This window comes from Azolla caroliniana, unplaced genomic scaffold, assembly GCF_043228905.1.
Source record: "Azolla caroliniana isolate FFs.n. ecotype wild unplaced genomic scaffold, voAzoCaro1.0.p SCAF_13, whole genome shotgun sequence".
Classification (NCBI taxonomy): domain Eukaryota; kingdom Viridiplantae; phylum Streptophyta; class Polypodiopsida; order Salviniales; family Salviniaceae; genus Azolla; species Azolla caroliniana.
Genome location: NW_028230448.1, coordinates 20684470 through 20755193, shown reverse-complemented (window position 1 = coordinate 20755193; position 70724 = coordinate 20684470). Strand labels below are relative to the sequence as shown.

Below are 70724 nucleotides of genomic sequence, written 5' to 3'. Positions count from 1 at the left end.
GTATGTCCCTGTATATTTGCATTAAGGTAGTTCTAAAGGATACCAAAAAAACATTAGATCACTTGTCCTCATGAAGGACCTTGTCTCCGTGAGGGATTATTCTTTTCACATCTCCATTCTCATTCTCCAATTGGTTGAATTTGAAGTTCACTACTCTTGAATTTCCAACAAATGCACACAACTTGTCTTGACCATAATTGATCACAAGGCCACACAAGTTTTGGACAAGGCAAGATGGAGGTCAATCTCCCTACATCTCATGACCCCTATACTTCGCCACTCGTACACCCTTCGTGATGTGTATATAGACTATCCCCCAACAATTATTCCTCTATAATTTGAGATTGATGTTTTGTAGGTCGATTTGCAACTGTACCAATAAACAATGCCTACATAACGACAAATCCATTACCGATGATCCAACCTCTTGTGTCAGAACAAATCACTCTCAACTTTGCCACATGCATGGGATTACTTAGTGCAGTTATTGTCAACTCTCAATGCATGGAGGATAACCTACAAACTGTAAAGGTCACATCATGACAACGATTCATGACCTTTGGTTGTGCCTAGACCCCCTTCGATTTTTTTGCCATTTTGATTTGGCTTCATGAGAAGGAAGAGCTCTTCGTCTTTCGACATTCGTCATTCGAGGATTTGGATCTCGTCATTGGGATTTCATGTAAAGGTGTATCATTTTCTTCACTTCTTCGGTATCTCGTCTTCTACTCAAGAGGTCATTGCGGTCTTCATTGCCATTGAGCTTGTTACACATGGACAACTTCGTGAAGAGATTCACCTAGCTCACTTATTGGGTATTTGAAGGGAGCACACAGTGGCTCGAGGACACTACTCTAACACTGAGGCATTGTCGTCATCGATAGTAGTTGCGATCTCAACGGTCCACTCGACTCACCTTCACTGGAAGCTCTAAATCACCCCAATCATTTTACTATTTCTTATGTTAGTTTATTTTAAGCCTTATAAAGCCATCGTGGCGTTATTTACTTTTGTGTCTAATAGTGTGATTTGGGTGTTAAACTTGGTATATGTTATTAATCACGCGTTCATCCTGTGTATTAAACCATTAACCATGGGATTACCCTCTCCTTTTGATTGTTGTAGTCTACATTCGTGTCATCGACTATGTCATCTACATTCAAACCTTAGCTTCATTCGAGTCCCTTGGTACGTTCCAATCCTTAGAGCATTCGAGTCATCTGAGTGTTTGAGTCCTCTGAGCATTTGAATCCCCTCAATGTTCGAGTCCTTTGATCATTCAAGTCCCACCTTCATTCACATCCTCCCTAGTTCGAGACCCCCATGGTCGCACTCGAGTAGCACACATATGGTCGTTTATGTGATACCTCCTTTATGCCAAGAACTTATCAATCATATCAATGGTCACTAAAATGTCTTTTTGTTGTCCTATGAACACATATGGGATTTGTATCCTAGATTCTACTAAGATAAAATCCATATTATCGCAAAAATAGGCACGCATGTATGAAATGGTAAGTTGGATCAATGAGGACCTCAACCAAAGAAAATGGTTTTGTTGATGTTGTTGATGAAGGGTTGTAGGATTTCGCATATGTAAGATGACATGTCATCATGCTTCTGATGATCTTTTTCTCCTTGCTTTGTGCGTGTGCATTTGTAAACACCCTTCTTGTGTGCAAGAAAACATGGTTGTATTTCGCGATTGTTAGTGTTTGACTGTGGTAACGTCTTCATGTTTAAGTGATGAACCATGTCCACCGTGGTATCCAGGCCATGCATTCCATTGGCTTAATCATGGGGAGCCCATTCGTTACTTAGGTTGTCTTGTTGGTATAGATTTACCATCTAAAGCGATGTTATCTCCATTGTTGTTATCAATCAAGTGTAAGCTAGTATATTGGGACTCTCAGCACCTATCCTTTGCAGGCCGGGTTGTGATCACAAATTTGGTGTTGTTGGCCTCAACGTGGTTTATTTGCATCGGTTTGGTTGTTCTCTAGGTCGGCAACCATGAAAGTTCAAAGCCTCATTCGTAACTTCCTCTTGGGGGGGGAAGGCGAGCTCTCCTCACAATGTTTGTAGTTAGAGGATTGTTGCCAAGGACGGTGGCCTAGAAGGGTATGTTGCTTAATCAGCTAATGCAATTATCTCCCAAGACAGGAGGCAACTAGTCGTCTTCTTTGAAATGGATGTTCTTGACAGATGCACAAACATCGAGACGAAATATGACATCCAATAGATTTCTCCTAGGAATCGTTAGAGCATGGGGATACAATCAAGATTTTCTTACACAAACAAATGCCTGACACGTGGGATGGTTGGATGAATCAACCGCTATTAGCTAATTCTCTCATCAGGATTCTGTTGGAAATGTATTGGGCCTTAGGACTCATCTCGCCTGGGGAAAACTTGAGAATGGTCCAACAACATCAGTGAGATCTTGGATTCAATTTCAACAGATGCCAGAAGTGGGTCGGCTTAAGCAGCTACACTCGGTATATGGGGCAAAAACAATGACAACGGAAATCTCAACGGCTTTCTCACAATCCTTCGCGCGACTTCAACCAATGCAAGAGCATATGTGGTTTGGATGCCTTATGAATGACATGATGCTTTATGTTAAAGGAATTTCTGCAAACGGATGTATCTTTTATTTCCATATTCAACAGGACAATAAATTGTAGCCTTATACACCCTCAAATAATTTATTACAGAACCTGCTCACTGTGCCAATTAGGGTGATTGCCAAATTTGGTAAGAAATGGCTACTCGATCCACAACTGTCATATGCTCTGGTTATATGCATGGCAACCAGTTAGTAGGCTGATGTGGGACCTAGGGGATGGTTCTGGTTCAATCCTATGATGGATCCATTGTAGAAAGTTCCATTCTTTCAGTACAACATGAAATTGGGCACAACCTTACTCATGTCTAAGAATATTCCAACTCCTGCAGCTCAAAAGCACTGTAATAAGTGGGGTGTTTCGAGCACTCATTTGAAGGCATATTGTCTAAGAGTTTTCTTTAGGCGTTAGCCTAGCATAAGCAGTTCCAAGGTGATTGACAGTCGACCTCGCCCATCTTGCCACCAAAAGGGTAGTTGGTGCCACATATCCAAACATCAACCAGGTGGTGATTCTTAGAAGAACATAAGAGTAAAAGTTTAATATGAATAAAAAAATGGTGATTTGGAGGTGCAAAGTGAGAGTGGGAGAAAAGCTTTAAGTTAGTGGAAAGGGCATGGAAGTTCACAAAGAGCTTAAAAATAGAACCAAATCCACATCTAAATGGTTTCACAAGTAGAGAAATTTACGTTAATCATAGACGATGAAGAACTATTATCAAAGAATATCAACATTAATTGGTTAGTTAGTATAATAGCAAGAGGTGTGAATGAACATTGCTAAAGCAATTTATGTTATCGAGGACGTAAAATACTATACCATTCTAATTATAGGTAAGAAAGTATAATCATGGAGGATGAAGACCTATTAACAAAGAATGTCAAAATTAATTGGTTAGTTAGTATAATAGCAAGAGATGTGAATGAACATTGTTAAAGCAATTTCTATTATCGAGGACACAAAATACTATACCATTCTAATTATAGGTAAGAAAGTATCGACCGATTGAATGACCCTTGGTATAAACTTCAACAAAGTGGTACACCAATCGATATGGATATGACTATTTTGGTTTAATTGGTATTGTTTTATCTAGCTGGAAATTAATGCATAGTACCCATCCTAAAAGAGAAAACATATTTCCAAGAAATTACATCACCCTTGCCAAGATAACTCCAAACATCGTCATCCCATTTACTATAATTTAATCCCCTAGATACCAATTAAATTGTCCTCATGAGTTAAAAATTAATGTATAGTGCCTCAAAGTGCAAACTTACACTATGGACGTATAATGTTGTAGCTTGCTTCACTAAGTAGAACCTATTACCCAATAAACTCAATTTGTTGCAATAGTGAACACTATGAATTCACATGATAAAGATGATGTGATGATGACTTTTATTTTGAATGGTAAGGGAGGCTACCCACGTTGCCGAGCTATTATACATTTGATTGCCTTGAACAATAATTGTGGTTGCTAAAGGCTTGCCTAGAAGATTCTTGGTGATACCAATTTCCACCTAAGGATTGGATCTTGGGTCTTGTGTATCCCCATCCATTCAAAAGACATTTCCACATATGACATATGCATCACACAAGTGTGAATCCACACATTGTTTGCACACGGTGTGTTCACATTGTCTCCTTTCAATAATTAATGTCTAAGTGAATAATACTTTTGACTACATTCCTACAATCATCACATGCACATTGACTCGCATCTGACAACTTCCTGATACACACTTATTGGTTCCATAACATGAATTGTGCTTATGCCATGGCCCATGACCATCTAGACATATCTTCATAAAATGATTTAAATTAACCTAACTGTCAACAAAATAAATAAAAGACAAAAGTAACTTCAAGTTTTTTGACGTACTTTAATATCGAGGGGCACTTAAGAAACAACACAACTACCAAAGTAGGTCTAAATGATGACAAAATGATGCGACTTGAGTTTAGGACAAAATTTAGACGATTTCCATAAAACCATATGTGCCACAATTTTTATAAAGTTTTGTCATAATCATGTAAATATACTTATGAAAGTGTACTCTTGTTGAACCTACTCAAATACTAATTGTTATCAATCACCCCCAAAACACTTATCTGTTTAATGTTTTCATTAGGGAAGTGTAGTCTCCATCATGTATGAATGACCCCATCCTTTCTAGGGAACATCTGATCAGGGTTTTGGTGTAGACATTCAATGATACAAACCTTGCAAATACTTATCAAAATGTAACTCGTCTTGTCCTATTAGAAATAGATGCTATGAAACCTCCCAACACCAACTTTCATTAAAGGAATGACATCTAAAAATATGAACATTTATTCTATAACAGCAAATGTTATGGGGCCTTTTCTTGGGGATAACATTCAACTTAAACCCACTAATGTTGTAGATCACACATGAGAACCATTTGCTCTAAGATAAATGCAAATGTTGCAAATGACTTCAAGGTATGAAATTATTTTGTAAGTTAATGGTATTTGGACCATGCAATCACAACTTCCCTCAAAACAATCAAAAGACAACAAAAGACTTTTTTTGAAGTGACTTATTTAGTCAACAAACAACAACCCGAGGGGGTAATAAATAATGTATCCAATATTATCAAAAGCACGACCAAAAGAGATTACCTTTGTGATCATGCTTTATATAAAAGAACACGTAGAAATTTGCAATCCTACACCTCTCAATAAAAAGAACCATGAAAACATGTTACCTTATGAGACTTAATTTAGTACAAGCTTTAGCGATCACGATATAAAAAGACAATGTAAAATCTTGTAAACTCTCTCCTCTTCCAATTAAGAAGATATATGAATACATGTAGACTTCAATGTTGTTTGTTCTTTGGGCACATCCAGAAATCACTCTTGTCCACATTCATTACGAAGGAATTCAAAGAGTAGAGGATATTACAACTTAAACTAGGGGTTCCCTATAGTTTTGTTGGCGTTATGCATATACATAATAAACATCCCATGTTTATATGTGTTGTTGTACTTATTGAATGGCCACACAAATGTGCACGCAAGCACGCATGCATACAAACATAAACCTACATGTACTCTCTTTCTTTGCCTCACATAGACACACAATTATTGTTTCCTCTCATTTTTATCATTGCATTTCAGGCAAGCAAATAGTGTGGGGCAACGAAAAAGGTTTCCTTATAGCGCTAGAAAATATCTATTCTCATCGTTTAAGGTTTGAAGGCGAGGGGAGTTCCAAAATCTAAATGCATCGAGTTTTCAAGTCACTTTAACTTAAGCTGATCATGTATGGTGCCATTTTCCTAGCCTTAACTCAGCTCTTTAAACCCGAGTAACAAATGGTGTGATGTGGACCGTGTTTAAATCTCCTACCTATATGGAGAGTTAGAATCACAACATCTTAAATAGACCTATATAGAACAACATGAGCTTTTATGGAACAGTATACAAAACTAAGAGCTTAGCGAACAAGGTGTTTTCGAGCTGGGATGACAACTTTGCAGTGTGGCACGGACCGTGACCGAGAGGAAGGTTGAATACGGCTCTACGAGGGCACGGGGTGCGGGTTTTTAAGTGAGTTTTATATACCCGAAACCCGAAGGTGATGGGGGGGGGGGCGACACATGACCCGACACGCCGTCTGCCGTCTCGTGTGTGTCATTGGGTGGGCAGCCAATAAGTATGTAGTGTTTAGCATTGAATTGTGAAGCTTTTTGCTAGCATTATTCATTCATGTGCTTAGCTCTTCTTCTTCTTCTTTTTTTGGGCATACATATTGAATTGTGTTTTATTGGTATTAATATGTATATACTCAAGAGAGGAGAGTTCCGTCCCTTCCTTCTCTTTTTCCCCCTTTTTTAATCATCCCCCATTATTTTGTGTCTGGCTTTACTCAGATTTTACCGGTTAGTTTGTTCCATTAAAAGCTGGGAGATCTTTGCATATTTCAATAGGTGTTTCTGCAGATACATATCTCTTTCACCAAACATAACCACAACCACAACCCATTCTGGCTGCTCAGCCTCTATTTCATCGGCCTACCCCTCCCATTGGATTCTCTCTCGCAATTCACTGTCAATAAAGCCTCCTCCCTTCCTTCTCGCAGACATATCCATAGATCCACACACTGGCTCCCCTGCCACAATGGCATCGGCTGCAGCCGCCGAAGAAGAAACAGGGGATGCCGCCGAGTATGGATCCGATGACAATGGCGGGGTCGATGACATGGTAGATCTATCTAGGGATTCCATTGAAGCTGCAGAATTCAGGGGTTCATCTGGTACTGCTGTGCCCAGATCCTTCATAACCAACAAACCTCACAAAGCTCACGATGCAGCGTGGGAAGCCATCCGCTCCGCGGCTACTACCACCGCCACGGGAAGTGATGGAGGCCCTAGTCAGAGTGATTGTGGTTACATTGGGCTCGACCACTTCCGATTCCTACAGAGGCTCGGTGGCGGCGACATCGGCCATGTCTATTTGACCGAGCTTGTCGGACATGAGCGGGCACGGGCACGGGCACGGGCACGAGGGGGCAAGACCTCCAATGGTTGCATAGTAAGCACCAGTAGTGCCTCCAGGAGTAGGAGGAGCAGCAGCAGCTATGACAGACATAATACCATTGCCCCCCCCTGCTACTTTGCAATGAAAATCATGGATAAGCATGCCCTCCGCAAGCGGAACAAGTTGCATCGGGCGAGGACCGAGCGCGAGATCCTCGAGACCCTCGACCATCCCTTCCTGCCCACGCTGTACGCCCATATCGATGACCATCGCTACTCGTGTCTTGTCATGGAGTTCTGCCCCGGCGGCGATCTCCATGTCCTAAGGCAACTCCAACCCGGGAAACGTTTCCGAGAGGACGCCGTGAGGTACTGCTCTTGCTCAGAGATTTCAGCCTCAAAAATGATTCCACCCTCTAAGACCTAAATGCCTGCCCACAGTTGGAATCACTTCTGGCTTCCTATGATTTCTCAAATTTGCACAGCATTTCTGTTCTCTTGTAATGGATGCAGTTAATTGTCTATACCTCATCCTCAACCTCAACCTTTTGTTTGCTGTGTTCTGCCCTTTTTCTAGGTTTTATGCAGCTGAGGTGTTGATGGCGCTGGAATATCTGCACATGATGGGAGTTGTGTACAGAGACCTGAAGCCGGAGAATGTCCTGGTGCGAGAAGACGGCCATATCATGCTCTCCGACTTCGATCTCTCGCTAAAGTGCACCGTAAATCCGACACTAAATATGATGAATAGAGGCAATGGTGGTGGTGGCAGTGGCGATCCGAGCAGGTACCTAGAACAAGAAGGCTGGGGATCGCCAGCGGTGGCAGCCACCACACCTAATGGAGGTCTATGTAGCTCCACGAATCGGTCTACCGCTACCTCATATTGCGTGGAGCCCCTCGGGTGCATCACTATGCCTCCTCTGCCGTATTGTAGCATCCATCCGATCACATCATGTCTACCCATCCGACGGCTACTTCCGTCCTCCCGGCCGCGGAAAGGAGGAGGCAGGAACCATAATGTGAGATGGAATGAGCCATCGGAGCCGCTGCCCGAGCTTCTCGTGGAGCCGACCGGTGCCCGATCGATGTCGTTCGTCGGGACACACGAGTACCTGGCCCCCGAGATCATCTTAGGCCAAGGCCACGGGGCGGCCGTGGATTGGTGGACGCTCGGCATTTTCCTGTACGAGCTCCTCTACAGCCGGACACCGTTCAAGGGCAGTGATAACGAAGCCACACTCACGAATGTCGTGACACAGCTGTTGAAGTTCCCGGCAGCCGCCAAATATAGGTATACCAATGGCTCGGTCCAATCGGTATCGGGATCCCTACACGAGGGTGAGGCGGAGGAGGATTCAACACCCAGCATGGAGGCCCAAGATCTGATAAGAGGACTCTTGGTGAAGGATCCCAGCAAGCGGATGGGGGCGGAGAAGGGGGCAACGGAGGTGAAGCAACATTCCTTCTTTAGGGGGGTGAACTGGGCCCTCATCAGGTGCGCCACGCCCCCCGAGATCCCAAGCCCCTTCATAGTGGCGGAGACGGTGATGGCGAAAGAGAGCGGCCATGGCCATAACCTAACTCTTTCGGCGGCGGTGGCAGCAGGTTCGGATCAAGTCCATCGAGATCAGCTAGAGGATGAGTTAGGGGAGGAGGATCGGCTAGATTCGAAGTGGAAGGAAGATTCGGACAATGACAATGGCAACACCAGTGGTGATGAAGATGTTGATGATATGGATTATGATAATGGACATTTTATGAATGGTGGCAGGGCAGCAACGCCGGAATTCGAGTTCTTTTGACGGTGAGATTGCCCGCGAGAATCTTGAATTTCCGGGTCCAAGGGCGGGGACATTGTCCCATCCCACAATGACTTTGGAAAGTCTTTGTTTTTGTTGTTTCCTTGGGTTGGGCATCTTGGTGTACATTCTTTTTTGTTGAGCTTAGAGAATTATGTATACTCAATTGTGGTAATGAGGCTTAATTCTAGAGCATTTATGTATATTCAATTGTGGTAATGAGGCTTAATCTTAGAGGATTATGTATACTCAATTGTGGTAACAAAGCTTAATTCTAGAGCATTGATGTATATTCCATTATGGTAATGAGGCTTAATCACCGTCAAACTTTTGATGGTTGATGTTCTATAACATGTTGGTTGTGGTTCCGGTTTTGGGTGAACCATAATCATTTCAATCTCTGAATCCAACCACTTCACAAAACCCCTTTTCTCTTTCTTGATCACACTATGCACTTCATGCCCATAAGGTAATTCACATCTTTATTAACATAAAAACTAGTGTTATGTTGGTAGCAATATCACGGAAACTCAAAGCTTTGAAGGCCCCCAATAACGTTTTAATGTGTTTTCCTTCACATAGCCCAATAGAGAGGGATTCACTACATTATTTTTGCTAATAACCACCAAATTGCTAAGGTTATTGTGTGTGACATGTGTGTCACATACATAAGTAGCTTTTTTTCTATCTCAAGAGTTGTAAGGGCTTTACAAGTGGGTGGAAGATATATTTTCATCATCTAGTTCCTCCATGAATGCAAAGGATGGAAATGCCGAAGAACATCCTCATGTTGGATTCTAGCGAATGCAAATAGAAACAATGGTACATCATGAGTTCTTGAATGATCATTGTATCATTGAAGTCTTGATACTACTTGTTGGCCATTGAGTTTCTTTGTCTCATAAGGCCCTAGTTTATATTGTGAAGAAGACCATCATTAGAGGAAACATGTGGTCACACATTTTGATACTACAAGAGTTTTAACGCTCCATATTTGAAGAAACATGGGGAAATATGGAATCATGAAAGTGGGGCACTAACATGAATGGAGTCCCTTTAGAAATAGGGGTTGAACTTTACTAGGTGATAAAGCCTAGCTTACCTATTATGGATTTGATAAACCAATGAAAGAATGTGCAATCTTTAGATGTTAAGATTCGAAATAATATGAATGTAGATCAAAGAACATTAACATTATTTTTCGTGGAATCAAAGAGGAGAGTATGGAAACACCTGCATCCCTTGGAGAGGTCATCAAATAATTCTATAATAGGCATGATGGCTTGTCAAATGGGAATATTTATGGGGTATGCTGAGTTGGAAAACAAGGTGTAGCTTGTTTTGAAGAAATGACTATTATATGCATAATGATCAATGAAGCAAAGAGGAGATCATACTCGAAAATTATTGAGCATGCCTCAAGTATACACAATGCTTTCTGAGTGAACACCATGCCATTTCACAACACAATGCATTTTGGGGGGGAAAAAAATTAAGTTAAGGATGTGCCCAAAGATGGAAAATTAAGCAATTAGGCACAGAGGCCAGTGGGACAATGTTTTGGAATTGCAAAAAATACCCATAAAATGAGGATTTCACATAGAGGAATTGTAACTTAGAGAGTATGATACTCCAGTGGGACAATGTTTTGGAATTGCAAAAAATACCCATAAAATGAGGATTTCACATAGAGGAATTGTAACTTAGAGAGCATGATACTCCAGTGGGACAATGTTTTGGAATTGCAAAAAATACCCATAAAATGAGGATTTCACATAGAGGAATTGTAACTTAGAGAGCATGATACTCCAGTGGGACAATGTTTTGGAATTGCAAAAAATACCCATAAAATGAGGATTTCACATAGAGGAATTGTAACTTAGAGAGCATGATACTCGATGGTTTCAAGGTTTGGGCAACTACAATGTTGAAAGGTCCAAGCAATGAATATGACAAGAAGGGTGACATGATTTACTAAGAGGAAGTTGAAGAAATATATGTTGACCATAAAAAATGATAAGCATAAATGCTTTATATAGCTTAAAATAGATACACCAAATGACATGTCCACTTTTTGTAGTTTGGATGCTACATTCTTCATCAAGATTCTAACTTTATGCTTGTTTAGATAGAGATCAACCTTCCATCTAGAAGACAATAATGCTTGTTTCAAAGGTAAGAGGGAAGTTAATGTCATTCGTGACATGACTGCTCATACAAGAAGTTTGCAACTTGATGCACAACAATCTTCCATGCAACCACATATCTCAAGGATGCAAGAGGATATACACATACATGTAAAATTGAGTCTATTATATGGATAAAAAAGGTCCGGGTTAGTATTTCAAAGTTACTCCTAAAAATGTGCAATGGTACCAATAATGTTTATTGCAATGGTGCGAGTATGGTGAGTTACTATTTCGGGGTGGATGATAACCTATTTATGTGTATATATCTACAGTTAGCTTCTTTATATATAGAATTGCAATTATGTACTTAAATAGGTGTCCATTGTGATAATTATTATATATATATATATATATATATAAGGAGCGCAAGAGTATGAGCCTTGTAGTAGGGTTATGATTATTTAGTAGTTATTTACTCATGGTTCCTACACAACTATATACAAATTACACCCAAAGTGACATTCATTTCTTTTTATTTTGTATACATCTAGAGTTAATTTATAATGATTGCAATTATGCACTTAACTAGTTATCTATTATGATAATTATTATTATTATATGTACATTAGAAGTAGAATTATGATCATTTATTAGTGATTTACTTATGGTTCCTCCACAACATATGTCCGAAGCAACATTCCTTCATCACAAATAAACTCTTAGAGGTACTCCCCTACAAGACTTCCATCCAAATAGCATCACCCCGTGCCATCAACTATTGGACCTCTTGATGGCCCATTCTTTGTAATCTAATTTACCGTTCATGTCATGTGCTTGAATAAGATGGTGGAACACATAGTTTGATGTAACATTAGGTAAGCATTTATGAGACTCCAAATAACCATCTATTTCAATCTTATCCCCAATCAAATTTGGAATTGCGAGTTACCAAATATGTCGTGCTTGTAACCAAGGCCATATATCTCGATCATTGGGAGTGATTTAAACCCTTTTCTTAGTTGTTTGAAATGCCACGATTCTTCGTTGGGATTCTATTATGACATTCCTTATAATAACCAAACCTAGCCAATGGGCCAATTTTTTTGAGCCACCCAACAACGCCCATTTTTTCCTTCATCTTCCACGATGGCTACATTTTCAATAGCCACTTTTGGCTATGGTAAAAATTATGATATTATAGGTGCCAGAATTAACTGAACTACATGTAGTCTGACATCAAACTACCAAGCTTGTGTTTTCTAATACAAAAATGCATTGGGATATCCACTCTAATAATTTCCCATTATTACACATTGTTGCCAATAGGATAAGCTAGACAACGACAAATCATATTGCGTTGAGCTATTTTCCCTAGCGAACCAAGAACTCCAAATGTCTTTCCATACTTGAAATGAGAAACAAATTGTGTATATTTGTAAATTGTGTACATAACAATGGGAATGGGTATCACATATGATTCCCACACTTGAATTGCCTTTGTAATGTTATCTATTGAGGCTCCCAAAAACAAAATATGGCCATCTACTAATGTTTGTGCAATGATAGAATTGCATGATGATAAGGAAAGGTTCACTAACTCTCCATCTCTAGCCTATTGTGTAATGTTACCAATATCGAAACCGTTACTAATATTGAATGTGTGATGGCCTTCTAAAGTGAAATGGGTTGGGTAACTCCACCATTAAGAATGATATGCGATATACATATTAACCTCAACATTCACCAAAGCCCATGTGAGACATCATGTCTCTACCATAATCAATTCTTAGTTTGTCTCCTTGGCATAGTCCCTAGTTGGGCATATAGTAAGAATATTTTGTAGCATCTCCCTTTCAAAAATAAGCACATGTTGGGATTTACTAATTCACACTATCTTACACTTTCCCAAGATCTAAGTATAGCATAACCAATTCTTGGTTAGTCTCATAGGCATGCCCCTGACTAGTCTTGTATGCATGAAGAATATTGTTTACGATCTCTCTTCAAGAAAAAAACAAACCATGTTGGAGTTTTTGAACATCATAAGCATGAACTCTTATAACCTACTAGCATCAACCTTGATAAATATCTAATATACTCTACCCATTACAAACATCAGCCACTAGCGAGCAAATGATGTTGGAGAGGGAACATAGAGTTTATTAGTAGAATCTTCCAGATCAAGGCACTACTCTTGAGTTCCAAACTTTCTGAAACATCATCATGATTGATCCCTATATCTCTTGGATATATGTACACGTTAAAGAAATCATTTGTAAGTTCATCCCAACCTAGAATTTTATCATTTAGCAAATGTATTATCAATTCTTCCACCTCATCCCCTGTAAATCTGGCTTGTGACTTTTGGTTGTCTCTTAGGGTACGCATCCTCACATCAAGGCAAGAAACATATCAAACACATGCCTAACATGGAAAGTTATAGGATGGTTGTTGTGTAAACTATCCATCACACTTTTTCATTATGAATTGAGGATCCTCTTGTGTTCCTCAATTCATTTTTTGCATTAGATCTTGCATAAGATTGATAAGAATTATTGTCATCTATTTCATTCTACATCTTGTAAATTTAAGCTTGCTCATAATTACCCAATTGTTGTTTGTTAAGATGCTCTCTCTCTCTCTGTGAAATTTTTTCACGAAACTATATTAATAAATGCATGTGAAAGACACAACAATAGTGCCACAATTGAGTGTGGTCACACACACACACACACACTCTCTCTCTCTCTCTCTCATAATTACCTTACACTAGTCGTAAGTTGTTAGCACTACAAGCATTGAGTTCTGGGTTCGGAACCCAACTTCCTCACCTCTCTATTATATACTTCTTATATATCTCTTAATTCACTAAATGCCACTGTTAAATGTAGGGGTTGAACCCATGACCACCTGGTCTCCATTGGGCAACCTTACCAAGGGAGCTACATCCACCACTTGGTATATATATATATATATATCTTCAAGTTTATTTTAGCCATTACTTTGTCATACAAGGTCCGATTTTGACAAGCTATGGCTTGAATCGAAGATCACAACAAGATCTATGATATGATTTAAGAATATTAGTTCTATAATCAATTAAAGCTAACAAGTTCCAGACGGCTAGAAAAAGCGGGAGTATGATCGATAATGAGCCAAGATCACCAACGATTCTTGAGGTCAATGCAATACTCAGTCACAATGGACAAAATGATTATGAGTCGCTTGATTTTTCTTCAAGAAACCATAAACAAGCAAGGTGAAGAGATTAGTATACTAATGAAAGAGAACACTAGGCTTCAAACAGTTGTCATTAAGAATGAAGGCCTTAAAAAATGGTTACCAAACTTGAAGAAGAGATTCAAGTATGTAAAAGAGCTTCTTTCGAAACAAATGAGCGCCTCAATAAGATTGAGTTAAAGGAAGCACTAAAAGAAGAAGAAATGGATATGATGTGGCGAGAAATAAGTGAGATGAAAAATGTATGCCCAATGAAGTCATGGGCCGATGTATGTGGTGGAGATGTGGTATCAAACTCATCTATTATGCATGTGATGAATCGAGAGAAGAAAGCATGCTTGAGAATTGAAAGAACGTGAACGAGAATCAAAGAACATTGTCATATGAGGGATTAAAGAGGAGAGTGTGGAAACACCCACATCCCTCAGAAAGGCCAGTGGTGAATTCTTGAGCATGCATTATGGTATGTCGGATGTGAATGTATATGGGGCACTCAGAGTTGGGAAACATGGTGTTGCTCGCTCCGGAGAAAGGCCTATTGTATGCACAATGACGGATAATACAAAGCAGCAGATCATACTTGAAAATAGTTGGGTATACCTCAAAGGTACGCAATGCTTTGTGAGTGAAGATCATACTATCTCACAACAAAATGCCCGTTATAATGCATATAAAGAAAGATTGAAAAATAAGGTTATGGATGTGCCCAAAGATGGAAATGTAGGCAAATCGGGACACGTGATCTATGAGACTAACCCACATCTTTTACGATTATGTTTTTGGAATTGCAATGGATACCCATGGAATGCGGGATTTGGCATAGAGGAGTTCACTGATGACTCGGATATCACACTTCTTGTTGAAACATGGGAGCATGATACTCAAAGGAATCAACATTTAGGAAACTATAATGTACACTCTTTGATACAGGAGAAAAATCCAAGACAAAGAAGAGGACAAGGAGGGGTAGCATGTTTGATTAAGACGGAAATAGAGAAATATGTGTTAATCATAAAAAGTGATGAATATAAATGTTACATATGGCTCAAAATAGACACACCTAATGATTTGCCCACTTTTGTAGTTGGATATTACATTCCTCTTCAAGATTCTAAGTTTTATGCTTGTTTGGATAAACATCAACATTTAGCCAATCTAGAAGAAGATGTTGCTTATTTCAAATCCAAATGGGAAGTTATTGTCTTTGGTGACATGAATGCCCGTACAAGAAGTTTCCAGCTTGATGCACAACAATCTTTTACGCCACATATCTCAAGGATATAAGAGGGTATACAAATGTATAGCCTATCTTCTAGCAATGAAAAAAGATCTGGATCAATTTGGGAAGTTACTCCTACAAATGTGCAATAGTATCGAATTGCTTATTGCAAATGGTGTCCCCTTATGGCCCAACACTAATGGTTTTACATGTAGAAAACACCATGGCATTAGTGTAATTGACTATGTGCTACTTTCTGAAGGTATTTTGGATCGTATACATAAGTTCTGACTTGGTGATGGACACCGGAATCCGATCATAGAGCTTTATGTATTGACCTCAAATTTATGCATAGGTTTGATTGTGAGAAGGCCATTCAAGATCATAAACAACCCCACTTGAGGATGAACCTTAAGTGAGCGCCTACGTACTTAAGTTTTTATATTACAATGCATAGTTTAATGGTAAGGGTTTAACCCATGTAGCACAAGGTTATGGGTTCACATCTTTTTTACCATGCCATATCATGACAACAACATGGTATGCCATTATTATGATTAGACTACAAATTTGATCAAACCTTTACATAAAGGTGGAGATGTAAATAAAGTAAACAACTATCAAACCATCATGGTTGGCTCGTTAATGACAAAACTATTTGGATGTATAATGGAATCAAAGATAAGTGCATGGGCTTGAAAAAATGGTAAGAGAACTTATGGACAAGCTGGCTTTCAAAAACACCATAGCACATTGATCACCTTATCACCCTTCGAGCATTAATGAAGGAAAGTCCCCCGGGAGGTAAAGGTTTATATTGCTCCTTCATAAACTTTAGGAAAGCTTTTGACATGGTAACTTGTGACCATCTTTGGAGGCAAATGGAAGAACTCAAGGTGCCAAGTGAATATATGCTTGCAATCTCTCGAATATATGAGAAGGTTATATCTTGTGTGAGTATGAGCAATAAACTTTCAGATTTTTTCGATTGCACTATTGGTGTGAAGCAAAGATGCCCCACTCTCACCAACTCTATTTGCTCAATGCATTGATGAATTGGACGAAATGGTTGCCAAGTTTGTAAAGGAAGAAGGTGTTGAAGAAGTTACAATTGGGAACGGTGTCATTATGCTTTTGCTATATGTGGATGATGTAGTGCTTTTTGCAAATACTTTAGGAGATGTGCAAAAACTTATGCAAGCATTGGAAAAATGTTGCATGCATACGAAATTAAGTGTTAATAGCTCTAAAACAAAGTTTATGCTTGTGAAGAGAAAAAAAAGAAGATAAGTCATGCATTATGTACAATAATGAGTCACTTGATTGTGTGGAAAGCTTCAAATATCTTGGTTGTAAAGTTCTTTCAAATCATAGATGGAATGAATGTGTCACACACCGCTTAGAGGGGGGAAAGCGAGCATATTAATATGTATTTGAGAACACATGCAATCATGGAGATATTAAGTGTTGGGTCCTCAAGAAATATCTTTTCGACACTTTGGTGACACCAGTTCTTCTCAATGGGTTGGTAGTATCCCTAAATCTACTTGGAAAGAGTTTGAAAATGTCCAAAAACTTGTTTTTACAAAGTTTCTACAAGTTAAGAAACAAATGCCATACATCCTCCTCCTTTAGACGAGATCACTTCCCATTGAGATCTTGGCCATGGAAAGGGTTGTTGAATATATGCGTAAGGTTCAAAAAAGTCCCTCACATCAACTTCCTAAAATTGCATGTGAAGGAAGCAAAAAGATCCAAAAGACGCATAAAAACAAAATTTTGTGTTCCGGTTGGATACAAGATATGAAAAAGTTGTTCAATAAATGGGATGCAACACCTTTGCTTCATGATGCATCACTAGATTCCTCTATAAATGAGGCCTTTTTGCAACACCAATGTATCATGACAGGGGAAAAATGTGGAGGCTCACGCTTCATAAATTATACTACACATGTTGCACCTAACTACAATCTTCGCGGAACGGGGAAATCGTACACATTGATACATGTTAGAGCCCATTTTGTTGGCTTCTATTCGAACCATTGCTTCCATGCAATTTAGCTCACATACATTGCGATGTGAGATGGGGTAGTGGGGCACAAGTGATGAGAGTGGTCGACTATGCACACTTTGCCCTAAACAAGTTTGAGTTTGACTATCACACTTTGATACAATGTTGTGCCTTTGATCATATTCGACCATGCTTTCTACACGTCTTCGACCAAGCCCAATCCTTGCACGAATTTCTCTCACAACCACAATGTGCACTCTCGGTTGCAACATTCATGAATCATTACTAAAGTTCTTGAACATCGAGACTTGAGAGTCGCTACTCACTTTCACACGTATAACGTGAAATGTAATTTTTTTGCTCTTATAGATCATATCTGACCTCCAAAGACGATAATATAATCTATCTATCTATCTATATCTTTCTTTATTGTAATTAGCTTACCATAGTGGTAAGTTGTTACACTATTAGCATTATGTCTTGGGTATCGAAACCCAATTTCTCATCTCTCTATTACTCCATATATATCTCTTAATTTACTAGATGCCATTGTGGAATGTCGGGGTTGAACCCATGACCCCCTCTTTGGGCTCTCCCTCTCTCTCTCTATTACATACACACACACTAGACAAAGATATTTTCAAATTACCTCTAGTGCATCACTTAATAATCCTCGATAAAACTTCTTTCTAGTTCTTTACATGTGAGTTCATTAAATGATAGGGTCTACATTAATCCAAGATGGGATACCTATTATGTCTAAAAACAAAATAAATAAAGATAGATGAAATTGCCTTATGAATAAGGGTGAATTATTTTATATTACCCACGTTATGAAATAAGCCACTTTCTTGTTCTTTACATGCAAGTGTTTTAAATGTGATAGGATCTATATTAATACATGATGGGATATCTATTCTGTTTGAAGGCCATATATTAAACAAAGACCAATGAGATTGTTTTTTTAATCGAAGTGAATTATTTTAAATTATCAAGGTTTATCAAACAATGGCCTCCATATATATAAGATGACACATTTTAACTTCTGTTCGAAGGTAAAAGTAATCCAAGGCAATTGAAGGGCTGGAAAGGTAGATGGTTAAAAAATCCTTCATAGTCATATGTTTCCTTGCTGAAAGGGAATTAGGTATGTGGATGCCATTTATTTGCACACCTAAAATTTATACTCTTTTATTTATTCACACTACAAGTGCTTTTCAGGACGTGGCACATTGCGATGTGACCAAAATTATTTGTATGTAAGACAATGTGGCAAGTCATAAAAAGACTATAGGCTTGATAGTGTATTAAGAACCAAATTTTGTACATATTATAGTGTATTACTATATATCATTGCTATGGGTTTCCCATAATAATTGTATCATTAACTACAATCAAATGTTTGTCGTTCATTTCCAATTGGGGTGCTCAAACAAGTGACAAATCACACATAAGGGAATGGCTAGACTAAACAAGTTAATCAGGTATAATTAAAAGATAGTGGCAACACACATTTATTAGTTCCAATCAAATAAACTAAGGATGATTCTCAATGCCTTCTAAAGGCGTCCACGTGTAGGAGTGCAAACATGTTTCTATGAGTTTTGGAACATTCATTGTTAAAGCATGATGATCAACCTCGACCACTCATTGAAGTTGGATGGGACAAAAGAAACTTTGGTCATCATTTCGGAGAATGTGTTTTGGAATCATCATTGGCAAGTTTTGGATCAATACAAAATGAGAAGCATTGAAGTTGTATATATCTCGAGGTGCTACGTGAAGACTCTTTTAACAATCTCGAGATCGGCAAAGGTATCAACGGGTGAATTTGGCCCATTTCCCATTCTTAGTGAAAATAACTTGGGTAGTGGGCATATTATATGTTGGGCTAATTACCTTCTAATAATGAAGATGCCCATCCAATTTTTCATGGTAAGTTGTTTTAAGAATCTAGGGTTTAGGCAAATGGATTGTAACCCCCATTTTAATTGTATTGTTGATGTTGTCACTACTTTTAATTACCGCATGAATCAACTGTAGTTTACAATCACATGAAAAAGGCAGTCACGAGTAAAATATCCAGTCTCCCTGCTAATGTTGTGTGTGTGTGTGTATATATATATATATATAGATATATATACATTTGCCTATCCGAAGGGTTAATTGTATTTTGATCAACGAATGAACAGAAATCATCCATGCTCTCTAATTTTAGGAAACAGGGGGATTTCTATTTTAGGAACCCATTTCTGTTCATTTATTATCCTCCATTAGTAGTTGAAAAGATTTATCGCATAAGTGATTTTGTCTGCTTTTTCTGAGATCTACTTCCTCAATATGTATTCTACGATTTCTTTGATCATATTCTCTATATGTGTGCATGTTTGTGCACTGTGAAATTAGGGTTTATTAGACACAATCCTCTGTATTTTGTGTTAGGATTTTGTTATACATAATTCTCTCTCTCTCTCTCTCTGTGTATGAAATTTAGGGCTTACTAGACATCCTCTATGTTATTTTTGTCCTGGATTTATCCCTTTTTCGTTAGTTTGGTCCTCAACAATCAGAGCATAAATAAGTTGTAGGGTTTTGTTAAGACATAATGCTCTTTCTTTCTCGTTCTCTCTTTCTCTTCAATTAATCTAGAGATAGATTCAGATCACGAGTAAATTTAGGGTTAATTGAGAAGGTAAATCGAAGGATAGGATGGATTCGCCATGGAGCCGAAAGGTGTTGGTTGCTTTGGATGAAGGCGAGACGAGTGTCAACGCCCTCACGTGGGCCCTCGACAACCTAATCCTTCACGATTCTCAGTCTCGGCAATCGTCGGATTTCCTCGTGCTCCTCTACGTCCAACCTCACCAACAACTCGTCCACGGTAGGTCATTTCCAATCCATCTTATTCATTTTAGTCCCATCTCTTACATTGTTTCTTTTGCCCTAGTCAAATGAATTGATGTTTTCGCTTTAACAAATACTTTCCTTGATGCGATGAAATTCTCTGCTATATTATGTGCTCATCAATCGTAACAAGTTTTTGTAATATAACTATCGATACGGGAATTCCCAATTGAAATTCAAATGCCACATAACCTTGTGCATCTCATTTTCAAGCAACTTATTTGTGGTTAACCATATCAATTGTCTGACATTATTCATCAAGATATGTAACAATACCTTTTGTCTTAATCTATCTCTTTGATTGTCAGGCTATTACATGACACCAGAGGTCCAAGAATCTATTAAACAACATCACGATGAGATATGCAAGAAGATCTTCGAGCGTGCAAAGGATTTATGCAAGGAAAAAAACGTTAAGTGTCTTCAAATGTAGTTTATTGATGAGTATCTTCTATTGGGGAAACCATGTATGTAACTAATACATATTGATCTATAGTGGGTGACTAGTGGAAATCTATGGGTTATAATTGAAATGCATAAGGAATCTGAAACGGAAGAATATTAGCTAAATTGATATGGTCATTCAGGTGGAGAGTGAGACAATGCTTGTTTATGGAGATCCAAGGGAGGCTATATGTGATGTGGTTGTCAAGCTACAACCAAACATGTTAGTCATGGGTAGTCATGGTTATGGTGCCATTAAAAGGTGATGATCCTTTATGTTAGAACTTAGGTTAAATCATCTGTAATTGATCAAACCACACTTGTTGCCTTGTTGCGCACACACGGCGTGTTAAGATAATGTGCCCTATCTAGCTCAAGTTACATGAGTAAGTGCAATTTGGAATAAATGTCAAGACTTGTGATGTGGGGAAGTATATATTAATCAAAATGTGTGCAATTGTTGTGTGGATTTGGTTATGTGCATAATGATATGTAAAGTAAGGACTTGTGCTAATGAGCAAGGTTTAGTATGCACATGTATAATGATATTAGAAGTAATAATAACCTCCACGACGATGTTTGTGCAGGTCATTCCTTGGAAGTGTTAGTGACTATTGCGCTCATCATGCCGAGTGTCCTATTGTAATTGTGAGGAATCCGTAGAGATGTTCGTGAATTTGAGTAGAAAAACATGGGGCGATTGCATGTTTTAAAAGTTTGGGGTTTACATGGATAGAAGCTTTTTAAGGTACCAAGCATGATGTAACAATAAGGTTATGGACTTTCTTAAGATAATAAAATCCCTAACCAAAAATAAGGTTGTAAACTTTGTGTTTAATAATAGAGAAACATCTATCTATTTGTATGCAGAAGTTGTGTAAATCCATGTGACAAGCATTATAGAATATCCTCCATGCAATTTAGCAGCATTATAGAATATCCTCCATGGGATTTAGCATTCTGTAAAGTATGTGAATTATCTTGAACCATCTTTATTGATATGTCTTTAGAACCGACACATTCTTTGTCTTTCTTGATACCCATTGTCCCCCCTTTACAGCTTCTCCTAGTTCTACTAAATCGTGATGGGCGAAACTCTGATCGTAACATGGATCCAGAAAGTGCTTTGCATGTCAAAGGAGATTTATGTTTCCATTTCTGGATCTCTCATAGGTTTTGTAAAATTTTGATTTTAGTTGTAATTTTTGTAGGTAAATGATTTTAGAAGTTCACAATGCACATCATGTAGAATTTAGATGATTAAAGAAATAATTCAAAGAAACCTTATGTAGAATCTAGATGATTAAATAAATAAAATAAGGTTGATTCAAAGAAACCTTATCACTCGATTTTGGCTTGATTTGTGAGGCTTGATTTGTGAGTGATGTATATTCTGTGTTTCATAATGAACATGGATTTGCAGTCAAATCTATGAGTGTAATGTTTCACAATGCATGGATTTATGGTCCAATCCATGATTATTTATTTGTTTTGCAACATTGTGTTCAAAATGAGCTTCCAACAAACTTAAATTTGAGTTGGAGATTGTTACGTATTGACAATGCTTCAAGCTCGGTTAACTAGACTTTTTCACTACTCATTAGTTGTTTTGATGCTCTTCATCATTTCTCATTTTCACGAGAGGGAAGAACCATGCTAAAAGAGGAAAAGATGAAGATTGTTGACAATATCCCATAGCCATAAAACTCTTTGGCAATAAAAAATTTCCATCATAAAGAACCACTAAATAGATGTGATAACTTCCTTCCCTTGCAAATCAACCGAATTTGGCAACTAGAAGTTTTATGCACACTGTTAATATCAAAATCATGGTAGGCTTATGCAACTGGATGAATTGTGCACTACCCTTTAAGGATGAATTGTGCACTACCCTTTAAAATGTTTTCAATAATCTAACCTAATATAGAACTTTGGTTGTATGCCAATGTAATGGCTTTATACGAATGGTAGAAACTTTGCATTGCACTCCAAAATATTTATAGTAGAAACGTACGACTTAAAATGTTGGTACTATATTGAGATTGTGAATATTTTGCAACTATCATAAGGGAATAAAATTTCAAATTTTACATTCAATTGAAATTTGCAAGTTGAAGTACTTTAGAAACTTTTCCATCATTGATGTTGAGTCCTCATTTTTTTAATTGTTCACTGCATTCCACAAAAGTTTTTAAATGGAATCTCATTGTTATTCCACTTTTTCACTTTACTTGATGTGGAGAAAAGTGGTCAATTATGCATCTCACAATTGAGTTCATTTTGAAAGATTATTCAAAGAGTCCTTTTCATTCTTTGGTTATGTGCTAAAGTTCATTAGCATGAGTTTTGCTCCAACGTAGACAAATATTTTGACAATACTATACATTCAATTAATTATTAAAGCAAAAAGTGAGAACTTATATCTTGTTTGGCCCTAAGTCAACAAAATTAAATACAAAATGGAAACCAAACCATATTTTCAACATACATATTTTCTATAAAATTTAGTAGTGATTCATGTCTCATTTACTCAACCTTCCAAAATCTAAGAACAATGGATTCTCACCTGAGGGGAACCCAAACGATTAATTAAGAAAAGCTCTCTTTAGTTGTAGCTCAACCTACTGCTAACAACCAACCATCTTCAATACGTATTCCAAAAAGTTGCACCCCTTAAGTCCCAACAAATTGAGAAACCAAATAAATTTAAGGTAATCCTCTTCACAATGACCAATAATATTGGGACATTAATCATCTATTAGGACTAGGGTGATGCAAGCCCCTCTTTTTTTTTTCCCCAAAAAAACTACTTCCATTAGTTAAGGCAATGTACATAGGATAATATACAACTCATATCTTACAGGCCAATCACATTGAGAGACCCAACAAATTTCTTTGCATTGTGAAGTAGACTGGTTTTGGTCCTTGGAACATAAGTAATATTACTCGCAAAAATGAAAACAACACATAATGTAATATCATGTATGCAAAAGAAAACAAAAAAGCACCAAGAGAGATCATGTGAAGATTGTTTCTATATGAAGTACATATATTAACATTTAATTAACTATGGATATCATGCTACACGTTGAGAAGAATTGAGTATTAACATAAATGAAGGTGGTCACATTAACATATACTTTAACAACAATTATCATGCCACAAGTTCAGGTACACACATTAACATATAATTTAACAATGGATATCATGTCACAAGTTTAGTAGACAATGGGTATTAACATACATCAACCAACATATACATAAAAAGGATGTCTTTTTGCTCAAAAAGAAAACATGGACCATGGTTTCACTTTGATGGTGGGTTTTTGGTACTTTCAACAGAAGGGACCAAACATGTTAATTAAGAACAAGGGACAAAGTCGCATTGTGACTTCAAGTTGATGGGAAATGTAAGAACAAAATGGTCTAATATGAACATATTATATATATAAACAATCATTTATTGAAAGAAAATTTTGAAACTCAAAATTTCTCAGACATACAAAAAAATACCTTATAATAATATGACCATCTCAATAGTCGCTTCCTAACAATGACTACATGATACTTTGCATGACAATTACAATAGTCACTAACACTCCCAAGGGAAGCATATTACATAATTATGACTTCATATCGGTAGTAGCTTGCTTCCTAACAATGACTACAGGACACTTTGCATGATGAGTACAATAGTCACTAACACTCCCAAGGAAAGTCCTACATATATAATAACAATGATAAGGTATTAATCATTCATTAAGCTCTAACCTAATCAATATATAAGATCATACCTTTTTAAAGCTCCATATCCATGACTACCTATAACTAGATATCTTGGATGAAGCTTTTCAATGGCTTCACAAATACCATCTCTTGCATCACCAATCGCAACCATGGTCTCAGACTCTATCTGCGTGCCAAACAACTCACAATGGACTTGAAATATGGCAATATCTTAACATGTTTACAAATAATACAATTAAGAGTTGCAAAATGCATGGGGAACAACTCTGAAAGCTTTACCCATGATAAAGTTCAAATGCTAAGTTACAAACTCAAAAACATATTTCATGAATTGTTTATGGCTTTAAAATGTGAGAAATTGTTCATCATTATAGTTGAAATATGCATGAAGAATTCAATGATTCTCCAAGAAAGTAAAGATTTCATATTAGAAAGCTGAATGTAATTAACTTTAGATACTAAGCATGATGCCATATCTTGAGATGAAACAATATATTTTTGGTTATCAAGACCAAATCATATCTTGGGATAGAAAACTTTTGGCTTGTTTTATGGTTATTAGTACAAAACTTATTACTATGGTTAAGCCTCATGCCATATTTTGAAATGAAACAAAACAATCGGATCATATCTTGGGACAGAACATTTGGTTTGTTTTTAGGATTTTTTTTTCCCAAATAATGCATTTATGGTTGACTACATGATTAGTATTCGCCCATTGTCCGATTGTCTAATATTCCCCAGTGCTGCCTCCCTACGGAGTCTCATGATGGGTGTTATTTTTAGACCTATTTCAAAATGCCAACTTTGGACATTAAATAAACAACCTAAAATGTTTTTGCTTACCAACAATGTAAACCTAGTCCCCATTGTTGCTCATTATATCACTCTATATTTCTCGGCCTTATATTGGCAAATGTCTAAGTTCCCAAGCATAGTTGGTCCATTATCAAGATCCATCCACAAACCCATATAAAAGTTTGGAGTAAAAAAATAAAGAGCTAACAATTTTGAAGCTCTTCTTTTGCGATGGGGAATACATTAGTGGTAATCCACTCTTGTAGATGTTGGTTGGCATTAAAAAAGAGTTACAATTTTCCGACATGTTGTTTATGAAGGAGACTACATGATCAAGATCTACACATGTAAATGTCAAAGTTAAATAAATAACGAGTTTCAAAATGTCCTTTGTTGTCAAGGGCACTATACAAAAATATTTTTTCATTTTTCCATGTTTCATATTGGACAGAGACGACAATTTTAACATCAAGATAGTGTTTATTGGTTATTTACGATTGAAAGTTTTAAACAAGGGCACAAAATGAGGCACATACGTACATGTTTTTCATCGCAAACCAATTTTGCTCGAAGTAGGATTTTCCTGGAGACATGGTCATTACTCTTCCTAATCGAGTCCAAGACTTCAGGTGTGACATAAAATCCTGTAATTAAAAAGATGAATAAATCAAATTTGAACATTAGCCATCATAAACATTTAACATATACATAGCATGTGAGGGTGTGGAACAAGCCTTGGATGTAAAGCTCAAGGATGTCCACAATTGCATTAGAGCTAAAGATTATATAAAAAACCTAAACAAAACACACACACACACTGGCGATGTGTGATTCTCAAAAGCAAAAGCAAAAGCAAATCTCACATCTAGTCTAGCCTAGAGAGCTCGAAACAAATAATAGGACGCATAAAAAGAAAACACACATTGTGTTGGGAATTGAAGGTTGTACACCTTGATCAATTTGAAGTATGGGGAATCAAAGACCACCCGCACCACCTCTAAATTAGAGGAGCAATGATCCACGGAACCGCAAGAAACCAAACCTCCACAATTGAACCAAAAAGCTCCAAACCAATCATCTCAAAAGCCAAAATCAAATATTCACAAGAGTAACACCATCCAAGCTTTCCTCAAAAGTGACTAACAAATAAAAACTAAAAACACCTAAAGAAAACAATCTCATTGAGAATATAGAATGTAATTTAGCAATTGCACTAAAATCCTAAGGCCACACCTTGCAATACAACAAATTCATATGATCTCAAAGGAGATCGAGCAACCAACGGACAAACCACAAAAGCCAATATAAAACAATGTAACGGAAGAGACTGTCAAAAAATATATAAAAACAAATGTAATCGATCTCACGAAATAACAACAAAAAAGGAGGCATGCAATTAAATTGATTGTGGAGGCCACACCTCGGTTAAACTCACCGGCACCCACGGGTCCAACTAACATTTGGGGGTGACTTTGGACATGTAGGAGGACGAGAATGTCCGAGCATTTGTCGTGTCCGGGGGGCAGGAGAAGGTTATCGATGGCCCATGAGAGCGCTCCAATGCATTCCTCGCTCTCATCAACAGCTACAAGGACTCGGGTTCGATCCCCACTTATTTGAGGGGTGGCCATACTCATGGGGGTCATCAAGGGGACATGCTCTGCCCCAATGTCTGCAGCAGCTTCACTGCTCAATGTATCATGAGTACTACTACTACCTCCAGGATGAGGATGAGGAGGAGGACTTCCCATCAAATGTAGCAGTAATGACAAATCAATCTGTCTAATTAGGGTTTAGGCTTTAGGGTTTAGGTCCCCCCACTCTTTGTCTTAACAAACGGTGAGAGATCACACATTATGACAAAAAACCTCTCATGTTTTGGTGATCTAACAAAGTGCCATGTGTCTGCTTGCTATTTTAAGATAGTGATCATGTTTTCTTTTCTTTTCTTTTCTTTTCCTCACATAATAGGCCTTCAATCCTAGAAGCCATGGATTGATACACACACACACACACACACACATTCTAGCAAAGCTATGCCAACCATTCCATGAGAGGCACATTGAGCCAGGCGAGCATTACGGTCAAGTAGATGTAATAGTATATTACACACTACAACGATATCCGAGAGGCATGTCTACCACTAGGGGCTTGGCATAGAGTCTTGCACTTCGAAGACCAAAAGTGTCTTCTATATCATGGAACTTCAGAGGCACAAATAATGCAGCAACTCCCCGCACCCATCCGAAGAACTCTTACCGTAACTTCGTCTCACACGAGAGGCAAATAAGGTTAACTAAAGGGATTGCCTGGGAGCAAGAGAGCGTTCACGAAATGCTCAGGAATGGGAGACACCCAATTTAATTATCCCCATGAAGAATAACACACCTTTCCCAATACAAATAGGTACAGGTAGGTTTCATAGAGTCGGGAAATCCTGAAGTGTACAATAGAAGGCATCTTATAGGGCCTTCGGAAGCGTCAATTTGGTCACTTCAACAACAATTATGCAATGAATATTGTTTTGGTCTCATTTGCGACCCACCTTGTTATCATTAGAATGATCTATGGATTGTGGAGTGCTTTTGCAAATGTCTGTTTACAATTCAGTTCATAAATGCCAACATATTGAATAAACTTGGATGGTTGTTAAAATGTAGATGAAAAATAGTCACAATAATTGAGAACTATAATGTAGTTGGTTTTGGAATTCTGATCTTGTTGGAAGATTTAGCTAATATTTTGTGATATTTTGATGAATGATAGCTAGGTTTGAGTGATGTCGAACTATAGAGTATCAAAAGTTATTAGTTGCTCACCCCAATTGATGTTGTTACAATGACAAAACCTAAGAAAAATGAGGATAGGAGTTGCTCCCCCCAATTGATGATGTTACAATGACAAAACCTAAGAAAAATGAGGATAGGATTGTACAAAGAACCAAGTTTTAATACGGGAGGAAATCACAATCCATATACTTCGTATTTTGTGATTTTGTTGAGACATTGAGAGAAGTGCAAATAATGTCAAAACGAAAAGGGTACTAAACGGGTATTTTGGTGCCCCTCACTTGATACCTTACCAAGTGCCAGTATAGAGAGAATGTCGGTGAATGAGGGAGGTTTCATGGGAACAAAGAACCCATTTGCTATACCCCGAGGAAAAAGTGTGGAGGAAACATTGTCTTTTCCTTGTGAGGTTTCTATGGTGACTCTGAGAGGTATATTCTCATTCCCACTCAATACACTCTCTATGTGTGAGAAAAGCCACATTAACAAGGATTATATCGTTTAATATAGTCACATCACTAGAGGTGAGTTGGAAAGGCTTACCCACTTCAATACAATTATGTGATTTGTACACCTAAAAATTCAAGCTACACACGAGATGCTTGAGGACACATTAAATCATTGTTCAAGACAACGGAATTCTACATTATCAACACAATCACAATATTTTTTTCCCTTATTATTCCCCTGATTAGTGCCTCTCTAAGTTTTCCTTTCCTTTATTGAACCCGCTCTAATGATTTCCCTCCCGCTATCACTCCCACATTTTAATTTGTCACCATTTAACCATGCAAGAACAAGAGGTTAATAGTCATTAGGAGTTTTGAGATTTCCTAGTGCAAACCAAAAAAGTTACATTTACAAATTTTGCGAGAGCACCCAATAGACGGGAAGAAAACATCAAAAAGGAGGGGAGCAACTGTGCGATTAAGAATCAAAACACATTGATTAAAAACTAATAACTAGTATTGCTTAACCTCATCTCATCGTCGCCAATCAAACTTGCGACGATATTATATCAAATCCAACATACCTAGCGACTAAACCTAGCATAGTGCTATAAATGTCTCTATACAATATTATTAATGTATCAAGATTACAAGTTGCAGATCCCAACAACATTATTGAATCAAGGGATGACTAAACTTTAACAATTTTCCACTTTTGCAACAAATTTATCGAATAGGTTATTGTTTCCTCACTATAACCAGAGGGCATTTAGCATTGTGAGCACAGTAATCACTCACACTCCCTAGGAAAGTCCTGCAACCATAAGAGGACAAAAACAAAACACACTTTTAACATTGTATCAAACATAATATATATTAGAATGGATTGAAAATAATAGTAATACATCTAGATACCTCTTAAGGGCCCCATAGCCATGGCTACCGATGACCAGGTAACTAGGTCGGATCTTGTCTACAATTTCGCAGATTCCTTCCCTCGCATCGCCAGATACAATCATCGTCTCGGAATTGAGCTATGGCCATTTATATAAATCAATCATCACCATACCCAAAAACAAAAGAAAATTAAAATTGAACACACTATAACTCATCATCATGTTTTGAATCGAATTGACCGAATTTCAGTGTATTGAGACTGACATCTCTATAGAAATCAAATATGTAACCATGTTATGATGCCCTCTGCATCTCAAATGTAAAATCATTGTGATTGATTTGCCAACTTCATCCAGCTACTTGGATTATATTAACTTTCCATACATGATTATTGTTATTACTTGTCCAAAAAAGTAATTAATTTCAGTGTGGCTATGCATTCCATTTACAATTCTCTCCCTTAGATTTAAGTTTTTTCTCCAGATTTTTTGTTATACATGTTTCTGGTCACACAGGTGTTTCGCGCGACGCATGATTCTCCTCGAGGTCTCATCTTGATTCTTCTTCACCGATTCCAAAATCTCAGGCTCGAAATAGAAATCTTCCAATGGATACCCTACCCACCCCAAAAAACAAAACAGAACACAATAACAATAACAATTAACAAAAATGAATAACATTCCGATGTAACACAAATAGTTAACGAGCCAAGCGGTGGGTCGGAAAACTTCCCTTCCCGGCCACTGATGACTCCAGAGAGAGGGGTATCATGGTATAGATACCCTAAACCCTTCTGATACATTACACCCTAATTATTCAACATGGAATATACATCCATTCTAGAACAGTTTATGAATCTACCGAATCGAAATGATCATGATTCGAACTCACCACCTGGTCCAGCAAGCCCTGCTACCATGTGAGGCAGAGGTTGAACATGCAGGATTACCACAAGGACAGCCTCGTTGGGAGAATCCGAGACCGGACCCTGTCGGGTATCGGAATCTCCCCCGGGAATGGCGATGAGATTGTCGACGGCCCACGAGAGTGCCGATAGGCTCTCTTCGCTCTCGTCCACGGCCGCCAGGATCTTCCTCCTGGGCTGGGAAGATTCTTCAGCCATGATTTTCAAGAACCTTTGATTGATTAATCAAACCAAAACAACAGAGCAGGATCAATGAATCCTGGATCAGGATTTGGGTCCTTTATAAATTGATTTACACTCTGTGTTTCAAGCAAATTATGCAAATGTTTTTGGAAAGCTGGGTGATGGATTTAGAAACAAAAAGAGGCAAAAAGCATGCCTTTGATGATGAGGGAGAACTATCAGAGTAATTACCCAAATGCCCCTGACTTCAAAACATACACTACAAATTTATATACCATATACTTATTTATTCTCCTTCTTATACCCTTGACTTGTCTCCAATCTAGTTCTGGTTGGAGCCTAATATTGCATTTTGGAAGTTAAATATCTTTTCTTTTTGCTCACAACATTTCTATATGTACAATAGTTGTGACCCATCATGACCCTTTCACTTTCTCCTTTGGTAAACTAGATTGAGACACTATCTCTTATTCCTCATCAAGTCAAGAATTACATTGGGAAAGCTTTACACAAACATAATATATGAAAATATAGATATCTTACCTTAAGGATGAGAGAGCTTTACACAATTGCATGTCCTGACCTATAGGCTGTATTTCGCTTGTTTGCAAAATCTTGTGATATGGGTAAAATCCAATGACTTATTGTCGTGAACGTATATCACGACACAACACAATATCTACCTTTTCCTACAAAGAAAGCTCATAGTGATATGAAATTGGTGAGTTCCTATGTGCCCCCCAAACTATAGACCTCAAAGAAGATGACACAACATTGGCGACACTATGTCCCCGGGCTCACCACGAATGATATATGCTACGAAAGGTCCTAAAACCCGGGCCGCCCCAATGTGAAAATGCCTTAAAGACAAGGTGTTAGAGAGCAAGAGAGGGAGGGGAAGGTCAAAGCAGGGGAGGGAGATGGCTATGGAAAGACCATCTCCATCTCCATCTCCATCTCCATCTTCATCTCCATCATTGACAGAACACCAAGAAGATAGATCATGTCACATCGAGAGAGATGTATGACAGGTGCTTTCTCCAAGATACTCATCCATTTGGGCATTCTCAAGGACCCTTCATCATCATCATCATCATCATCATCATCATCATCATCTTGCCATCATCATCAACCAGCAAAAGAGACGAGGAGCCGGAATCTCCCGCCGGCCGCACCGTCGGGCAGGGAATCTTCATTCGATACCCGCAAGGAGAATATTCCGAGAGGATCATTCCATCCCAACAAGGTTCCCTTTGGCACCACCATGCATACAAAGGAGACAACGAATTGTGGCAAAATACCCGTGCTCAATGGATTCAAGGTTAGGAATTCTTCTAGGGAGCCATCTTCGGCATTGAAGGCCATCTCCACAAATCCTGTTGTGTCTGAATGTACCCCTGGATCTGGCGGTGTCCAGGTTTCCACTCTTTCCCCATTTTGTTTTTAATAATTTCATTATGTTAATCCCATTTTCTTCATTCATTCAAATTTTTTTGTCTTTCTTATGCGTCTAAATTCGTAAATTAGTCTCTCTCTTTTTCTAAAATAAAACAAGTAATCCAATATATTTTAATTTTTTCTGTTTTTCATTTAAATTTCATTCATCTGTTTGTGCATAATATATCATCCAAATGTGTTTTGCATGGATATTTCATTCATTTGCTCTGTTTTCCCCCCCTGGTTTTTGACGAGTTGGAGTCTTATTCCTATTCTGTTCCTTTTCGCTTAACCACTGATGCATTTTTTTCTTGATTATCAATTTATGCATTCTTCTATAAAAGTATTGATTCTTCTTCTTGTTTGTTTTTTTCTTATTTTCTATCTTATTCTCATTATAAATTCCTTCTTGTAGTTCATATTTCACATGAACTCTTTTGGTCTTTAGATTTATATGAAACATATGAATGGATCTCAGGATCTCAAAGTATGAATTCTTTAGTATTGTTATATTTTCTGGAAATCATTGATGCGAAGTCTGGATAGATTCATGTAAAAATTTTATCATAAAACAGGGCAGCAATTGGATTATACAACCATTATGATGTGATACATAGTTATTTAGCAATCCTTGAAACATATGATCCTCTGGATATAAGGATCTAAAACCAAGGATAGATGGTTACTGTGATTTGGGATGCTACATAGATAATATCGGCAAACTAGTGAAACATAGTGATCTAAAGATCAAAGAAACGACTGAACCATATTTATTGCTAGCTTTCTTCCCCAATGACCCTAAATTTCCCACACGTCCCAACGGCTAAACCCATATTTTGTGTCCACTCAATAAGTATGTCAAACCTGTCATTATGATGTCCTGTAGACAAAAACTAATGTAGTTGTCATGCTGTACTTGAAGATGTAAAAGGATCAAGGAACAAGCCTAAAGCATTTGAGCATGCATTTGAAACTGCCTCACAACCAAGTCTAGTGTCACCACTTACCAACCATCATTTATTGCTAAAACTTAATTGTGTTATCTACTCAATTTTAGGGTTTGCAATGGTATTCCGAGAAGCTAATGATGGATGAAGATGGTGATGTTGCACAAGAGTTCTTGGATGAGGTGGTTTCACATGCACCAGGCTCTCTTCACAGGGCATGTCGAAATTTCAAAATCATTGTGAAGACAATCCCAGCCAAATTAAAAGGTCCAGTTTGTACATGTGATGGCAATGTGGTTCAATGCATTGAGTCAACCATGGGAAGTAAATACATTCATCTAGCATCATAGCAATTTGATTGAATAATCAGTCAATCAGCTATCTTATTTTCTTTTACAATCTGTTGTGATTTTGATCCCTACCTGATGAAGAGCGAAATAACAACAAAATGCTTTCTACAAATGATGCCAAAAGAGCAGATATCAGCAAAATACAGCACCCCAGTTATGTATATACATATATGATGTTTGTGTGAGACATTTTTACATGGGTGTTTTAAGCTCAGAAATTTTATCCAAATGATGCAAACATATCTATTATTTGTTTTTCTTTTATCCATATAGACATAATTTCCCAGCAAGTCACGGTGTGTTTGCTTGAGTTCTCTCACCTTCACTGCCCTTGAAGATGAGAGACATGTACCTAAAAGGATTTCCCAAATTTATTCTCAAGGACATTAGTTATGATGGGTTGTGGCCAATTGGATCCCTCTCAAGGTTAGGACATCCTAGTCTTTTTTTGTTGTGGCAATTTGGTTAAAAGTTTAAGATTGCATACACAATTCACATACTCAAAAGGCTATATATACACAAAATAATTGGTAGTTTGTTCTTTCTGTTGCATACACAAGTTGCGATCCTGTGTCACAGGGTATGAAATCAGAAATAATGGCTGCAAGAGAAGGGAGATCATTTAAAAGCTAAGTGGTGGTATGGTTTGGTATTTGTATCAGAACCATAATGCAACATATTCCACTTTCTATTTTATCACTTGTCATGATCTTGATTATTGTGAGGCCATGCATGGTGTTAATGAACCTACATTGCTCCTACCTGAATCAAGTTGCTGTATTGATTGAATGAATTTTTTATTGTGCTCATCCATTTTTATTTGATCAAGTTAGCACACTGCTCATTGATGGTTTTTCATTGACTTGCTATAACATCAGTTTATTCTTAAGTCCTGTCACACTCAACCCTTGAAACCAAATATTCTAATTATAGATTTCACTAATAATTAGTGTCAATATCTCCGCTCAAGACTCAAAATCAAGTCTTTTGCTTTTCTAAGGGTTTCCTACACCCATGCCCACTGGTATCATATCTAGATGCATGTTTTCACTACAAAGTTTCGTATTATCCATTCCTATGTTTCGATGGACACTAATTTGTATGAACACAAGAGGAGCATCAAGGCATATATGAAACCACCTGAGAGAGATGACAAGAGCATTTGGAAGATATTGAAACCTAATGTCTTGGGTAGAGTTAGTGGGTAGCATGCTAGAAAGGAAGATACTTCTACACCACAACCCACCTTTACTATGTTATTGGCCAAGCTAAATTTATTGTACTAGAAGCAAGCATGGAGTGTTGTTTGATTTTATACGCTGAAAAACGTGCTTATTGGTTTGATCTTATGCATTGAAAATCAAGAAAGACCATGTGACATGTGTCAATGTCCTAGTGTGCAATCCAATTAACATGGTTGAATACAAAATGAGACTTGGAAAGTAGCATTTAGTACTTGATGCCACGGTATTGAATTATTTTGAGTCAACCAAGACATAGTAATCAGTTTAAATTTAAAGGCAACAAATTTACAAAATGAAATTCTGTGTAAAGTTTTCGCATTTCCATATCATACATACTCTAGAAAGCGGTTTAAGTAATTGTTTTCCCGTGACATAATTAGATGAACAAATGAAATATTCATTTGTTCATTTCATTTCTTATTTCCTAGCAACATATAGACAAACAAACAAATATGGTTTCATTCATCTCTTCTTTACAATAAAAACCGGGCAATTGGCATGATGAGCACAATAATCGCTCACGCTCCCAAGGAATGCTCTGATACGCACAAAAAAGGAATGAAAGTTCGTTCCAATCAATTTTTGGTTTTTTAATAAATGAGAAAGAATGGTAGTGAAAAAGAGGAACTATTGTTCTAACCTCTTCAAGGCACTATGGCCATGGCTACCAAGTATCAGAAAGCTTGGTTTAATCTTGTTGACAACTTCACATATTACATTCCTTGGGTCTCCAACTTCAATCTTCATTTCATTACACAGCTGAAAGCCAAAGAATGTATAGTCTATTACAGAAATATGTGACACAAAACAAGAAGATATAATAGTACACAATGATAACAACAAACAAGAAATGAGGACATTGCTCAAGACAAAATCTTCCACATAAATCACGTTCATAAGAGACAGGATATAGTTGTGGATTAAAAGACCAGCAACATAACTTTCGATGTCTAAAGAAGGTTAAAACATAGCAAAGCTTCAAATGGTTCTGCAAATAATCATGACTTTGCATTCACTTCAATGGCATACAATGATGTTGAAAGATCATTTCACGAACTTTAAAGACGATGGGATCATACAGAGACAAAGGAACATGGACATCTCATAGTACTCGGAAAACAATAGGCCAACTCAGAACACCAGCTAGAGATTGAGGCAGGACAAGCGCTTCGCACATATCTCAAGTTGAAAGATTTTTTCACAAAATGTGAAGGAGAGATCAAAAGCGAGGAACATGTTGTGTATAGACAGAAGTATAATACCCTCTACAGATACTCCATCACAGTTTGGCCAAATGTTGCTTGAGCTTCAAAAGCATAGGGAATCAACCCTTGTACCAGGATATAAGGCACATGAGCCATTCCAGTACCAGAGCATGGAGATCATTGCTCGTTATTTCAGATCTGCATGAGGGCACCTAGATGCACTTGTTAAACTTTGTCATAATGTCATTTTATCAGACCAACCATCCATGGATATGAAGTTCAGTCACCACTACTCCTATACATATTAGCATTTGCACTTCATGCCTCTCCATCATCTCAAATATTATTCCACCACATGCATTAAGATAATGATCATGGAGATTTAGGAGTTCATAGTTATGATTTCTCTCTCTCTCTCTCTCTCTCTCTCTCTCTCTCTGCATGTTCTTTCTTCTATTGGTACATATAAATACATGGTCTTTCTCTGGAGCATTATAGTTTTCAACTTGTATTCCAGCAGCTAAATTACCAAGTATGATTACGCCCTCTCAATCGCCACAGATATGTATGTGTGTGTGTGTGATAGAGAGAGAGAGAGAGAGAGAGAGATGTAGGAATATGTAGATTTAATGGCAAACATGGAATGCATGCAAGGAAAAGGCATTTCACACTTACACCGTGTTCATTGCAGATAGATTTTGCATGCCGAAGAACCCTTTGGGATACCTCATCCTGATTCTTCCTTATAAATGAGACATACTCTACAACAATTTGATATCCAAAAAAAATCAAATACAAATATCAGATATATTCTACGACTTAAGAAAACCAAACTTAAGAAAAAAGAGAGAACCCAAATTTTAAGAGATGAGAGATACTCGACAACAATTAAAACCGGAAATTTTCAGAAATGAGAGACATTCTACAACAACTTAAGACAATTAAATTCTATAAATAATATCTACGCAAGAACACTGCAATAGAAGGAAAAGAACGGGAAAAAACGAGTCGTGTGATGTAAATACCGTTATTTTCTTCAAGGTCTGAGGCCAAGATTTGAGCAGAAGGTTGGACATGGAGGAGAACTATATGATCAGAAGGAGAAGAACCATTTAAAGAATAAAGAGGAGATATAAGATTTTCAATTGCCCACAAAAGGATTTCATCGCTTTCATCCATAGCAACCAGGATCTTGCGACGACAAGAAGATATCTCCATTGCCTTCGAATTCTTCTTCTTCTTCTTCTTCTTCGTTTAGTGGGTTTTGTATTCTGTCCATTGAAACAGAGGAAAATAGCAACCTTAATCTGTGGGTGGGTTTTATCAGTTTTTTCCTTTCCGATAAATAACCCCTTCACTGCATGAGAGGATTTTCAAATTTGTAACCCTTCGTTTTAAGTTATACTGGAAATTGATTTGCAGATCCATACCTTTGGAATCAACTTGTTATTACGCATTATCTTTAACTAAAACTTATAAAAAAAATTGGACATTTCTACAACATCAACCCATTGCTTGAGAGCTAGTGCTCGCACTTTAGATTATACTGCACTATCATGGCGATTTATTTAAATTTTACACATTACATCATCACAAATTTCTGAGCTTTAAGCAATAAACATTAAATGTGATTTCACAAGGAGTTGACCACATAACGTTATGTTGCTCGATCATCAATCATGTTGAATCTCATGTCATTTGTTAGCTAGGAAAGATATACATAATCACATATTGAATTTACATATTAACATTGCCATTCATATCAATATTATCAAAGATATCAAGAGACATCCAAATATTTCGTGGACACAATTCATAACATGCAACAATTCACGCATACTTGAATAGCCAAATTGAATATTTGCTTGGTGAACTTTTTCCATATAATGTGAACAATAATGAGAAAGAATTAAATGCAGTTATGCTCCCTACAAATACTCAAGCAAGATAGCTCTTTTGACAGCACTCAACTAATCTAGTAATGCAAACTTGGGTGGAAATCAAACCCATTGCCTTCTTCTAACCCCCAAAATAGGGTGTTTTTCGATTATGATGATGATATGGGTGTCTGTATTGTGATCGATGTAACTCTCTTTGTTAACACCTTTGAATTGTTGCAATTTGATGGAAACAGCCAAACACATCCATAAGTTGCAAGAATGTTCGATTATGAATTCAAGATGTCCAGTCAATCAGGATAGTGACGTTTATGACAAGATATTTTGTTTCTTGTTTATGCAAAGAAACAAGCAAGCAATCTCTTAAATTGATTAACATAATGATCATTTTCGCATCTACGGGCACATTAAATTACAAAGATACAACAGGTAGAAGTGGAGGAATGTTAGCATAACAATTGGTGTGCTTCCACAAGCATCACACAAGGGACCTATTAGTATTATTGGAAATTATTACAAAATGAAGTGAAACATCAACACTTTGCAAATGAAAGAATTACTCAGAAGCACCATGTGGCCTTAGCTTTACATACAAGCATTCTAACATATACGCTGCTCTATATATCAAAATCCTCTTCCATCCATAACTCACCTCTATGATTATACTTGAATACTACATACACAACAAGATACACAATACAAACTCTTAGAGATAGTTAAGGAGTGCATGTTATTTATTTGACCACTGGAATTCAATGTCAAGTTTTCGGGAACTGCCATCTCGGTTGGTGTCGGGGACAAGTGTGTATTGGCCACTCACTTTTCCAAGCATCACCACACGATCTATTTGGATTGTTACCTTACCCAATGAACCCTGAAAAAGCAATGATACATCTATGACATACTCTCTCACACAAAAATAATGTAAACAGCATCCATGTTGACAATACTTCCTTTACCAGGAATCCATAGAAGCCAAATAAAATCACACAACACATGCAAAGACACAGACTTGCCTTTCCAAATGCATTTTTGCTCTTGCATGATATGCGAAGTTTTTGACCCTTGGGGGGAGTATCAAATGCCCAAGCAAATTCCTGGCTCCATTCTGGTGCACTGCTACTTGAAACAACCTGATACATAACACATCTTAAATAGCTACAATAGAACGACTCAAAATCCCTATGGCAACATATAAGCAACTCTGTTAGGAATCGAGAAGTTGACCTAGTAGTCATGAACCTTGCCCTATTACCAAATTAATTTGAGTTCCCTCTCTTCGCTCATTAAATAAAAATTAACTAAACATGAATATACCTTTGTCTGCCGTGGTGGACCATTTCCCAAGGTAAGCTTGCAAAATGCATTTGTACTCCCCATCGATTGCTTCAAATTATGGCCACGCAAAATGGTAACAACCAAGTTTCCAGGGAGACATCGTAGTAGAGCCTCTGCATTCTCTTGGAAATGCTCTGGACCAGATCTCATATACAACTGTAGAACAGGAATTGCATCAACCATAGCCATGGCTTGTGTTTTTGCTATTTCCGTTGTATTACCAGTGGATGACCATGCTTGCCGTAGCAATACTAAAGCATTCAATGCAGATTCTTGTGCAAGTTCAGTGCCCGTTTTTAAAGCACCCACAAGCTGAGGTATGCATAGTGTAGCTGCCTCTGTGCACCGGAGGCGTGGGAAATTATGAAGTAGAATCTCAATCGCTTTCATCATGTCTTCATTGACAGTTCCCGTTGCCCAAAACTCTCTCTCCAAAGAAGCTGAACAATGTGAGGTTATTTAGACATGGATTTCTTGCATTTCAATTTTGTTCTTTATTTTTTTAATATTCTACAGACTGAAATGGATAACATTGTAAAACATAATTGCATCGTAGATTAAGTTGATATTAACATAAATATATATACACCATACATATTGTATACAGATGCACATACACATAGATCAATGTTAACAGACATGCAGTACACACATATTAAGTATGTATGGATGTAAATTTGGGTGTATGCAGTGTATGATTGGTATTACAATAAGTATGGCATGCATGTACATGTATATTCATGTGCACATAGGCAATGTAGGCGCTCTTTAGGAAAAGAAAGAAAGAAATGGGACCAGAGGAAGGCACGTGTAGCTTCTGCGATTACCTGTCAATGCTCTTATGATCTCACTGGTTGCATATTCTTGAATTGTATGGTTAGAAAACAACAATTTGATTAAGGCAGCAGCTTGTCCAGCAGTTTCAGTATTACTTGAATTAAGCAACTCTTGGAGCACTTGTACTCCCCCGGCTTCCGCAACAGCACGCTTATTAGAAGTGCTATGCATCACAAGGTTTTGCAAAGCGCATACTGCAATCATCTTCATCTCTTCAGAAGGTTGGTCCTCTAACAAGCTCACTAATGCACGGCAAGCAGATACTGCATCCCTTGTCCGTGCTAACCCATCAAGCTGAAAGAGATCACCCAATGCAAGGGCTGCCAATAGCCTAGCTGGCTGTGTTCGTGTTTGAGGATCAAGAAGGTACTGTGAAAGAGGAGATATTGCAAATTTTGCTCCTTTCATTTCTCGAACTTTTACATTGTTAAACAAAGCTTCAAGAAGACGTGCAGCAGCTTCTTCACACTGATGGCATCTAAGGAGTTCAAGAAGAGCTTCTACAGCACCCGCTTGTGCCATTTCTTCTGCACTCGAGGCATCATCCCTCTCTAAAACAAGCAATGCATTGAGAGAGACTACTACAGTCGTTTCAGATGTTGATTTCAGTAGCCTCACAAGGACGGCGAGTGGAACATGTAAGTAGTATTGTGAACTGAACCTCAAGATGTTAGAAAGAACATAGGCTGCAGATTCCCACAATGCATGAGGTGGTTGGGGATCAGATTGTACAATAACTTTCGACAACTCAATAATGCCACCAGCGTCAGCAACAGCATTAGGCCAACTTTTGGAAGCTCTTTCCAATGCTTTTATTGCTTTCTGTTGCAAATTCTGTACTCCTAATCCAGTAATCCGGACAAGAGGAACAATGGCGTGTTGGGTTGTAATATCCCGCTGGAATTGTTCTTGTACAAGTAGATGGGACAGCAGTTCTGCAGCAAGTTGTTGCACAGTCTGAGATGGAGAATCAAGCAATGGAACAAGGGGTTCTATCGCCTGATTAGGGGTCAGATTCTGAATTGATAATTTCTGAGGCTTTTCTAGAATATTCACTAGCACCTGCATGGCACTATGCTGCCCTGCTGTGCTGAGACCAGGTCTAGCTAAAACATAGAAAAGAGGCTCAACCACCTGAGCTGCTGATCCACCTTTTGCAATGCTACTATTGTTGGTTAGTATACGGAGAAGTTCAGCCATTAGAGCGCACAAAGTATCTGGGGCAACTACAATGATCTCCATTACACTATCAATGATCCCAGCTTTCACCATGTCTAACTTGCAAAGAGGTCTATCCTTCCCTAGCTTTGTAAGAGCACTGATAGCAGCCTCATGCAGAGCATAGTTGTCACCCACAACTAGAGCAACAAACGGAACTACAGCACCTTCCGCTGCAACTATCTCTGCCTGTTGTTCATCATCCAATAGATTGTCCAATGCACTTGCACCTGCAAGTTGAGTGGTGCTCGAATCAGAATTCAGAAGTGCTATAAGAGGTTGAATGCAATTCGACGCTCCTGGCATCGTTCTAACCCGTGAATTAGCAAAAAGAACTCTACAAAGTTCAGCAGCATCTTCCTTTAACTCGAGTGAGCAGGTCGATGATAGAACTCTACATAGTCCTTCTATAGCATTTGCACCAGCATCTGCAATGGCTAATGCCTTTGGAGGATTATCTGCTGATAACCTTATAAGGGCACCAATTGCAGCACGTTGCTCCTTCTCAGAGCCCGAGCTCAGCATCTCCACAAGTGGAGGAATGGCTTGTCTTCCTGCTTCACCAGCTCTTATATTGTCAGCAGTAAAAAGGCCCTGTAAGGCTCTTGCTGCATTATATCTTGATCCCCTAGTTCCCAAACGAAGCACTGCCACTAGCTGATTAACAGCCCCAAGCGCAGATTCATGCCTTCTAAGCTCTGCACTAGTGAATAAAATCCGCAGTAAATCAGCTGTGGCTTCCTCTATTGCATCTTGAGGACCCAATGAGAGATACTTTGTTAATGCATCAAGTGCCCCTGCCTCGGCCATTGCCAGTTTATTTGGATTGCTTCCTTTGGCAAGCTGAGTCAATAAGCTAAGAGCCAATGATGGTGCGCCAGGTCTGTCAGGAATAGGCTTCAATAGGTCGACAAGAAATGGTATAGCTTTCCTTGCAGTTGCACCAACTCGGATGTCATCCACTCTGAAAAGCCTTTCCAACGCCACCTGATCTGGATTTGGGACAAGAGAGAACTCTTCTGATAAAGCAACAAAGTTTGATATGTCCGATTCTAGACTACCAAGGAGCGATATTAACCCTCCAGCAACTCCAGAATTTGCAACCGCGAGGAGTGTTCCCCGACTACCATTGCATATGAGACTGGCAAGAGCTTGTGCAGCAAAATACCGATCAATTGCTTCTTCTGATCTAAGAAGAAAAGCGAGAGATGAGGCTGCACGCATAGTCCCAGGTGATCGGGTGACTTCACGATGCTGGAATAGAATTGCGAGCAACAGCATGCTAACCCATATACTTCCATTATCCTCCATATCTTCCTGTATATAGACAACCAAACTTCAGAATTTTTCAGGACATGATAGAGGAGATGTCATTTATTTGTAACCAAACCTGAGGTGAGTTGGAAACAACACTCGCAAGTTTCTCTGTGAGAAGCTCAATTGCTCCCACCTCCATAATTGCAACTTTGCTACCATCATCATGTGATGCTATGATAGAAAGCAACCAAAGTGCAGCAGTTCCACCCAGCATTGCAGCTGGATCATTTTCTGAATGAAGTTTGAAGTCATCCATATCCACAGTTTTATCGGCTCTTCTCATGTAGCCACCTTCTTGTGAGTCACCATACATCCTCTCTGATTGATGTTCTACAGACTTCACACCGAGCATGTCAACCAGTGACTGAATAAGAAGTGTGAAAGATCCTGATTCATGCAAACCTTCCATAGCTTGCTGTCTATGTTCCTTGAAACCACAGATCAAAAGGGCAGTCCCCCCAACTTTTACTTCAATCCTCTTGGAGTTGATAACATGATTAGCAAGTGCGGCGATGCACCAAGGCGTGCTTGCTATCAAGTCACCTAGCACAATTGGTTGATCGCGACACAGCCTCGAAAGAACTTCTATAGATTTCTCTTGCATGAATGGTTTTCCAACCGCGACACATGTAACCAAAGGACCTAAACTATAAGGGGCTTCAGCTAGGACCGACCAAGGGGGTCTACTGCAAGTTCCCACACATCTTGCCCTAGCAAGAGCTGCAAGAGCTTCTAAAGCCTCAGACTTAGGACATTCCTCAAGATTAGTAGCTGCTAAGACGGATACAAGTGCAGCAACAGTATCACAATTCTGAATTCTCTCCGAGAGAATATCATCCACCGGACGATGTTTCAAAAGGCGGGCCAATGCACCAGCCGCATACTCTTTTCCTTCATGTGTACCCTCCCGTAACACTCCAGTTAAAGGCCTGATCATATCCTCTGCTGGAACCTCCTCTGATAGGTCTTCGTCCATCAAAAGATTTGCCAATGCTGTTGCTCCCATCTCTGCAACCGATATGTCAGAGGATTTTGTGAGAGAAATCAATGGGAATACAGAATCCTTGGCAAAGTGTGCAACCTCTCTGTTCTTCTCAATGGATAGGAACAGTGCAGCAAGGGCTTTCGCAGCCTGCATTGCAGTTTTCTCGTTTTCTGCATTCAATATTCTTATCAGGGGCTCAAGGCTATCTACTATAAGAGAGCTTTCTCGAATATCCTTTCTCGCTTCAAAAACCTTTGCTAAAACCGATGCAACGTGCTCTTGAGTTTCTCCACTTGCTGAGTTTAATAGCCGTATAACTACCTGAAAGGCATCATTTACAGCTGCCCCTTCCTGTAAGACATTGTCCTCAGAAGCAACACAAAGGAGGCATCCTAAGACATCCAATATATATATTTTAGAGTGTGGAAGGTCCCCTAAAAGTAATGCAGCTAGCTGGCTAATAGTACTCGCATCAGAATATCGAACCAGCTGGATTAAAGCCCTAGCTGCAATCTCTTGTCCCTTCAAACTAGCATTTTTTAAGAGCCACAAAAGAGCTGGAACGGCATCAGCGGTTTCTACACAAGCTCTTATATCTTCGCTGTGGGTACACAGGTTACCAAGTATTAGGGCAGCATCTTCTTTTGCTTTTGCTGAACCTGTCTCTAGTAGTTGCACCAATGGTGGTATTCCACCCGCAGCTGTGATAGCCCATTTGCTTCCATCTACTTCTTCAGTAAGTATGGAAAGCAGAGCAACAGCATATTCTTGCTGTTGCTCAGAAGATAAACCCAACAAAGATATCAGAAGTTGTACTCCTTCCCGGCCTCGCAAAGCTTGCCAGAGGTCCACATTGCCATTGCATAAGTTTCTAAGAGATTTTATGAGGTCTTCCTGAACATCTAGATTAGCCATAGTGACCAATCCAACCAACATTCGTTTTCCTTCAGCATGGCTTAAACCCTTCTGGAGAACGACATTTCCATAAAGGCTTGCAAGTGCCTCGATAGCACGCTCCTGGACCAATGGAGGAACACGAGATTTAAGTTGTTTGACAAGAATCTGTTCAATCATTTCAGCATCCACACCATCAGCAGAAGTTCCGTTCTCATCATATACCATAAGGGCATATGCAAGCGCACCGATAACATCAGCCATCTGAGCATCAGGGTTGGTAGAGTCAATGTTTTCAGCTATGCTTAGAATAACTGCTGGCATGCCATTAAAAATATTTGCAAGAGCATTCATTGCATTTTCCTGCAAAGCTTGGGCAAATCTCCCTTGCATAAATTCTTTAGATGGTGCAACTATTGCACTTATCAAGATAGAAATGGCACCAGCCTCTGACAAGGAAAGTCTAGCTTCTTTTAAAGTTGAAGAAAGTGCCCTAAGTGCACCAGCAGCCTCTGCACGGACCGAAAGATCATTACCACTACCGACCAGCCTAAGTAGTGGTTCAACTGCCCCCATGCTTAGCACTTGCCTACTGCTGGATTGAGAGACCATCATTAAACTAGCGAGTAGAGACGATGCATTGGCTTGTGCAATTGAACTTCCATTAAGTAGCAATTTCACAAGGATCTGAATCCCCCCTGCTTCTAGAGTGGCCGGCCAAAACCCTTCAGTATTTCCACATAAATTTTGCAAAGCTCCTGTTATAAGACCTTCAACAGATGCATCTAAGTCTTGCTTTGGTTGTAACTGTTCCCATAGCTTGGGAACTACACCTTCAGTAGCAAAGATCTTACATCCCACTTGATCTGTAACTCCTCCTTGCGAAACTGCATAGATAGTTTGGGCAGCCGCAAGTTGGGCATCTGGAGACGCAGTTCTTAACAAGGCAAGAAGAGGTGGAATACACCCTCCGAGTAGTACTTTGATTCTCAATTCTTCCTCTTGGCATAATGATCCAAGTATAGCAGCAGCACTCATTTTTGCAGTTAAGGTGCCTGATCTTACTAACGCCACTAGTAGAGGTATTGCCTGAGAGTGTGTACCTATGGCAGTCCTTGCTTCCTTTCTGGCTTCTGTGAGCTCAAGTAGTTGCCTTGCGACTAACTCTTTCTCGCTCGGAGTAGACACTTTGGTGCGAAGTTGCTCAATGCTCTGGGCAACGCTTGCAAATATTCCATCGGGATCATCCATACTTTGTGTTGTGTTCCAATCCCTATAATAACAAAAGAAAAAACTCAAAACAAAACACACCGAAATGAATATGTGGGACCCTCAAAAAAATATCTATTATTGGTGGAAAACCAAAAGAAAATATTATTGATATGTAGAACTTCCATCAGGCCATCTACAATGAAAATAGTTGCAAATTTGAGTGACTATTTTGACAGTATGAAGTATATCAGAAGGATATTTCTGATTGTCGCATGAGGTAAAACCAAGCATATCTTTGAAGTAGAAAAAAAATGCATATTTTGCATGCAGGTGCTGCAAAGCATGCATTTAATGACAAAAAGAGGAAGATAGACACATCAACACTGAAACACAACTAGTTCCTAAAAGGACTGCTTTACCTTGAAAGTTGAAACCATTAAGAAGAAAATGAAAAACAAATGCAACATAGACAAATATATCCATTTCCATGATACCTAGATCTGATCCCCATTGAAGCTCGGGGGGTCGGAGACTCTGCACTTGAAGGTTTTTTGGATTGCATTCTCAGGCACAAAATCGTAATCCTTCCCTGTATGCATTGAAAGGTATCAGACAGGTTGAATCATAAATCTCTGGAACTTGAGATTTTTTCAGAGTGTATATGAACAATGCCATTCATTACACGAATATTAATGATGAGTGACATAAACACATCGCAGAAAGTCTTATAAAACTGAACATACACCACCATATCTATGCAGAAAAAAATTGTAAAACATGAAAATATACGCACCATCATATCTATGAAAACAAGTGAATAGAAAACCAAATATAATACTATCATTTTTATGCAAATTTCTGTCATATTTATGCAGAAAAAAACAAAAGCTTATAAAACTCAAAGGAGACTATCATTGCTCCGCCCAAAAAATCTTTGAAAACTAATAGATCATAGTGATAAGACGAGGCAAAAATCTACACGATGTTTACCTGTGGAAATCAGATCAAGAAGAAGCAGTGATGAAGAGTATCACGGGAATCCACATCGATTCGGCCAATCTTCGTCTTGCAACAACAATAAAGCAAACAGAAAATCAAAAGAAGCAGAGGAATCAAGCCAAAAAAAGGGCAATGAGAATAAACCAAAATGCAAATAAAAAGCTATGAGATCAAGCAGAAAACAAGGGAAATCAAAAGAGAGGAAGACAAAAATCTGAGGAGATCTATATACCCTTAGGAAAGAGGGGAAGTAAGGGATCTCAGGTAAGGAAGGGGGGAACAGAGGAACAGGGAACCATCATCTCTGTTCTTCTTTCGTCGTCGTCGTCGTCTTCTCTTTTCCCTTCTACTACTACTGCTGCGGCTACTAAAACAACTGCTTCTTGAGGGATCATTACGTTAAGAACAGAGCAAAAAGGACTGCAAAAGAAAAGAAAGAGAGGGAGGGAGAAGGAATGGAATGGAATGGAGCAATGGTGGGTTAAGTAACCACTACTAGTAGTGCAACTACTATGTATTACTACTGCTACTACTACTACTACTACTGGTGCAGATCTATGTCTCTCACTCTCTGTCTCTGTCTCTCTCTCTCTCTCTCTCTCTCTCTCTCTGTGTCTGTCTGTCTGTCTTTCACACTCAGCTGTGGTGGTGGAGATGGTGGGTGTTTTAGTTGTCCTTTTTTTTTTGGGGGGGGGGGGGGCTTTGGTTCTTTCTTCTTTCTTTTTTGATTAACTGCCTTTCTTTTGTGGTAAGCTTAGTTTTGTAATTTCTCTTAAATCTTCCTTCTTCTTCTTCTTCTTCTTCTCTCCTTATATGTATACAAATAAATTATAAACACATAAGCACCTCACCGACAACCTCTCTCTCTCTCTCTCTCTCTCTCAATTTTTTTATTGTAATTAGCTTACCCTATTGGTAAGTTCATACACTACAAGCTCTTATGTCTTGGGGTTCAAAACCTAATTTTCTCACCTCACTATTATATACTTTATACATACATATCTCTTCATTCACTAGATGCCACTGTGGAATGTAAGGGTTGAACCCATGACCTCTTTGTCTCCATTGGGCACCCTTACCAACTAAGCTACATCCATCTAGGATCTCTCTCTCTCTCTCCCCCCCCCCCCTTTCCTTTTACGTCTAATTTTGATCTCTTTTCTCCTTTTCTCAAGGTCCCATTGGTCAATATATGGCCTCCCTTTGGAAACTACAAAAAAGATATCTAATCCACAGTACGCTTGTCCCCCCCTGTCTCTCCCTACACTCTTGTCTCCGGTCTGTTTTCCTTGTAGCTAGTTGCTAGCGCCCCCCCTCCCCTCCTCTTTGTTCCTTCAATCGGCTACTAAACTCTGCCCGCGTCCCTCTCCCCACATTTGTCTCAACTTTTCCTGATGGCTTTTGGGTTGAAATCGGCGAACCCTCTCTTTGTTCCTTGTACCTCAGCTTACGCCACTTTCTCTTTGTTTTTAACAATCACCACCCCCTGATCAATCCCCCCTTATGAACATATGTTATCTCACTTTTTAGCACTATTGAGCCATGAGTTGGGTTTCTCACTACGTGGCACTAATCAACCCTCTCATGTGCCTCAATGAAGTGATGTTTTCCTAGTTGTTTGCATCGATGGACCCTCTCCTTGTGCTTTGATTAGGTAGTCTTTCTTTGTCTCCTCGTGCCATAATTAGCAAAGTTTCCACAACACTAATGAAGAGACTCCTTGTGTCTTGTACGAATATTAAGGCTCCTTCTCCTTATACCCATAATTAGCACTTTCTCAAGTGTGGCAAGCATATATATAAATGACTTAACCTTTCAAGAAAAAGGGGGAGATTTTTGCAATAAAATACAAAAACTATAAATATCATGTGCCTTCGAGTGAAAAGAGACTGATTAGAACATGAGAGTGAGACGTTGTCACGTAGATTTAACTAGCTTTACATGTTACTTTTTAAACTGGGCTTTCAAAAGGAATAGATTCTAATATAGACAAAACAATGCTACCATAGCAACAAGCATCACTTTTCACTCGAAAAGTGAACAATTTTTTAGTGGTATTTCTGAAATGTTGGGAGTAAAGTTCTCGAATTTAATAGAACATGTGTTGAGGACAACATCGCACACATATTATGTACCCCATAAAAGAGGTTTATTTATTTATTGGTTAGCGTGCTCTAAAACTCATGAAATCCTATGTTTTAGAAGTTTAATAGCTTTGTACCAAACAAAACAACTAAATATATTAAAACATGAAAATAAGTGTTAACGTTACAACCCAGTAAGATATCATAGCATTGTTGATGGCAATGAGAATGAACTCCTCAAATTGATCTAATTTATCTTTTTTCTTCTATGTGCATCAAATATTTAACTTCGAAGGAATCATATACTTAATTATCTACAAAATCCTCTCAATAGCTCAACGAAGAGCCATTGAAAGGGTTGTATTTATATTTTTGTGACTAAATTACTAGTGTTGGACCTGACAAACCAAGAGATAGAGAAATAGCATGCACAAGGATGAGGGAAGGGAAGCCCCTTCCCAAATGAGTCGTATGACAAAGTGTGAGATTCATATATGCATGTTAGAACCATATGCATAACACTATTAAGACAAATAGATGAAAAGTAGATCAGCCATTTATTTATAATTTAGATTGAAGTTACATATGATAGTATAAAATCATGTTGGCTTCATCTCCCGCTTATGATCCACATTTCGGGGTTTATATAGATCTACGGTCCATAGAACGTAACATTCGTGTTCGTGGAGGCAGGTTTGAATACGTTTGGAAACGAACACGTTTGAAACGGGAAAAATGTGTGGTCCTTTTTTTTCCCCTTTTTGGTATTTTTTTTTAAAGAGACGTTGCTTCTCTGTTTCTCTGTGTTGCTCCCTCTCCCCCCCTTCTCTCTCTCTCTCTCTCTCTCTCTCTCTCTCTCTCTCTCTGCGACTTTGTTGCAGGCCTTGCCCCAACATCTTCATTGCAACAACTACAACATACAACTTGCCTAAATATTCCAAACTTGTATGTAAAACAGACTTGCTTCTGTCTTCATCAGTAAGTCCTCAATTCTCTGTAGCTTTGGCTCTACAATTTTTGTGAAATTTAGGTAATCAAATGGGTAGACAAAAGGGTGAAGAATGGAACCATGTCTTGATTCTTAAGAAGCATCCCAAAGGTATGCATGTGATGCAATGCAAATATTGCAACCATACTTATGTTGGTGGTCCACAACGGATTAGAGTCCACTTATTGGGATTGAGAGGACAAGGCAAGGAGAAATGTAAACATGCAAGTAATGATGTAAAATAGCAAATCAAGAGATTAATGGGGATTGCAAGTGAGGAAGTTGTTTCAAATGTCGATGCACCTATTCGAAATGAAAATCAAAGTATTACTTCTGCATTGATTTCTGAAAATGAAATGTATAATGTATCTCAACCTCAAGCATGTAGTGAAACAAGGAAAAAAATGAAATTGGATGCAAGTAGTTCCTTACCAATGGCATGGAATATGCAATTAAGGAAAAATGCAGAAGAGGCAGTAGCAAAGTTATTTTATGCTGAAGATATTCCACATGGAAAAGTAGAAAGTTCATTTTTCCATGATATGCTTAAGGCTATTGGACAAGTTGGGCCTTCTTTTAAACCACCATCTGCGTATCAATTGCGCAATAAGTATTTGAATGTAGAAATTAAACATGTCGAACGTGATTTATCACAAATGAAAGAATATTGGAAAACATATGGATGCACAATCGTTAGTGATGGTTGGACTGATACAAGAAATAGACCGATTATTAATGTTATGGCATCATCTATGTATGGCTTGGTATTTTTGAAATCAGTGGACACAAGTGGTCATGTTAAGACAAGAGAATACATTTTTAACATTTTAAAAGATTTTATTCTCGAAGTTGGACCATTGAATGTAGTGCAAGTTTGTATGGATAACACTACTAATTGTGTGGTGGCAGGGGAGATGATAGAAAAAGAGTGGCCATCAATTTTCTATACTAGATGCACATGCCATTGTGTAGATTTGTTATTTGAGGATATCACCAAATTGGCTTGGATTGATAACACTTTGCGATTAGCTATGAAGTTTACCGTTTTCATAACTAGAAAACAAAATGTTTTGGCAATGTTTCGAAGTTTTAGTAAAAAAGAATTGCTTAAACCTTCTAACACAAGGTTTGCATATAGTTTTATTGTTCTTTCGAATTTGCTAGATGAGAGAGTATATGGTGGTTTGAGAAGAATGATGGTCAGTGAACAATGGGGCAAATGGAAGGGATCTAGAACAAAGAAGGTTGAGGAGATAGTTACAATTATTTTTTATGCTAGATTTTGGTCAAATGTGAAAATGATAGTGACATTATGCTTACCAATTTTGAAACTACTTCGTTTAGCAGATAGGGAGGGTGCTACTATGGGATTGATTTATGATCTTACGCAACAAATGATCAAAGAAATAAATAATATGTCTTTGATAGAAATTGATCCTATGAAGCTTGATGAAATCAAACTGTATTGCAGAAATAGATGGTCAATGTTGCAATCTCCATTACATCTCAGGGTATGTTTTGCATCCAATATGGACTGGACTTGGTCAAGTAATAAATAATATGTTGAATACTAGTTGGATGACAACAATCATGCGTTATGCTAGTGGCAATCAAGTTTTGCAAGATGCCTTGATAGATGAGTTTTATGCTTATAGAAAACAGACATGCTATATGTTTCATCTTCCATTTGCAAAAGATTTAAATAGAATGAAAAATCCAGTTATGTGGTGGGAAACATTTGGAACAACTACTCCCAATTTGATGAAACTCACAATTCGTGTGCTCTCACAAGGTTCTGGTGCATCTCCATGTGAAAGGAATTGGAATACATTTTCTCTCATGCATACAAGAAGAAGAAACAGGTTATCCCCATGCCATGTGGAGAAATTAGTGTACTTGCACACTAATTTACGGCTTCTCAAGATGATCAAAGAAAGAGGTTACACCCCATTGGAAATTACAATGGAAATGGTTGATAAAGAGGAAGATGTTGAAAGGTTATTGAACTTGCAAAAAGAGCGAGAAATTTTACATATTGAAAATTCAAATGATATCCTCAATAGTATGCAAGACGAGGACATTGAAGACAATTATGTTTTTGGTAATAATGAGGCACATTCTAGTGAGAGTCCTCAAACAAATTACTACATCAATTGAACTAGTAGAATTTCTAGTAGAATTTTTTGTTAGTGTCATATTTTCTTCATATTCTCGAATATAAGCTTTATGAGTTTTTGAATGTTTGATGATAGTTTATAATGACATAGTCCACTTGTTGGGATTGAGAGTGAATCAATATATTATATAATATAGACCATATTCAATCCAATCAAACGTGTCTATCCAATCCAACTTGGAGATGATTTACCATACACGTATGTATGAATCATTCGCGAATGCGAATGCATATATGATACGTATGGTTCATTCGGTCTACCCATGATGGGATGCTCGAGCACATGGTGTCACTTGGCATTCATGTCTATTCTTAAGCTCATGGACTTGGTTCGATGTGTTTTTGCATGGACTTTCCAATAAAGTTTCTTTGTGTTTTAAGAAATCAATCCTTATCACTTAATATTTTCTATCTTAATGGGAGTTATAATGTTTTATATAACTTATGTACAAGGTTCAAACCACTTCTTCATGCATGTGTACAAAAGTTTTGATCATTATTTAAGCCTTGGTCTATGAGTCTCCCTTGTCAAACCTATTTTGTAACGAGGACGATTAATTTAGAAGCAAATGACATCACATGTCAGTGACAACACAGTAGCAATGAGACAAAAGCCTAATGACAAAGAGAGTTAACAATGGAACGAGAGGCTAGTGACATAGATAGTTAGGATTGAAATGAGATCCTAGAGTCGAGAAGGCTCAAAACAAAAGCGAAACATCGAAGATAAGATGAATCTCTTGGTTTACATCCATTTTTGTGAACTCAACAAGAAAGTGGTGGTAGAGAGAGATAAGTGGTAGTCAAGAGTCTAAGATCCCACAAATGATGGTGTTACTAGAGCAAAACCTTTGCAAACAATATGACATGAGTGTGATACAATTGCACTAGATAAATTAATATATCTTGGAATTTTTAGGCATTATATACAACATTGAGATGGTGTCTTTGCTTTTGCATGGTCACATTGTGAGGTTATAGAAGACCAACTCCTTGAAGAGTTTGAACTTTGATAATGCAATGTAGCCAATACGAGTTTGACAAATTGAACATAGCATCAAGAAAAAGACACATGAATGCAACAATGGTGCTTGTGGAGTTAAAGCAACATTTTGTTCAACTCTCAAGGCATGATAAAAAAGTAGTGGATTTGAGCGAAGTCCCCCTTTTCCTAAAGTTGGATGGTTAAAAAGAGCATATGAAAGGTGGGAATTCTACTAGAAAACGATGATGGGTTTGATGGCCTCAACAAGAGTTAGGAATAGGTGTACAAACATGTTACTTTCATGGCAAGAGAAAACGATGATTTGAAGACATCAAGGATTCATCTACCATTAAATCCAATTTGGTGTGAGATAAACAAGCAAAATTATATCTTTTATGTTGCATAGCTAATAGTATTGTTCTACTTGTTTCATATATGACTTCATCTGTTTGATCATATGCTTATACTAGCTTTTGTATCTTACAATGAGTGAGATGAAATGTCTCCTTTTTTTTTTTCTTTTTTTTTCTTTTTTTTCCAAAAAAAAAACTCCTTCCATTAGTTATAAAATTTTACAAATGAGATTATTATGTACAAATCCCTGTAGGGACGCGATAGTTCCATCTTACGTGGATGCCCACTAACTCAAGAAAGGGAGATGATGACCATTGTTGGATGAAGGCTATTCGTTGTCTTTCAACTCCATTGGAGCCGCCCTTGAGGCCATCATATTGGCTCTTTAGAGTGGCTACAATTTCACTCCATATCTCTTGCAGTAACATTGTTGGATGCGCGATTTGGTTGGAGAAGACCTGTCTACACTGTTGTTTCCATAGAATCCAAAGAGTTATTGGGCTGACCAATTTCACCACAACTTGCGATTTGTCATTAAGAGGAGTTGAGTGGACATTGCCGATGGTAGAGTCATCCCCTCCTCCTGATGCTCATATCTGCCAACTGGGGTTTGCCATGATAGCCAACATATATTTCCCCACTTGATTGAGCCTTGCACCTTGCATAATTGCAACAAGCGGCCAACCCCCCGCCATATTCGATGGGACGTTGGGTAGTCCCACAGAGCGTGTCATATTGATTCTACTGCATTTGGACACTCTACACAATTAGGAGAGCTAAGGTTCCCATGTTGCCATGCTCCCATCGGTAGTGAATTATGTATAAATAGTCATTGGAATGTGGTAATTCGAGAGCTCATTATTTGGGGGGGATTTTGGATCAAGGCGTCCAATTTGATATAATTTGTTGTTTGACACCCATATAAAATTAAAATTTATAATTTATTATATAATGCTACTTTGTTGTTGAACATGGATTGTGTTAGAATTTTTGGTTTATGATTTCGATTTTAGGACTTGAATGAAAATTTAGGGCTACTCCTTCCAAACATAGACAATTGACGTAGAGCTACTTGTGGTTTTCTTTGGGATACTTTTTGGTGGAACATCCAAAGAAATTCATCATGGAAAACACTAAATGATGGGAAGTAGATAAAATAAAATTGTCTATAATAACATGTAGCCAATCCACTGAACTCAACAATTTGGGGTATGGGCGCAACATGTCATTGCCTTCAATGTTGTGTGGATGGTATATGGTTGCTTGGGTACTACAACAACAAAGAGCCTAAGCATGATTACCAAAAATTCTTTGAGTAGAAAAAGAGTTGTAGCTCGTATGGTTCTAAATACATTAATAGCCCTCATGCCTCACCCATCTACCTTATAAAGGCACCATTCTCTTAATCATTCACACCTTTTAGATGCACATTAACTTGTGCGAGAAATGTGTTGATGACATCAAACAATTTTAATACAACTTTGTTAGAGGGGCTAAATCTTTCAACTACATGTCATCCTGATGTCACAATGTGCCGGCTCCAAAGGTAGAAAATAAAGAACGAGGGGGAAAAGAGGATTCCAACCATGTAATTGTGATGAAAACAACAAGTAGTATATTGTGGGACAAAAGGGGCAAATTTTAAGCCATACTTGGTGCATAAGGGAGTATCATTCTACATGTCAATGAAAAGGGGGTAGGTAAACATTAAATGTGGTTGGCAGACATCTTTCTCACTATATAAAGAGGAGAGAAGTGCTCATTTTGGGTCCCCTTCATTCAGGGTGTTAGGGTTTTGGGTGTTCAAAGGTTTTGGTGGTCATTGTTTTTCTGAGTTTAGGGTTTCGTCTCCTTCTTCTACTTACTTGGAGTTTAGGGTTGGGAGAGCCTTGAGTGTGAGAGTGGAGTATGGACCACCTCTCCTTCATCATCTTCTATTTATGTTTTGGGATAATCTTCTCAAGCTTTCATACCATGTCAAGCGAGGGTGGAAGAAAGAAGTCGTAAGATGGTTTGGTTCATCAGTCAAGGAAGAAAGCTCAAAGTGGCACGGAGTACCCCACATCAACAAGAGGTGGCATAATTGTGGATCATAGGTGGGTAATTTTGTCCATGAAGTTTGGATCATCATTGTTAGTTTAATCATCCTAACTTTTGTTACCACCATTGTAAGCACTTCTCATAATCACTATTGTTATTATTTTGTAATTGTATTGTAAACTCTATTTTGTAAATGGATTTCTTGTAAAAAACTAGAGTTTTGGATCTTAATCTTGGTCATGTTATATTTAATAGGTGTAATTAGCCCTAATATTGTGTTGATCACTTAAGCTCCACTTGAGAGAGAGAGCCCCCCTCACATTGCCGATGAGAGGGGAAAGAACTCCTCAACTTGACTTTGAAGTTTCCTTGACTCAACTTTGAGCTTTCCTCTACTCGACTTTGAGGATTCCTCGACTCGACTCGACTATGAGTTCCTTGGGCCTACCCCCGCGGAAGGGCTAGTTCTCGAAAAAGGCGATTAGACAATGGAAACCCACGAAGGGTGTTGAGTCTTCTCACACAACATCACGCCCTCCTTGGTTCAGGTTCCCCGTGAACTAGTTTGAGTAGCACACACATGCACATTTTAGGCGACACTAGGTCTAGTCACAAGTACTAAATACGTGTAGTATTCATTGTCAAATTCAATGGCCTGGTTAAAGGTAACTAACATGTTGAAGGATTTGAATGTTGTTGAGTTCTCAAAGGGCGAGGTTATAGTAAATAGGAGGTTCTTGTTGATAGTTGGTTGTAGTGTTTGCGTACTTCTAGTTTGCTGATTCCTTGATATTATACTTGTTCATTGTCACTCATATACACACTCATTAATTTCCAATACCTAAGGATTGATTGAGCACTTATGGATATAACAATAATGCACTCTTTAGTATTTTATTGATTATGTCTATAATGATAAACATTCCAATGGAGGGTAAAAAAGATAGATATGTCTACCTTAGAATTATTTGTACTAATTATGGAGATAGCATGAACCCTTTTCTATTTGCTAAACCTAGCGTTTACATAGATTAGAGAGGGGAATTCTTATAATTGTGGTTTGCCCACCTTTAAAGTAGTTATTTCTTATTAGTACATTCCCATACTTTTGATTGAGGTTGTTAGCCTTTCAAGTCAAACTTGACAACTCTAAATTTCCTTCAAGCTTTTGTTTGCCTAGGTACTTGGTTGGAATATAATTAGATTAATACTTGAATTCGTGTTCATACCTAGGTTGGACAAATAACACAATGTTTCAATATAAATATTTTTACTTGAGATTCAGATGTACCTCATCACATGAGTAGTAATTCTTGATGGTAAATTATGGCATGAATGGAAATTGGAGAAGCTCTAGTGCCTTCACAATTGGTCACTTTTTAGATAAGTACAAACAATAACATGGCGTGTTAAATGAAATGTAAAGCCAATACTTTCATGTCATGCTTTGATAGTTCTTGTATGATTTAAAACGTCTAGAAATGTAGTTTCATGGAAAAGTGTCGGGTCATTTACACAAATTTAAGATAAAGACGACTCAATACAGGAAGAAGACGAAGAAAATTGACGAGTTCCCCCGAGTGATTTCTTGGGCTCCGAAGAATTGTTTTTGAAGGAAATGGAAATGTGAAACTCTCAAATCTTCACTTTGACTTGTTATAATAAAAGTGTTGGCACATATGTATAGTGGAATTTGACCAAAAGAATAGGGCCATTTTAACAAATTGTAGGAAATGACAGATGGAGATGACAAAATGTGTGGGAAGTGGACGAAAGAGGGAATTGTCGGCATCTGATTGAAAATCGCAGGCTCATAAAAACGAAAAGACAAAAGGAATTACACAGCTTGAAGGAGGAGGGGGGGGGGTCAGTGACAAATGGGGGTTTTGACGAGAAGTGTGGGGGTGGGCAACCATTCATTCATTCCAATAGGTTGGAGTAAAAGTGGCGACTAATGAACGCATGAGGTTATTGGGGAAAATATTTGTGACTTTGTCCATTGGAGCTGCTTCTTTGATACATACATACATACATACATACATACATACATACATACATACATACACACATATATACATACATACATACATACATGCATGCATACATGCACACATACATACATATATATACATACATACATACATACATACATACATATACATACATACATACACCGGAGTCCGGATAAGGGGAGGATGGGACCACTTCCGTAAATAACAGAAACATAAGAACCAAATATATATGAATGAATCAATCGGCAACAGCACCCGATTGAGAAGCAGAAACAAGAAGGACGCCGGAGGCAGAGAAGAAATGGTGGGAAGCAGAGCCGCTATGGATGGCTTGCTGAAGGTGGAGAGCAGGTGTAATGGAAACCTTGCTCTCATAACCATCAATAGGCCACAGTCTTTGAATTCGTTAACCAGATCAATGATGACAGATCTTGCACAGATCTTCAAGTCCTTGGATTCAAATGAAGAAGTCAAGGTTATCATCCTCACCGGCGCCGGACGTGCCTTCTGCTCCGGGGTGGTATGTTGATTGTTACCTCTCTTTCTTTATGATTTTGATTAAGAACCGGATATGGAACACGTGTATTCTAGTGCCACCATATATACACACCATATAGCAATGCAGGCGTGTTAGATATCAACATAACACGCTATATATGATACATATAAAACATACAATACATCCTGTTAGGTTCTAATAATCACATACATGCATACGATACATTTGTTATAAACACAATGGGATGCATATGGAGTGCATACAAGCATAACATGTATATACAACATACATGCTACACACAAATAGAACTTGTTGCATGAATATTACATACAAGTATAATCTGTTTACAGACAAATACACATAATTACAGTGATCAACTGGTGTTTGGGAATGGGATTTGGGCGTCATTCATTAAAACACCTGTGGGATTTTAAAGCTAAATCCCTGTGAATAGATGGTTTTTTTGCTCATAATTCCGTATCCTAAAGTGAAACTAGACTGATTAGTAAATAAAAAAATCCCAAACAATGTGCTGAACCTATATCTGAACTGATTAATTTAACGCCTTCAATACAATGCTTGCAGTTTATCAAATATGATCTTTTGATTGATCATGACCTTGGGCCAGCTAGTGTTCAGTGAAATTCATCCCCTCTAGTTCTCAAAAAATATCAGGAAATGATGAGAAAAGTACCACAAATTTATTGGGATTTGCTACAACCATAATTATTTTCAACAGTTTTTGGGTGATCTAGTTGCTTCCTCACTATGAATTCTGAAAAAACATCTACAAAATTAAGTTATACTATGAATCGACAGGATTTAACTGCGGCAGAAGATGTTTTCAAAGGAGATGTGAAAGACAAAGAGAAGGATCCTGTTATCCAAATGGAAGCTTGCTCAAAGCCAATTATTGGAGCTATCAATGGTTTTGCTGTTACTGCTGGTTTTGAGATAGCATTGACATGTGATATTCTCGTTGCAAGTAGTGATGCCAAATTCATTGATACACATTGCAAGTATGGGCCGCATTTTTGTATTATCTCTTCTGTTACTATAGTCGTTACACATTTTAGCATAAGACCTTTTGTTACTACATTCGTGGATACATGCTTTAGTACATTCTGGGATAGCTGTGTTTTTTATGCATGTCTTCTTACCAACTATGATGGTGATATTGGGAATAAAATCCACTTTGAAATACAGAGATATCTAGTAGGATTCTTTGACACATTATTTCAGGGGTTTGCTTTGTCAAAATGGTACTCTTTTTAATGTGTATAAAAAATATACTTCAAAAGGAACGATTTTTTGAAAGAAAACTTTCCCTACTTAAATTTCTGAATTTGAAATCTTTGGAATGCTTCTATTAGGTTTGGGATTTTTCCATCATGGGGATTATCACAAAAACTTCCGCGCATTATTGGTTTGAATCGAGCAAAAGAGCTTTCGTTAACTGCCAAACCATTAGATGCTATAACTGCCGAACGATGGGGATTAGTCAATAAAGTTGTTCAACCTGGAGGACAAGTGTTGGCAACTGCGATAGAAATTGCAGAAAGCCTATTGCAAAATAAGCAAGACATGGTCTTGAAATACAAGTCAGTTCTTAATGATGGCTTCAAGCTTAGCTTCGCTGAGGGTGCTGCTTTGGAGAAGGTAATATTTTCTGTATTGTTTTATACCCAGATTGTAAGAATTGTTTTTGCGCTATTGCTAGTGTGAAAATTGTATTTAAGGTCTTTGTTGCAATGAGGGCTGATGCAATCATCACACATGATAATGTAAATGCCAAATGATTATATGTCTAGTGTTATAGATAGATACATTTAGCGTCCATAGAGAGGCCAATATTGACCCATAGGACCTAAGTGCAAAAGTTATCTTGATGTATGTCTCCTTCCTAAGAAGGGATATTCATACTTTGAAGCACCAAGTCTCCATGTGTGAATAAGGCATACACATATGAGCTCAACCTTCTGGATGTATGGTATCATGAACTTGGATTTGGGATATTGTCTACGGTACAATACTTCATGATGACATTTTTCCTCTTTGCCTTATGAATCAAATATGGGCCTCCTAGATCAATGACAGGGGGAGCTTTTATTAAGATGTCTTAACTTTGAATCTCAGTTATTAATGATATATCAGGTATATATATTCTTCATCAATGATGACTTTACAACGATATATCATTTCTGTTACTCTTTTCAGGAAAGAGCACACAAGTATTATGAAGGAATGAAGCCAGAACACTTTGAAGCGATGCGTAAGTATATATCTGGACATGGTTCCACAGCCAAGAAGTCAATTTCAAAATTATAAAAAAAAGTTACGATCTTTTGTATGGTTGAAATGCACTGTCTTTAATTGGAGTTAACTTCTCCAACACAGATGCCCAATGGAATACAGTGGGTTTTGGTCACTGGTGACTATTGTATTGATCAAATATCATATTGTAATAAGTATAAATTGACTTCAGATCTTAACATAATAAGGTTTCTATACATTGGTTATTTTCCTTTTGCTAACTGCACGTGGAAAAGGACTTTCTTGTTAATCGATCTTCTTGGAATCTTGGTTCTCTACATACTTTTGTTCTTAATTAACTAATATGTGACTATTTTATGTCATTGTATGAGCTATATGCATTATCTACATTGTATCAGCCATACATTACACTTTTTTGGCATAGGAATTCTGGTATAAACACTTCTATATCTATCCTATTTATGCATTGCGTCAAATGTATTTTATAAATTTGGCAGTCATGCATTATTTTTGCTAACCATCCATTTTTTGAACCTTTTTGGAGGCTATGTTTTTGACATGAAATGAATGAATATTGTAAGTAATGAAATAATTACTGAAGCAAAAAATCGTAAGGGAAATTCCTAACAAAGATCTAGGAAGATTGAGCTTCTCAAGTCTTTGCTTAACAAAAATACTCCTAGGGAAAAAAAATGTGACATTGCTCCTCCTCCCACACAACATATGACCTTCTCATAAATGCAGGAAACTTTTAGTAGATATTTGCTTGGTACACAAGTGCTCGCATGTGTGTCACTCAATGGCATCCCTCTTTTTTTAATTTTCATTCGATCAGGTTACAATTATGATTTTGCATACCTTGTTGGGGTTGAGATGGTGGTGGTGTTGTCTTGAGTGGTTATTTTGAAACATCCTTTATGAGGTTGGCTAACAGCTTATTTTGAGCATCAAGATGATGATCCCTCTCGGCTAGGAAGTCATTCAAATGTGCAAGTTCTTGGATAATACTTTTACTTTGTGTGCATATCTAACTCTTCTAACTTTGATTCAATGGTGCCATAAATGGCCCTTTGTTTCTCTAGTTTTGCATAGAGTTGGATAAATTGGTGTTTCACTTCTACTATTATGGTGGCTGTCTTATCACTCATATGCATGTTCTAATAATCTACATTGTGTTGCTTAATGATCCTTGATAAAGCTACTTGTCTAGTTCTTCATAGAGACATGCACCACATCATCATGTAAACATAAAAAGATTATCTTGTTGGGTTTCTTCAAGAGGGATATAAACTTCTTATGTACATATTGGATTAATCCAAACCACTTCATCTTTTATGATGCTCGTGAGTCAAATGGCAATAATATTTGTACTGCAGAGTCCATGGATTTCCAAAACATTGGTTTGATTTGTTGTAGAGGCATAAAAACTTCCAACACATATATATATATATATATAGGAAAGCTCTATTTGCCCCCCCATTTTGGCTATCCCCCCCCCTTTTTTTTACAATTTTTGATAGTTCTCACCTCGTTCAACAACATGTCTCAACAAGAGTCTTCAGCTTCAATTATCGATAAAACCTTCACCAAGAGAGAGGCTCTGATCAGTTTTATAAAGCACCATTTCCGTGCTTAGAATATCATCGTTGTATTGGATAAGCATAGCGACAACAGAAAAGTCACTTTCAAATGCTACTATGGGGGGAAATATCGCAACCCTCTAGGCTTGAATGACGATACTCCCAAAAGACAAATGGGGACTCATCTAATGGATTGCCCATTCTTCGTTAGAGCAAACTTCTCAAAGAAAACGGGATTGTGGACTACATAGTAAAAAGGCAGCTATTGCGAGAATATGAGCTATGCTGAGTTTATTAATTAATTAATAAACAATTTCATTTGGTATATTACTTTCTATAAATTTAAGGGGGGGGGGATAGCCAAAATGGGGGGGCAAATAGGACTTTCCTATATATATATATATATATATATATATATGTTATTCAATGAATTGGAACGCATGCATGGAATTCCAAAACATTGGTTCGGTTCATTTCAAAGGGATGAACGTTGTCCATATATGTATGTTATCTGAAGGCTTATGCGGATTTCCGAGACAATGATTCGATTCATTTGAGAGGGATGAGAACTTCTTATACGTGTGTAATGAATCTTATTCGATTGGATCAAAAGCTTTCAATTATCGGATGGTGCTCTTGAGGTAGGCAACAGATGGGAGTGAACAGGTGAAGGACCGAAAATATCATCAACCTGGTCGCCCTCAGTCATGGGTTCAACCCCCTACATTCCACAAATGCATCTAGTAAATTACGATGAAATGTATGGAGTATTATAGAAAGGTGAGAAAATCAGGTTTCGAACCCAAGACATAGTGCTAATAGAGGGTAAGGTAAATTGGTAATTACGATAAAAAGAGAGAGAGAGAGAGGTTTCATCCATATATATAATTTCTTCTCACTAGAAAAAGGAAGTCCTAGAGAGAGGGAAATAAGATATGTAGATATGTATATATGTAATTTATACCCGACTGCTATTTGGGCTCTGCGTTTATTTCTTTTGGAGTTGCTGCAGATCTCGACCAAGCTCCGGCGATGGCTGCCACGGCGACGCAAGGTCAGTACACGCACACACTCAAGAGTTTTCCACTTTGGATTTATTACTTCATATCAACATAATGATAGGTTCCTTGCCTCAGAGATCTGAAAACAATTTTACAAAGAACTTCAAACAAATTTACAAAGATCTTCAAACCATTTCCTTTTCTTTCTTAATTTAAGAGGTGTTAGAACGGGCTTAGTTCTTGCTAATCCATGGTGGCCAAGAAACCTCGGAAAACAATGGTTTGTAATGCTTGTGTCTCGAACCATGCCATATTTTTTTCCATTAGGTATTTAATGTATGAGTATGTTAAAAACCTTATAAATGACATATATACACATTCATATATTAGGCGTAGAATATATGCATACATTTTCTCCTTTCGTCAAGTCAGGATTGACAAAAACCGTTCCAATAATCGATTTTGCATGGCATGTCTCTGAGTTATATAGCATGATCTTCTTGGATGTAACCGTTGTAGATGTATTATTTGATCACAGTGAGAGGCAAAAAGGTATAGTATGAGAAAAAGAGGATGTAGAGGAGGATGCCTAAATATATGCGACAATGTGGATGATTGTTCGCTCCTCATTTATGAATTTGTTGATAATTGGGCTTTCACACTGGTATGTTATAAATGAATAGATGTTTATGCGTGAGAAACTGGATATATAACAAGCTATAATAAGACATTTGAACTTTATTCATACTTGGGTGTGGATCATACAATATAAAGGATCATGGATGGTTGCATGGGGCACATATGCAAGTCCAGATTCCACATCTGGACTCCATTACCATTTTTCCTTAAGCTGGGGTGACAAGGTGTAGATGCTAGCTTTCGAAAAGAGTGTGGTGCGAACGTGGCTGGAATTCATTGATTGTAAGAAAGTAAGGGTCATAGTTTCTTAAGTTTCTGAGGAGTGTATGGCAGGATTGAAAGTTTTCAGCATGGACATGATACTGGTACCAGGGTATGTGCCAAAAATGGTATTTTAACTTGTGCGCTGTTGATTCAAAAGAGAGAGTTTGTCTTATCTAATCACTTCAATGTTTTGTCTGCTATGTGAAACTGGGACCTTAGTGAAAAGAGCGTATTTAAAGTTTTTTTTTCTTTTTGTAACTTCCATGTTAACTACTTTTTGCTTATATATTCATTCCAGCAAAACAGCAGATGACGCCTGTGGGGAGCTCGATGCTTTACTCATTTCTGCTCTTCATTATCACTCTCTCTCTCCAACAAATGTACAAGGAGAAGTTGGCCTCATCAGAGGTTTACACTATTATAGGAGGCTTCATAAGTTCATTGCTTTTTCTTCTTGCTTTAACGGTGAGTCTTAATTCCGGTGGAGGAACACTAATTTATCTGCCTTCAGAGATCACCATAGTTTAGCTTTTCTGAACTTGAACCAAAGTCTCTCTGTTTGTTTCTAAATATAAATACCTCTGTGGTATGTGTATATATTTCTTGTATAGTTCATTGGAAATTGGCAAGAATCAATTAACATGCGAACTGGTTGGGGAGGTGGTATGTGCTTTGCTTTACATTCTCCTTCACGCATTTTTATTTTATTTTAGTTTTTAAAATTTATGCTTTATTTACCTGTAATTCCATATGATTTACATGCATGTAAATCTTGATCTCATAGGCCACATTGGGCTTTTAAAGATGTTAAATTTAACATCTACATTCTTGGTTGAATGAATCAAGAACTAATCCATTACATGTGACCTTTTCAGTACTCCTGGCAGAGTTTATTGCTGTTGTGACTGCAGGGACTGTCCACAGAGTGTGTGTGACAACCTGGTAAGTCTTACTTTCTTCAGATGGATGTGTAAATTGATACTTTTAGTATGGATTGAGGCTGCTTAGAAATCAAAGTTAAATCCTACTATGACAAACCACCTTGAATGAGAGATGGAGGAATAGATCTAACAGCAAAGAGAGCGAGAGAAGAGAAAATATTTTTTACAATATAGATCAAATTGTTCTAATGTCCGTTAGATATTCTCTCATCTCATTCATGTTTGTAAGAACAGCACAGAGAGTGAGAGAAAAGAAGATTTTTTACAATATGGATCAAATTGTTTTAATATCCATTAGATATTCTCTCATCTCATGTTCATCTTACAAATGTGAAACGCCTTACAAATTATTTCTAGGTTTCAAACCTGTATCCAATTAGGGTTGATATTTGTAAAATTTCTTGAAGAGTATGTTTATATGCATTTCCTATCTTAACCATAACTAAATGCTTTAAAAGAAATGAAGTAAATGTGTATATTTGGATCCAACCTTGTGCATAGTTCAAGCTTCATTCTTATGTACATAGTGTTACATGTATGTATGCATGTTGCCACTTAAGAAATGAAGGTGGATGTGCTATGTATTTATCTCTTTAAATCTTTATTCATTTGTACACAAACTTAACGTAGTAATTAGTGTGCCCACATGTATGCATCTAACAATGCATAAAGTTGAACTCTGGGCATGTCTACATTCTTATGTTCACAAACTCACCTTAGCTATAAGTGTCCCCACATATATATGCATATAACAATCGATAAATTTGAATCCTTATATACACCTTAATTGTATATATACCACATGCACTCTAAAGTGCCTGATGAAATTGTTTGACTGTGCAGTGCTATTTTCTCTGTGGGCCTTCTTTATGAAATAAATAAACTCTCAAGCATGATGCATCAGAAGTCAGAAGTAAAAAAGAAGGCTTAGAGGATTTTGCACATTTGTGGTAAAAGAGACACCACATCCCGTATGAAACAAGTAACATTTTCAAGCTTTGTTATTGATAGCTAGATCAATACTATAAAAGTACGGTGGTATTCATACGCATAGTCAAAATTTTGTAATTTTGAAGGATAGAAATGAAGGCATATATAATCTACACATTTTTTAAATATGTATTTACAATTACTTTGGTTCTTTTTTATGTTTTGTTATTTTCACGTAATATGCTTCTCACTTTACATTGGTAGGGGTCATTTTCAGTTAGAAAATATGGATATTGACTTACTTCGGCCAATCTATTGATGGAGAGGGAAATCACAATGTTGATCTTTATTTGCGAATACATCACGTGATATAAAAAGTCCACATGAATACAAGTCCATACATCATAATTATGTCGTATAAAGATTCATGAACCCCATACATGACTAATCTTATTACAAATCAAGTGAACGGAGTAGCTTTATGACCCTTATTCTAAAGATCTTTTAATGTTATATGAGGTGGACACTTCTCATTATATATTCATTAGTTAAATTGTTTTTTATAATGTTATTAGACATGAACACCTCAATATTGTATACTCTTCAAGCATTCACATACTTATGACTAAATTGTTAGTCATTTAGCAACATAAGAATCGTGTGTGAGATCAAGCTGATGGGCTTAGATCAAGCTACCCATCTCTCCGATACCATGTGAAGAATCGTGTGTGATTCTGTGCAGCGCAAGAAATATGTGTGTGTGTGAGAGAGAGAGAGAGAGAGAGAGAACACAAGTATACAGAAAGCTAGAAAATTGTGTTAACAAGAAAAATAGCCAACAATAGTTACAAAGAATAGAAGGTCCTTGTGTAGTCACCTTCTCTTTATACTCTCTTATTACAACTACCTCTATGAGATAGAGGTGGAGACTTAACTGCTTATTAACTATGTGTCATAGGAATTAAGTTCTATGACATATTAGTTATGATTCAAAGTAGTGGGGTGTCCACACACTTGGATGCTCCTACGGTGTGTTCCCACACTAGGGAGGCTGTTTGATTCTCAACACGTTCCTTCAAACACAACTTTCGATCGTTGGACAATCGACTTGGATCTTAATTAGTATCCAGTCGGTTTCGATAGTAATCTTTGGCTTTGGTTGTGGATGGTTTGCTCACTTTGTTCTTTGTGTTCGTTCTACTCTATTTGGTTCCACGTCTTCTTTATGCTCACTCCGTGTCAGGTAGCAGCTCCTCACTCCCCCTCAAGCTTGGTTGGTTGGCGGTCAAGAGTCCTAAGTTTGTCATTAATTGTTGCAACTTGTCGGCTCTTAGAGCCTTCATGAATATGTCGGCCGTATGAAGGTTCATGTTAATGTGTTGGAAGTCGACAACTTGTAGACATCTCTAGCTAGGACATGTTCTCGAATGAAGTGATAAAGTACCTCAATGTGCTTAGTCCGAGCATGGAAAACCAAGTTTCGAGCCAGGTGGATATTGCTCATGTTGTTGCAATGTAGGATGATTAGATCAACTTCACATGCGGCAACGATTGCGTCCCTATATTTTGTCTTTGTGCTAGATGGTGCGACTATCGGTTGCTTCTTACTCCTCTAGGATATAGCTCCATTGCCAAAGGAGAAGATGAATCCAGAGGTTGATTGTCTGTCGACTTTGTAGCCATCCCAGTCGGCATTAGTGTACCCCTAGAGTCCTAGAGTCAACTCAGTGTGGTCGATTTGTAGAGGATGATGCAATCCATCGAACCACTCACATAGTGCAAGACTCGCTTAACACAATCCAAGTGAATGTTACGTGGTGTCTACATAAATGGGCTAAGGAGGCCGACTAAATAACTGAGGTTGGGTTGTGTAATGGCGAGATAGATCAGGCTACCTACCAACTGACGATATTGAGTTGAGGCACACTCTTCTGTGCTCGAGTCAACATTTAGCTTTAGGTTGTGATCAAGAGGGGTTGCCACATATTTGCCCTCTATCATCCCAAACTTGTATAACAAGTTGAGGATGTAGTGTTATTGGGAGATCATAATCCTGATTGGGGTTCAAATTACTTTTATACCTAGGAAGTAATGGAGCTCCTTCATGTCCTTCATTTCGAATCGATGGGAGAGAAGTTCCTTGATGTGATTGATATCGGTGAGGTGTTCTCCTCAGATCATCAAGTCGTCGACATATATAATGATGAATATATGTCCTTTGGAGTCGCACTATTGAGCATTCTGAAGTCGATTGTCAGACTTGGACATTCTGAAGCCGATTTGATGAAGATACCGAGTTATCTTCGAATGCCATGATCTAGGTGCTTGCTTGAGACTTTGGAGAGGCTTTTTGAGTTGGCATACCGCTTGCGAGTGTGTGCTCGACTTGAAATCGGGAAGTTGTACCATGTACAATTCATCTAATTCGCCTTGAAGAAAAACGTTCTTTATGTCCATTTGATGGAGGTGCCACCCTTCGACTGCTACAAGTGCGATTACGATTTGGATGGTCGTCATCTTTGCCACCGAGGCAAAGGTCTCTTTGTAATTGACCACGTGTGTCTATGCGTAACCTTTTGTGATGAGTTTGGCTTTATGTCGATTAACGGTGTTGTTGGTGTTGTGCTTCACCTTGTATATCCACCGACAACCAATTGCCTTCTAGTGAAGAGGGGACAAGATCCTAGGTATTGTTTTTGCCGAGGGCTTGCATTTCCTTGTTCATCACTTCAACCCATTGTGGATCCTTAACGGCTTCAGTAAAACTTTTCATTTCACGGGCAGTTGCCATCTTCATCATAAAGGCATAATGATATGTCATATAATCATTATAGTTGAATCGATTGACGACGTTCTTCTCACGGTTGGAGCGTCAAAGTTTTTCATTTGATGTGGGAATGCCCTTCTTCACTCTAGGTGTCCTTGACATAATGGGCACATCCAATCCGCCATACTCACTGTCGGGTGAGTGAGTTGACTCGCGTCCATCGGAATGGTTGTCTTCATATTTCGGCGTTTTGTCTTTGCCTTTGTCCAATTCGGCACATGTCCTCTTGCTTGGAGGTTCCTAGCAATGGGCTTGGTTTTGGCTCAAATCGAACTGATAAACCGTGGCTTAATGATTTATAGGTTCGAAGATAAATAAACTGTTTGGTTTGGTTTCAAATGTTACTAATTGGTTTCGGTTTCCCTATAGGCTTTAACTTTTCCCTATAGGCTCTAACTTTCAACTTTTAAATTTAAACTCTAGTTTTAACTTATTAAATTTTATATACATTATATATAGAGTCACCTTTTCATTTATGATAATAAAATATGATAAGTATAATGATCAAATTTATGAAAGTATGATGATCAAATTTATGATAAGTATGATGACAAAATTTATGATGATTTTCTCACACAAATTTATAATAAGTATGATGATTAATATTAATAAGAAATGGTTTGGTTTGGTTTTAAACGATTTGGTTTCTCCTATTCTTTAAACAGTTTGGTTTAACGGTTCGATTTAAATGGCTTCAAAATTTTTAAACAGTTTGGTTTGGTTTCAAGGCTAAGAAACTGAACCAAACCGAAACTGAATCGGGTCCATGGCTAGAGGTTCCTATGGTCCGCTCAATCTGGTTGAGATTAGACTCTCCTCGGATATTGACCTAAACTGATCATTGTCCTCCGTGTTGTTAAGGTCAGTCGTAAATGGTTCGAGCGGAGTTTGCGTAGGTTGGTACCACAATGCCGATTCGTTAAATACCATGTCCCGAATAATGTGAACCTTTCAAGAAGAGGGGTTAAAGCATTTGTACCCTTTTTGTTCCAGTGAGTGCCCCATTTTTCCGATTTTGAATGAATGTGTACGAATGCAATTGAGTCAAACATCATGATGTGGGATAAGTTCGACTTCTTTCCATAGTATTTCTCGTGAGGGGTTACATCGCGTTGGTTCATGAGGTAGACAACAATATTCATTGATTTGGCCCAATACGATTTTGGCAGGTTTTTCTTGTTCATCATAGCCCTAGCCACCTTGAGATGTGCTGATTCTTTTGTTCGGCTACTCCATTTTGTTGAGTGTGTCGGTAGGTGAATTCTCTCCGAATGCCTTCTTGTCGGAGATAGGGTGTGAAATTGTCAGAAAAGTATTCTCTTCCTCCGTTTGAACGAAGACATCTTACATGCTTGTTGGTTGCCTTTTCGACTTCGCTTTTCAACTTTTGGAAGTGTGCGAACACTTCACTCTTGTGGCGCATCGGATAAATCCAGGTCTATTTGGAGAAGTTGTCAATGAATGTGACGTAGAAATCGACATCCTCCGAATGTGGCTGTCTATGTCGGTCCCCACACATCAGAGTGGACCACATCCAGTAGGCCTTTGTTCACATTCCTCTCTTTTGGAAACGGGTGCCAATGTTGTTTGCCAAATTGGCAAACATCACATACGCTTGCAATCTCCTTCTCAGTAAAGGTAGGGAGTCTGATGACGACTCTTTTCGTTTGCTGGAGATTGATGTGACCGACCCATTTGTGCCATAACTTTATGTCGGTGTTGGCTTTATGGCCCTTTGCGAACATGGCCGATTTTACCTCGTTCGACTCAAGGATACATTCGGCGTTCTCTTCCAGCACAAGTAATGAGTCGGCCTTCCATCTCAATGAAGTAGCCTCCATGGTTGAATCAGACATCGAGTCGAGTTTGGAAGACCAATACCGGTTTGTTGATGGTCAGTGTTTTCTCCGTACCTTTCCGGTGACGATCGACGAAGGCTTTGCGTTGTCGTTGGCGTTGTTCTAGTTGAGCCATGTTGGTCACTCGATGTTCGCCGAGTTCGAGGAGTTGTTCGAGCCGATATTGCTCTGATTGGGCCTTGGGTAGCTTTTCCTTAACCTGAACTCGGAGACTCGGAACTTGGAACTCGATCGGCATGACTGCTTCCAAACCAAAGGCCATCCGAAAGGGTGTAGATTGAATATTAGTTTTAAATGTGGTGCGATATGCCCATAATGCACTCTGGAGCCTCGCATCCCAATCGGTGTGGTTCTCATTGACAATTTTTTTCAGGATTGTTTGCAAAATTTTATTAGTAAACTCCACCAATCCGTTTGCTTGAGGATAGTACGGTGTGCTTTTCTTATGTACGACCGCGTAGTGTGTAGTGAGCTCGCGAATTATGTGGTTTATAAAATGCCCGCCTTGGTCACTAATGAGCTCGATTGGGCATCCATAACGGCACCATAGATGTTCGTATACAAATTTTGTTGTGGATGCAGCTGTGTTGTCTCGTAGTGCCTTAGCCTCGACCCATTTTGTGCAATAGTTTGTGGCCACTATTATGTATTTGTTACCGGTGCGGGCCGCGACTGGTTTGAAAGGCCCCACAAAATCTAACCCCCACTTTTGAAA

At 38.0% G+C, this 70724-nt stretch overlaps 9 protein-coding genes across 10 annotated transcripts; 6 read left to right on the top strand and 3 right to left on the bottom strand.

Annotated features, from left to right (window-relative positions):
- Nucleotides 1–6633: 6633 nt before the first annotated feature.
- On the top strand, nt 6634–9232 carry LOC147856639 (serine/threonine-protein kinase D6PK-like). 2 transcript variants are annotated; one of them, XR_015530680.1, is made up of 3 exons: nt 6634–7507; nt 7716–9119; nt 9164–9232. XR_015530680.1 is itself a non-coding variant. In XM_087329217.1 (2 exons), the coding sequence occupies exons 1-2, from the start codon at nt 6780–6782 to the stop codon at nt 8941–8943; spliced, it is 1956 nt and encodes a 651-aa protein (XP_087185343.1). In that variant the 5' UTR covers nt 6634–6779; the 3' UTR covers nt 8944–9232. The 2 variants fall into 2 exon arrangements, 1 of the variants encoding a protein (XP_087185343.1); XM_087329217.1 differs by having other exon boundaries at nt 7716–9232.
- A 10968-nt stretch (nt 9233–20200) lies between these two features.
- Nucleotides 20201–21762, top strand: LOC147856638 (universal stress protein A-like protein). The gene is made up of 4 exons (XM_087329507.1): nt 20201–20420; nt 20752–20855; nt 21031–21149; nt 21475–21762. Exons 1-4 carry the CDS (start codon nt 20249–20251, stop codon nt 21548–21550), a joined length of 471 nt encoding a protein of 156 aa, XP_087185633.1. The 5' UTR covers nt 20201–20248; the 3' UTR covers nt 21551–21762.
- Nucleotides 21763–24460: 2698 nt separating this feature from the next.
- LOC147856637 (uncharacterized) lies at nt 24461–30826 on the bottom strand. Its single transcript, XM_087329143.1, has 8 exons — nt 30462–30826; nt 30065–30183; nt 29586–29704; nt 29410–29484; nt 26868–27175; nt 25973–26076; nt 24682–24800; nt 24461–24607 (listed from the first exon to the last, which is right to left on the bottom strand). The coding sequence occupies exons 1-8, from the start codon at nt 30688–30690 to the stop codon at nt 24511–24513; spliced, it is 1170 nt and encodes a 389-aa protein (XP_087185269.1). The 5' UTR covers nt 30691–30826; the 3' UTR covers nt 24461–24510.
- An 815-nt stretch (nt 30827–31641) lies between these two features.
- Nucleotides 31642–33819, top strand: LOC147856636 (uncharacterized). Its single transcript, XM_087329230.1, has 2 exons — nt 31642–32092; nt 33170–33819. Exons 1-2 carry the CDS (start codon nt 31679–31681, stop codon nt 33407–33409), a joined length of 654 nt encoding a protein of 217 aa, XP_087185356.1. The 5' UTR covers nt 31642–31678; the 3' UTR covers nt 33410–33819.
- Nucleotides 33820–35008: 1189 nt separating this feature from the next.
- Nucleotides 35009–37346, bottom strand: LOC147856635 (universal stress protein A-like protein). Its single transcript, XM_087329066.1, has 4 exons — nt 36884–37346; nt 36534–36619; nt 35294–35412; nt 35009–35191 (listed from the first exon to the last, which is right to left on the bottom strand). Exons 1-4 carry the CDS (start codon nt 37074–37076, stop codon nt 35116–35118), a joined length of 474 nt encoding a protein of 157 aa, XP_087185192.1. The 5' UTR covers nt 37077–37346; the 3' UTR covers nt 35009–35115.
- An 838-nt stretch (nt 37347–38184) lies between these two features.
- Nucleotides 38185–46146, bottom strand: CSI1 (binding protein). The gene is made up of 6 exons (XM_087329229.1): nt 46052–46146; nt 42540–45618; nt 39922–42466; nt 39074–39534; nt 38773–38889; nt 38185–38630 (listed from the first exon to the last, which is right to left on the bottom strand). The coding sequence occupies exons 1-6, from the start codon at nt 46117–46119 to the stop codon at nt 38487–38489; spliced, it is 6414 nt and encodes a 2137-aa protein (XP_087185355.1). The 5' UTR covers nt 46120–46146; the 3' UTR covers nt 38185–38486.
- A 3742-nt stretch (nt 46147–49888) lies between these two features.
- Nucleotides 49889–51785, top strand: LOC147856633 (uncharacterized). The gene is made up of 2 exons (XM_087329142.1): nt 49889–51090; nt 51203–51785. Exons 1-2 carry the CDS (start codon nt 49889–49891, stop codon nt 51783–51785), a joined length of 1785 nt encoding a protein of 594 aa, XP_087185268.1.
- A 5653-nt stretch (nt 51786–57438) lies between these two features.
- On the top strand, nt 57439–60330 carry ECHIA (enoyl-CoA hydratase/isomerase A). The gene is made up of 4 exons (XM_087329763.1): nt 57439–57715; nt 58514–58713; nt 59068–59353; nt 59912–60330. Exons 1-4 carry the CDS (start codon nt 57497–57499, stop codon nt 60020–60022), a joined length of 816 nt encoding a protein of 271 aa, XP_087185889.1. The 5' UTR covers nt 57439–57496; the 3' UTR covers nt 60023–60330.
- A 2159-nt stretch (nt 60331–62489) lies between these two features.
- LOC147856631 (keratinocyte-associated-like protein) lies at nt 62490–65438 on the top strand. The gene is made up of 5 exons (XM_087329019.1): nt 62490–62602; nt 63751–63917; nt 64064–64115; nt 64328–64394; nt 65237–65438. The coding sequence occupies exons 1-5, from the start codon at nt 62581–62583 to the stop codon at nt 65322–65324; spliced, it is 396 nt and encodes a 131-aa protein (XP_087185145.1). The 5' UTR covers nt 62490–62580; the 3' UTR covers nt 65325–65438.
- The last annotated feature ends 5286 nt before the right edge of the window (nt 65439–70724 follow it).

Coding starts and splice junctions, on each gene's coding strand:
- LOC147856639 (XM_087329217.1), top strand. CDS start 6,780: ATGGCATCGGCTGCAGCCGCCGAAGAAGAAACAGGGGATGCCGCCGAG. Junction 7,508..7,715: donor TTCCGAGAGGACGCCGTGAG/GTACTGCTCTTG, acceptor CCCTTTTTCTAG/GTTTTATGCAGCTGAGGTGT.
- LOC147856638 (XM_087329507.1), top strand. CDS start 20,249: ATGGATTCGCCATGGAGCCGAAAGGTGTTGGTTGCTTTGGATGAAGGC. Junction 20,421..20,751: donor TCACCAACAACTCGTCCACG/GTAGGTCATTTC, acceptor TTTGATTGTCAG/GCTATTACATGACACCAGAG. Junction 21,150..21,474: donor GGTTATGGTGCCATTAAAAG/GTGATGATCCTT, acceptor ATGTTTGTGCAG/GTCATTCCTTGGAAGTGTTA.
- LOC147856637 (XM_087329143.1), bottom strand. CDS start 30,690: ATGGCTGAAGAATCTTCCCAGCCCAGGAGGAAGATCCTGGCGGCCGTG. Junction 30,184..30,461: donor AGCAGGGCTTGCTGGACCAG/GTGGTGAGTTCG, acceptor TGGGGTGGGTAG/GGTATCCATTGGAAGATTTC. Junction 24,608..24,681: donor GGATATGGAGCTTTAAAAAG/GTATGATCTTAT, acceptor TTATATATGTAG/GACTTTCCTTGGGAGTGTTA.
- LOC147856636 (XM_087329230.1), top strand. CDS start 31,679: ATGTCACATCGAGAGAGATGTATGACAGGTGCTTTCTCCAAGATACTC. Junction 32,093..33,169: donor CTGGATCTGGCGGTGTCCAG/GTTTCCACTCTT, acceptor ACTCAATTTTAG/GGTTTGCAATGGTATTCCGA.
- LOC147856635 (XM_087329066.1), bottom strand. CDS start 37,076: ATGGAGATATCTTCTTGTCGTCGCAAGATCCTGGTTGCTATGGATGAA. Junction 36,620..36,883: donor AGACCTTGAAGAAAATAACG/GTATTTACATCA, acceptor AAATTGTTGTAG/AGTATGTCTCATTTATAAGG. Junction 35,192..35,293: donor GGCCATAGTGCCTTGAAGAG/GTTAGAACAATA, acceptor TGTGCGTATCAG/AGCATTCCTTGGGAGCGTGA.
- CSI1 (XM_087329229.1), bottom strand. CDS start 46,119: ATGCAATCCAAAAAACCTTCAAGTGCAGAGTCTCCGACCCCCCGAGCT. Junction 42,467..42,539: donor TTGTTTCCAACTCACCTCAG/GTTTGGTTACAA, acceptor GTCTATATACAG/GAAGATATGGAGGATAATGG. Junction 38,890..39,073: donor GTCCACCACGGCAGACAAAG/GTATATTCATGT, acceptor GTTATGTATCAG/GTTGTTTCAAGTAGCAGTGC.
- LOC147856633 (XM_087329142.1), top strand. CDS start 49,889: ATGGGGATTGCAAGTGAGGAAGTTGTTTCAAATGTCGATGCACCTATT. Junction 51,091..51,202: donor AAGCTTGATGAAATCAAACT/GTATTGCAGAAA, acceptor GTTGAATACTAG/TTGGATGACAACAATCATGC.
- ECHIA (XM_087329763.1), top strand. CDS start 57,497: ATGGTGGGAAGCAGAGCCGCTATGGATGGCTTGCTGAAGGTGGAGAGC. Junction 58,714..59,067: donor TTCATTGATACACATTGCAA/GTATGGGCCGCA, acceptor TGCTTCTATTAG/GTTTGGGATTTTTCCATCAT. Junction 59,354..59,911: donor AGGGTGCTGCTTTGGAGAAG/GTAATATTTTCT, acceptor TACTCTTTTCAG/GAAAGAGCACACAAGTATTA.
- LOC147856631 (XM_087329019.1), top strand. CDS start 62,581: ATGGCTGCCACGGCGACGCAAG. Junction 62,603..63,750: donor GGCTGCCACGGCGACGCAAG/GTCAGTACACGC, acceptor TATTCATTCCAG/CAAAACAGCAGATGACGCCT. Junction 64,116..64,327: donor GCGAACTGGTTGGGGAGGTG/GTATGTGCTTTG, acceptor TGACCTTTTCAG/TACTCCTGGCAGAGTTTATT.